General features: G+C 35.4%; 2 protein-coding genes across 3 annotated transcripts; both read right to left on the reverse strand.

The window, feature by feature from the left end:
• Positions 1-12,880: 12,880 nt before the first annotated feature.
• Positions 12,881-20,596, reverse strand: LOC18436456 (protein NUCLEAR FUSION DEFECTIVE 4). Of its 2 annotated transcripts, none has more exons than XM_006846476.4 (3): positions 20,091-20,596; positions 16,972-17,858; positions 12,881-13,568 (listed from the first exon to the last, which is right to left on the reverse strand). In XM_006846476.4, the coding sequence occupies exons 1-3, from the start codon at positions 20,412-20,414 to the stop codon at positions 13,103-13,105; spliced, it is 1,677 nt and encodes a 558-aa protein (XP_006846539.1). In that variant the 5' UTR covers positions 20,415-20,596; the 3' UTR covers positions 12,881-13,102. The 2 variants fall into 2 exon arrangements, with proteins under 2 accessions (XP_006846539.1, XP_088701946.1); XM_088845820.1 differs by having other exon boundaries at positions 17,960-20,201.
• An 11,206-nt stretch (positions 20,597-31,802) lies between these two features.
• Positions 31,803-50,088, reverse strand: LOC18436458 (Cyclophilin-like peptidyl-prolyl cis-trans isomerase family protein). The gene is made up of 7 exons (XM_006846478.4): positions 49,830-50,088; positions 46,263-46,341; positions 41,590-41,637; positions 34,289-34,312; positions 33,869-34,051; positions 32,318-32,393; positions 31,803-32,229 (listed from the first exon to the last, which is right to left on the reverse strand). The coding sequence occupies exons 1-7, from the start codon at positions 49,899-49,901 to the stop codon at positions 32,061-32,063; spliced, it is 651 nt and encodes a 216-aa protein (XP_006846541.1). The 5' UTR covers positions 49,902-50,088; the 3' UTR covers positions 31,803-32,060.
• Between the last annotated feature and the right edge of the window lie 18,349 nt (positions 50,089-68,437).

Here is a 68,437-nt window from a genome sequence, read left to right on the forward strand (position 1 = left end):
TCCATAGACCATTACAATAGGAACTGCCGCCACAAGACTCTCAGATATTTCACAAAAAGAATTCCAATCGAAGGTCAAAACATTTTACAGAAGTTCACATAAAACTAGTGCAAAAATGGGTAAAACAATCAATTTCAGTCCTTTAAAAACTTATTTCACACTAAAACAAATCGGTCAGCAACTATAGGGCCATCTTCATTCAAATCATACCACTTACATAAGGAAGAAAAAAAGATAAACAATGAAAACACTAAGATGAAGAGTTTTTACTTCGCCTGCCTCAAAATTCTCACGAATTTGATCTGCTCTGAAGAAATAAGAATCAATACAAAGAACTCTTTCTCTATTGTATGGAGCTCACCTCATACACTGACCCCCTTCTATTTCACCCTGCTCTCTCTTTTGGACTTTCTTTATCACGAAACCATTCGACCCCATTGATGTTACATTCGTGAAGACAAATCCCACATGTGGGTGTTTTATTTGACTTTTCTCTATTTTCTTTTTCTTTTGAGCCATTAGATTGCACCTAATCCAATGGTTAAGATGTTGTAGGAACTTTTTTCTTTAAAGGGGCTTATTTCACTTTGTTTCAATGAGGGAATACTTAAAAAAAATGATAGAGAGATCGACTGAAATTGGGTATTTTCTTGGAGGTTTGCTATGTGCTCTGTGCTCGAGAGCGAAGGTAAGCAAAAGGCTTGCACCCATTGTGGGTATTCTGCTAGCCCCGTTTTAATGAGAGAAAGTATCAAAGAGGACCCATTTTTTGGTGTTCTTGGTCCCCTATTTTGGATGTTTAAAGCAAGAAAGGGATGCTAGAAATTGATGTTTTGAGTTCGATTTCACCTTGTAATCCTCCCAAATCAGTATGAAAAGTCTTGTACCATTTTCCGATAGATGTAAGTTACATTTTTTGGCTGAACCACGTTAAATCTTTGTGCTATATGAATGCATGTTGCTCTATTTTTATTCCTTGTTGATGCTTTGATGCCATATTCATTCTATTGCTTGTTTATGTTCATTTGGATGCATAATAGCTGTAAATGTGATAAATTTCTGTTGATTTTTCCACCAATCGATCCCTACAACTGGTATTAGAGTATAAGGTTTGTGATTCACTTGTTTGTGAAGAAAGGGTTTTTGGCTATTATGTATTTTCTGTAATTTTCTTTAAAATGAAAAGGGCAATGGAATTTGAAAATTTTATATCAAAATAATTGACCAATACAGAAAATAATGATAAAATATTATCTTGTTGGGAAAAGACTAGGATCGGCCACTTCGAAGGAAACATGCCACATATATGTTGGAATGGAAGATTGGGAATGTGATGATTTTGAATGACATTGTTTGGCAGTTATTAGACCTTGTATTTCACCATCAATTTTATTTGATGTTTGTCAGTGTAAAATATATGCAGAGCTTTGATAATCTTTAAAACAATCTTTTGAACAACCAACTGGTGCAAATAAGATGCATGCCATGAAAAACTTGTTTATTTTGAAAATGAAAAAAGGTGCTACAATTAGAGAGCAGGTGAGTGAATTTAATTCAGTTTTTGCACATTTGAGGTATCTCAAAGTGAATTTGGATGAAGAAGTGACTAATACAATGGGTAACAAGTTTAATTTGAAAGATGTTGTAGCTTCATTGTTAAATGAAGAGACTAAAAAGGCAAACAAATGCTTGCTGAATCAAATCAAGCATTGGCAGTAGGAGATACAGGAAGAACCCAACATAGAGATCAACCATCTGGATTTAATCTCATGACAAAGGCATGTCAAGTTACATGGCAAAAAGGTTATTTGCTAGTATTGCAAGAAACCTGATCAGATAAGAATGTTATGCTCTAAAAAATAAGCAAAAGGCCAAGGGCAAGGATGGCTATGCTGAAGCAAGTACAGTTTCAAATGGTAAAGATTAGGTCACTTTTAGTGTTGCATGCATAATAGTGTCTATTGAATATACTTGGGTTTTCGACTCTGGTGCTTCGTTTCATGTTTACTCAGAAATATCATATTTTTCATCTTACACAAATATGGATGGTGGCTTGGTCTATCTTGGTGATGATTAAGCTTGCAAAATCTTGAGAATTGGAAATATTGTTATCAGGCAATCAGATGAGAAGAAGCACATATTGAGAAATGTGAGGCATGTTCTTGAGTTAAATAACAATCTCATTTCAATAAGGCGGTTAGATGACTCTGATTTCATAATGACTTTTGGAAATGGGTCATGGAAGATTTTAAGAGGTTGTGTAAGGACCCCAATTCTTCTGGACTGAAGATGCTCACAGCAATAAAGATAAGTAAAGGAAGCACACGCCTGACGCAAAGGAAGAAGGCGTATTGCATCGAGTGTAAAGGCTAACACCGTGGATGAACCGGAGGAAGCGCCGTGCGTGAAAGAGAGGGAACGTCGTGCGCATAGGAGCATTACCGTTTGTGTAGTGAGAGGAAGCGCCGGCTGTGAAGTGATGGGGTAACGCCGTGCATAAATTGGTAACGCCTCGCGAGAATGGGAGTATCGTCGTGAGCGTAAGAGGTACCGCCACACATGAATGAGAGCATCGTCGCGAGAGTAAGGGGCAGCGCCGTCTGTGAATCGAAGAGAGAGAGAGAGAAGAAGTTGTAGCACCGTTGTGTGGAGTAACACTGCCTGGGCTAATGTCACGCGAGTAAGGGAAGAACGCCGCGCACGTGGAGGAGTAACCCCGTGCACATCAAAGAGAAATGCTGCGCGCGTGGAGGAGTAATGCCGCTCTTGAATGGACTAACGCCGTGCTCAAAGAGAGGCCTAGCGCCACTTGACGTCTCGCCTCGTGTGAAAGAGGCTATCGCCACACGTGGAAGAAAAGTTGGCTCTTAGAGCCGTATCTTCTGGCGTCGTTTCTGTCAGAACCATGCCTGACAATGCCACCCACCTGTCAGTCGTAATGATTTCTACCTACCCATGGGTACTTAAGCCCTTTTCCCTTCCATCTCACTACTGTTTGCTTTTTCCCTCGTATGTTTCCTCTCTCTAGAAGCTCAAGTTAGAGCCCTTTGCTGCTGCTGTTGGGAAGCCACTGCCGGAGCTTGGGGTGACCTGCGAAGTGCGAAGACTTGGAGACACCGTGAACCATTGATAAGTGGGTCTAGCTCCTCTGCATCAGTAACTTGTAGGGACTGTTTTAGAGTATGAATAGGGGTTAAGTGATGGGAGGAGGAATGCAAGTTTGAATGGGGTAGATGAGATGGAAAATACTAAATTCGTGCCTTCTATGCCATGGTTGTTTGAGCAATGCAAATGAACTTGTTAGATGTAAAAGATGTGTATTGTCAAAATGAATATGGTCTTGCTTCAAGATTTGCCTTGGGTTGTGTATTGCTAAGTGTTCTTTGAAGCATGCAAAACTTTAAGATGAGAATTTCCAAAACTGTGATTGTTCTTGCATCGCATTTTTCAGTAACCAAACAATATCCAAACGAGACCAAACTGGTTATAAATGAAAGATATGCTTGTCTACTGTAATCGTTCTTTTTATACCATTTTGAAATTGTACATGGATTAAGAGACACACCCAAAAATATAGGGGTGTGTCATTGCCACAGTCATACGTGAATTCCAGCCACTGTTGCCTACTTTGTACCAAGCTTTGAACCACCAAAAGATATCCAAATGTCCCCGAAGCCTCTTCCATTTGAAAGATCAGTATGTTGGCTTAAAATTGCATGTAGAACTCGTTTTGAAATTCCTTATAGATTGGGAGATATGCCCCAAAATGTTGGGGTATGTCACTGTCATCATTGCAGGAAATTCCAGCAACCGTCTACCTCTGTGTGCAAAGCTTTTGACCTATTAAACGTCATCCAAACATCTTTAAATCGTCGTTATTTTAAATAGCTATGGATCTGCTTAAAGTTGTATATTTAAATCATTTTGAAATTCTCCCTAGATTGGGAGTTACGTCTTCGAGAAACGGAGTACGTCACTGTTACTTAACATCGTGATTTTCAGATTTGTGCTTGTTCTAGAAATAAATTGTTTTGTGCTTAAACTCTGCTCAAAGTGTATTTAAATCACTTTCAGATGAGCTGGAGTTAGTCCATTTCGAAATTGACTTTAAGACCATGCTAAAACCACCACTGCTTGATAATAGCCATTCTTTTCCCACAAGAATGTCACCGTTTTGGTTCTGATGAATGATACTCTTTCTGATTGAACTATTCACTAATTGATTTAAGTGACCAAGTGTTATGAGTATTGATTGATAAATATGAATGCCATGGGATGGTCTCTCTGTGATGAATACTACAAGTTATATGCCATGGAGTCATGTGATTAATGCCATGCCACCATGCTCTAAGTGTTAATTTGACAAATGCGAATGCGCTATGATAGCCCTGTGATACATGTTACATAAATGAGACTATGAGTATGAATGCTAATTGACAAATGTAAATGTCACGAGATAGCTATCTTATGATGGATGCCTCATGATAGTGGGATATCATACATGTCAGTTGTATATTGCTGAATGAGTCTCAGACATTGTTAATGAGACTGAATTTGTCTGTCATGGGATGTTGACTATGTGCGACTATAGAATTATGCTTGACTATTCTGTTATGATACTATGATATTGACCACTACGCAATGGGCCACCCATTGGTAGTGGGTACTGTTCTGATATGATATTATGATATAGAGCACTACGCAATGGGACATCAATTGGTAGTGCGACCGAAGTGATAGATGCAATGAGAATTCATTGGCATGCTTTGTCATATTGCATGACTATACTGTGATATGTGATTGATTGGCATGCTTTGAGCTTATTGCATGACCATACTGTGATATGTGACTGATTGGTATGCTTTGAGCGTAATGCACGACCATACTATGATATGTTACTGATTAACATGCTTTGAGCATATTGCATGACCATACTGTGATATGTGACTGATTGGCATGCTTTGAGCGTATTGCATGACCATACTATGATATGTGATTGATTGGCATGCTTTGAGCGTATTACATGACTATACTGTGATATGTGACTGATTGGCATGCTTTGAGCGTATTGCATGACCATACAGTGATATGTGACTGATCGGCGTGCTTTGAGCGTATTGCATGACCATACCGTGATATGTGACTGATTGGCATGTTTTGAGTATATTGCATGACCATACTGTGATATGTGACTGATTGGCATGCTTTGAGAATATTGTAGGGTCTGCTTATGTGATGAAGTCTAGTGAAGTTTATGCTTTGTGTGCATTGCATGACCGGATCTCATGAATACTATAGAATGAGAATATGCTCCATTGTAATAGAAATGCATGCTGTGAGACATGTTCAATTATAGATGAATGAACGATACTGTGAAATACATGACTGCTATGTTTTATGATGGTGTTCACCTAAAAAGGGTTTCCTGAACTGCCAATTCTTGTGACAGCTATTACCTGTATTGGGAATGTGAATGTAAATTAGTGCATTGATCAAATGAAGAATTCTGATACCTGAATGATGCATGTGATTAATATACTGATGAGATCATATTTTTTGTACTGTAATAGACTTGTGATTGCTGCTTAGTATCTAGACTTACTTATTAGGTTGTATAGCTTATTATATTATTTTTACCATCTCTGTAGAGTAAGAGTCACATGTGGAAGACATGGCTCAGTAGAAGTTGTTGACGGTTGAGATCTAGAGCTGACGAAGATACCCTCCCCCATTGTATGTTTTGTGCATAGTTTGGCCCTAACTATTATTTATTGTGAAACACTTATACTATTGGGCCTTGATGCCCCAAACTAAGCTATAATGTTTTTGGAATAAATTTTATAGTAGATTTTTGGTACATGGGAATTCTATTTCTAGATGTCCTTCTGCCTTTTTGGATCATTGCTTTATATTCCTTACCATGGTTTGATTTGTTTACTATGTTAATAAAGTGATGAACGCACTCCAACCTGAGTAGCATTCGCTACCTCTGAATTCTTCATGATACGACTTAAAAGAATGATGCTACAGAGAAGATCGTTGCTACAACTAATAAGCAAGAGGACATGTGAATTTGACATAGTCGATTGAGTCATCTCAGTGAGCTTGGTAGGAAGGTATTACAAACTCAAACTCTAATTCTTATTTCTAAGCATTCATTTCTTGATTGTTGTGATCATTGTGCCATGAGTAAGCAACGTAGAGTTAGCTTTAAAAGAAACGAATATCATATAATAAGTAAATCATTAGAATTGATATATTCTAATGTTTGTGACGATATTAATGTTAAATATCTTGGTGGAACTTTTCATTTTGCCACATTTTTAGATGATTATTCTAGAAAGTCTTGGTTGTATCCTTTGGTATCTAAGGATCAAGTTTTTGAAGTTTTCAAAGCCAAGGTTGAAAAAGAAATAGAGAGATCTATTAACTGTTTGCAAACTGATAATGAATATCTCTCGAGTGTTGTTGATACTTTTTATAGAGAGAATGACATGCGCAAGGTAAGGATTGTTCTTGAGACGCTACAATAAAATGGTGTCATTGAGAGGATGAATAAGATCATCATTGAAAGAGTAAGAAGCATGATTTCACAATCAGGTCTTGGTAAGCAATTTTGGGTTGAAGCTGTTAATACAATTGTATATTTCATCAATAGATCTCACAGTGCACCATTGAATGGTGATATACCTGAAATTTTATCGAAAGGTAAAAGTGTATCATATGAACACTTGAGAACATTTGGGTGTAAAGCTTATGTTCAAGTGCCAAGTAAAAGTAGAGCCAAGTTGGATGCCAAGTCAAGAAGATGTGATTTTCTTGGATATGGTGGTAATGATAAAGGTTAAAAGATTTGAGATCCTATTGCAAAGAAGACTATAAAAAGTAGGGATGTCTTCTTCAATAAGAATATGATGTTTGCTGAAAAGAAGCAACAAGAGCCAAAACAAGAAAGACTTGTTGTGAATATACAAGAAAAAAATCCTATTATTTCACCACGACGAGTGCCAGAGACTCAAGCTCAAGCTCAAGATGGTTTTAATAGAGGTGATGATAGTATGAGGAAGAAACTAAATTAATTCAAGATGAAGAAGGCCTAGTAGTTACATCTGAAAAAGAATTAAGAAGATACGTACGCTCTCACAAGCCCACACAAAGGTACTCTCTTTCCTTATATTGTGCTTTGTATACTAATAGTAGTGAACCTAAATTCTTTTAGGAACCTATTTAATGGCCCATCATAAGGAAAATGGAGGAGGAAATTGATGCTTTGTATAAGAATGATACATGGGAATTGGTGGAACTTATATATGAGAGGAAAGCATTTTAGAATAGGTGGGTTTATGCTATTAAGTGGGAGGCAAATGGTCTTATGTGATATAAGGCCAGATTTTATGGTGAAATGTTATGGGAAAAAACCAGGTGTTGATTTTAATGAAATTTTTGCTTATGTTGTTAAGCATAGCTCTATTATAATTGTTTTATCTTTGGTTGCTAACTTGAATTTGAATTTAGAGCAACTTGATACTAAAACTGTCGTCTTGTATGGTGATCTTGATGAAGAAATTTATATGTGTTAGCCTGAAAGTTTTGATAACAAAATTAATCCTAACTTGGTTTGCAAGTTGAAAAAAGGATTGTATGATTTGAAGCAAGCATCTAGGCAATGATATAAGAAATTGGACAGTTTTATACGGGTGAAGGTTATTCTAAATGCGATTTTGATTATTGTGTGTACTTTAAGGGTTCAACATATTATTTTTTTATTATTTTGTTGCTTTATGTTGATGATATACTTGTTGCTAGCAATGATCTAAGTGAAATCAAGCGCTTGAAGCTTGATATGTCTAAGTATTTTTGAACTAAGGATCTTGGACCAACTAATAAGATATTGGACATGCACATCCATAGAGATAGAAAGCAAGGTAAGCTTTGGTCGAGTTAATATGAATACATTTATAAAGTTCTTGAACTCTTTAATATGATCTACTGTAAACATGTTTCTACACCATTAGCAACACATTTTACGTTATTTAAAAGAAACTCTCCAATTAATGAGGTAGATAAAAGTAAGATGAAGAATGTTCCATATACTTTTGTAGTGCGTATTTTGATGTATTCAATAGTTTGTACTAGACCTGATATTGCCCATGCAATGTGAGTTGTTTTTAGATTTATATTTTATACAGGTTGGGGACATTGAGAAGCTGTTATGTGGATCCTTCAGTATGGGATACGAAATGTATGTTTGTGTTTTGAGAACTCATCATTGGAAGTTGTTGGTTATGTAAATACAAACTATGTAGGATTTCGTGATACTATAAGGTCTACCACTTGGTACATTTTTAACATTGGTGGTGGTGCAATCAGTTGGATGTCAAGGTTACAAGATATTGTTGCTTTGCCATCAACTGAAGTTGAGTATCATTGACAGAGGCAACAAAAAAAATGATTTGGTTGAGAAGGTTACTTGGCCAGTTTGAGGTGTAACAAGATAAATATGTTGTGCATTGTGAAAACCAGAGTGTTATTCATCTGGCTAAGAATGTAGTTTATCACTTCACGACAAAGCATATAGAGGTCAGATACCATTTCATTTGGTTGGCACTAAGGTAGACAAGATTCACACTAAGAAAAACATTGTTGTTATATTGACAATGGTTGTTTCAATCGAGAAGAACAAGGTGTGCAGGAGACTTTTGGGGTTGGAAGAGATGTAACTTCGAGTGGATGAAGAGTGATGTATTGGGGGTTATTTTAGAGGCTTAGTGATTTGTCTTCAAGTGGGAGATTGTTACATGTATTGGTAGTTATTTTAGAGGCTTAGTGATTTGTCTTCAAGTGGGAGATTGTTACATTTGATTTTTCTTTCTCTTATTTTGGATCATTGGATTGCACATAATCTAATGGTTGAGATGTTGTAGGAACTTTCCTCTTTAAAAGCGCATATTTCACTTTGTCCTAGTGAGAAAAAGAGTGAAAAAAAATATAGAGAGATTGATTGAAATTGGATCTTCTCTTGGGGGTTTGATGTGTGCTCTATTTTAGAGAGAGAATATGAACAAAAGGCTTGAACCAATTGTGGGTATGGTGCTGGCCTTGTTTTAGTGAGAAAAAGTGTCAAAGGGAACCCATTTTTAAGTGTTCTTGGTGCCTTGTTTTTGGGCCTTGTTTAAAGTGAGAAAAGGCTGCTGGAAATTGATGTTTTGAGCTCAATTTCACCTTTTAATTTTATCAAATCAGTAAGTACAGTCTTGCACCATTCTTCCATGGATGTAGGCCACATTTTGTGGTTGAGCCACGTTAAATCTTTGTGCTCTGTGAATGTATGTTGATGTATTTTTATTCCTTGTTGATGCTTTGATTCCATATACTTTCCATTGCTTGTTTATGTTCATTTAGATGTACAATAGCTGTAAATGTGATAAACCTATGCTGATTTTTCTAACAATCGATCCCAATAATTGACCCATCTGACCTGCCATACTCCATCTCTAACTCCTTATGCTTCAAGTCCAATGCCATCTTCTCGTTCTCAAGTTTCATCTTCTCATTCTCAAGCCTCATCTTATCCAACTCTCTATCCTTCTTCATGCTAAACATTTGCCACTTACCTTTGCTTCTCCAACTCCAAAGCTTCCACCTGAATGGCCAACTATTGCTCCTCAAGCTACAAGCTTCGGTTCCTAATTCAAAGCCTCTAAACCCAAGCTGCCAATGCATTTTCAGCCAAAGAATTATTCTCTTCTCCTCCAAAATATTATGACACACACCTCTCAGATGTCTAGAAACTCGCCTCCTCAAGACTATTAAGTTGCAATTTCATCCTCTTTGGAAAAACAAACACCCCCAATAAACCCATCCCACCCATGCAAATAATTAAAAATTAGAGCTAGGAATAGGGTTAGGGTTGTTATCCTCTTCATCGTCCTCCCCTTCCTCAACATCATCATCATCATTTTCACCCCCACAATCCCTTCCATTTGAAGTTTCTGTCCCCCTCTCCCCTCGTTTCTTTTGAGATAAGAAAGCAGGCTTTGCTGCAAAGATGGGTAATCGATCAAATGGGTTTGGTTTCCATAATGGTATGAATGCATCTCCTCATAAAGCAAATGCTTCGAGCTTATGATGTTGCACACATCCTCCTTGGCATTCTATCAGAGGTGGCCCATGCAGTCCAAGAGGAATGGTCTCTTTGAAGATAATCCCTAAAAATTAGCAGTTTCAATTTTCATTTCATGTGGATGGAAACGCCTAATTTAAGTATGACCTTTCTCCTTTTTTTGGCCTAAATAAGAATAAACAAAAAAATATTCTCTACCGAAATTGCCATATTTTAAAATGATCGAAATACCCGATTTACATGATCCCTTCTTAGCCAATTAAAAAAAGATCACCCATTGAACAAAAGCCCTATCAGGATAGCATGTAATCAATATATGATATAGTGGAACAAAGAACTCCAGTGGGAGTGTGGTCCCGAGGGACTAAGAGATTATAGTCCAAAGGGATCGAGATAGGCAAATGCTATTTGTCGATACTCGGACTTGGCTTGATGAGCTAGGCAGGTCGAGTTGGAAAAACCCTCAATTCTTGAGCATAGAATAAAATTGATGAGGGTTTATGGGTTATCCCTTGATGATATCGGAGTTGCCTAGAGAAGTGAGCCAAGGGACTATGTGATCCTTGTGCTTGGCGAATGACCTCTAGAGACGAGGGCCAACACCCTATCACTTTCAATCACACGGCATGTGCATATGATAGTCATTTCGGGAAAGCAAGACGCCACGGAGAATGCAACATGCACATGTGCGAGAGATTTTCCCTATGCACTGTAGAGCTATGGTTGCATCTAGTCTTGTGACCATAGGTTCGTCTCTAGGGGAAAACATATAATCCATAGTTTGAGATTATGTCCATTTACCTATTGGCTGATTTTGATAGCTCAATCATAAATCCTTATAGTGGTATGTAGGTCATGAGAACTACTAAATCAATTTGATAAAGTAAGTGTGAATTATAGTCCACAGTAGAAGATGTAATTCTTCAGAAATATTAATTCCTAAACCTAGAAAGATCCTATTTCTATCAAATTCATTTGGTTTTATTTTGATATTAATTGACTTTTATAATGAATATTTCAATTTTCATTATTTAAATAATCAGAAAAAAAATAAAATGTATTTCTCAAATACTAAAAATCAATATTTTTATTTTAAAAATTAATATAATAGATGAGGGCCCATGGGGCCCCATTGGGATGTGCGCAAGGCCCACTATGAGAGCCTTTGTTGGCACACCCCACTTAAAATGGGGAATTCTCTACAAATTTAAGATCCACTTATCTAGGATCTATTTCTTTGATATATGTTTGGTTGACCATGGTGATCTTGGTGATTAAGTCAATTATAAACATCCTGTCTTATGAAGTCCTGATGATATTGGACTTCTAAAAAAGATACCGATTAAGTAAAGAGATTTACATAGACAGACATTATTTGACCAGACAAATACTATATGATATTTTTCATATCTTTTATATTTGATGGGATAAAGGTTTACAAAGCTGAAAGAGAAAGTTCTGCATAATCATTTTAACCATGATGGTTGATTTAATGAATGAATGACTCAGATATCTCATCCCATAGGTCTCCTAAGATCAATAGAACTAGATCAATATATAGAATGACTATTCTTAAGAAAATTCTATCTCCCTAAAAGGTCTATAAATAGAGGCATACTCACATCTCATTCTCTACACCAAAATTCTCTCTTTCTAAACTCTCTAGGGTGCAATGCCACCCTCTGGGAAATTCCTCTCTCTCTCTCTCTCTCTTGAAGGTCTCATCCCTCTAAAGAGAGACAAGGGGCACACCTCCAAAAGATCCTATAGAGGTGGGCACACCCCACTCATAAAATTGCCCAAGGCATTGAGGCCTTCGTTTGATCAAATATTTTTTGCTCTCATATTTTTGTAAATGGGTTTATCCAGCGCTTTTTCATATCTGGAAGATCCGCGATTGACTATTAATCCCGTGGCCATAGGAGGAGACCATGTGTGTGGTGTGAGCTGTACTAAGTATGATCGAGGTAATCTTCCAACATCTTGCTCTATGGTTTGCAGTATTTTATTTTTTATTCCTACAAAGTACTGTGTTGTTGTTATTCAATAAAAAAAAATTGTAAATAGAGGTAGCAAGTGAGAACCAATTTATTTATTTATTCTTTTTTAGTTGAATTTATTATAATTGGATTATTGTAAGTGTTCTAATCGATGAGAAAAAAAAAAAAATTAAAAATTGTGTACACCGTGCTACACCTTTGTCCAACTTTCGGTATTCACTTGTATTACGATAGTAGTGTTGGGTGAGGCTGAACCTGTCCTACAAATAAGTCAAGCTTGTAAGCTAGGGCCGCACGGTTGGCTAAAAAAAAACAAAGGAAAAAAGAAAGAACAAATAAAAAAAGAGAGAGAAAGAAGAAGAAGAAGAAAAAACTCTAGCATTGGTGACTCCAATCACCCAAAATGTTACCCCACAGTGAAAATATTCTCCTAATATTGATTAATTATGAAAAATGCCAAAAGTTGGCTCGAATCCATGATAGCCCCTATTTCTCATGCAAAACTTCACAAAAAACACATACCAAATCACTGCAAATTCATTCCCAGCTCATGCCCATGAATGTAATGTTGCAGCTGATAATCATCGAAGAATTGAAATGAATGGATAAAAACGAAATTATATAATAGACCATTTCTAAGCCTTAATCTTTTCTAATGTTCTGGATGATGAATTTGTTAAATGTTGAATTGAAAATCCATCTCCAAAAAAGATATTGAAATGGTGGACTTACACAATGTAATAGGTATGTTCCAAGGTGCATGTAAAACCTGATATTTCATAAAAAGAAATTTACAGTATACATGATATAGACCAAAACACCATGTCCAAGGTTCAAATTTCAGCTGACATTCTCAAAAGGGGAGAGAAAAAACAGAAGAAAATGTGAAACAAGAGTTACATATAGTTGAGAGGCACAACATTTTTGACATGATTATTCGTTTCACTTTCTTGCGCTTGCCCTTGCCCTGTTTTACTTCTTAAGAGGTTGGAGTCTGAGCTGACTTTTTCATCTTGTGGATCTTAGTATACACATCCCTGGTTCGAAATGCCAGCAAAATATCAAGTCCAAATCCGACCAAACTCACGATTGCCATGATCACAAACACCGCCTTGTAACAATGAGCACCGATGCAGGTGTTGCTACCCCCTGCTCCTCGTGTGGCTTGTGCGTCGTACAGGATACCCGCGAGTAAGCCCGAGAAGAGGAAGGAGCCAAGGGGGAGAGTGAGGATTATAGTGTTATAGATTATGCCATAATGTTTGAGGCCAAACAGTTCAGATGCGATTGGAACTGAAACTGCTATCCTCACACCATAGCATGTTCCCACTACAATAGAGCCAATATAGAGTGATTCTGGCAATGCAAATGCCAATATAAAGTACCCAATCGCCATTAAAATCTGAGAGGCAGCATTCCATAGAGGTCGTGGCGTAGCTGACCTTCTGTAAAAACATGGGAATGAGAATAGTAAACATTTGCGATACCTTTCATAAGGAAAAAGAAAAAACGATAAGGAGAAGAGTAAACATAGAGTGACTATGGAAAGATGAGCACGTATAACATGCTAATTCGGGAGCATGGTTTACTTCTATTCCTCCAAGACCTATTTGAGAGATCTTATTTTAATATGAAAATTTTGGGAATTATTTAAGAATTATTGGATGATTATTTAATTTTTTTTTTTTTTTAGATTTAACTTTTTTAAGACTCACTTCTCACTATCTAAAAATTGAATAGTCTCTATTCAACCTCAAGACATTATTTTTTCAAATGCATAGAGGTTATTATTAGGATTTTTTTTTTTTTATTACTGAAGTTAATGTTGGGATTGGAAAGATTACATCCCCAGAAATTTAGGTCCTAAAATTAATTCTAAAAGGGGTTTTACCGGAGGGAGTAAATGACCGATCTACTCCCGTGATAGTAGAATACCTTTCTGCGTGAAAGATTAAAGTGTACTAACTCAAAAGGAAAATAGACGCAACACTTGGGGCGTGTTTGTTTTCTCAAACTACTCTTTCATATTTTTAAAAAGTTTCGCGTATGTTTCACACTTTCTATCTAAAGTTCGGAAACTAATTTTTCAACAAAAGTTCTTATTACTTTGTCACAAGGTCAGCTAATAATCAAGGCCAGATCCAATGATCACGACCTCATTTTGTATTAAATTTTTATTTTTTTATACAAATCCAAATCACTTGAAATTTTGAGAATCTATTCTTCAAAAATAAGAAAATCTAATAAAAATATAAAAAAATAATTTATAAAATAAATATTGATCAAATGCCCCCAAAACTTTTCGGGAGTATTTTGTTTAATTTTTGTTTAGCAAATTATTATTTTTTAATATTTTTATTAGGTGTGTCTTAATGAGAAGAATGAAGACCTAAAATTTCAAGTGATTTGTTTTTGTACAAAAAAAAATTGAAAATTCAAATGCGAAATGAGATTGTGACTGTAAGTTCAATCTAGACTGTTGGCTGACATTGTAGCAATCAGCCCACGGGCTGACAGAATCCATTCCCAATACATAATATTAGTATTATTATGATATAACATAATATAATATTACTATAACATAATATTATATTTTAAAATATTACATATATATTATATAATACAATATAAATATATAGTAATATTATATATTACATATACTATATAATCAATCTATAAATATCTTCTATTATATTATAAAAAAATATTATAATACATATATAAACTTTCCATAACAAAGCATTCAACTTTTCAATTTAAAAACATTCAATTTTTCATAAAATATCTTTCAGAAAAACAAACGCACCTTTAATAATTCCTCCAAAAGAACTTATCAATCCGTTTTAGCTTTGTTTATTCATGCATCACTTTTTCTTTGGTTTCTTCACTTCTATTAATTATTTACTGATGTCCACCACGAATCAAGTTGTTGTGCACCACAACCGCAATTCACGGTTGGTTTTATGTTTGTTTGTCCATTCTTTTCCTGGGGTTTCTTCTTACCTACGCAGGCATCCAGGGAGTCCATGATTTGATGCTGGCGTAGTAAGCCTCTTAACCAATGGCATTGCATATTATTGTCCACTATCGAGTTGAGGAACACGCTCGCCGCAAATCTGATTAGGGGCACTTTTTTTGTGCGCCTACCGATTTCTTTTTTTTCAAAATGAGTCATTTGCTATACTTCTTTGTGGTAAGCACTAACTATATTATTCTCAATTTGTTTTTTTCCTTTTTAATATTTGTGAGAGAGTTGCTTCACATCCACTTGAAAGTGCTTTATTTAGAGCGATAGAAAGAAATTTAGGAAAGTTATAAATATTATAATTTATGTTTTGATATCACACTATTAACTTCAATACTATTTTTTTTTTTTCAACCGCTTCGAGTTAACTTTTCTTTGGAATAAAATATCATCTCTTTTGCCACGTGTTGCACTCTCTCTAAGATGGTCTCACACAAAATGTGCCGGACCCGTACAACTTGTTTAGAGCCCGTTTGGCACATTTTTTGTTCCAAACTAGCTCTTTATTCAACTTGTATTGATCCTGCACATTTTTGTGCCAGACCAAACAACTTGTATAGGACAAGTACAACACATTTTTCATGCTGGACCATGTCTATATTCAACTTGTGCCACAAGCCAATCCGACACAATTTTGTATTGGATTGACACATGTTGGGCGTCATGTTTTGAAACATAGGTTAATATTAATATGGGGGGCATTTGGCCCAAAAAAGTTTATCTTTTTTATTTAAGGGTGGCTGTAAAGAAAAATATTGTTGGAGTTAATAGTGTGGTGTCAAAACGGTTAGGGGAGGATGCCTAAAAAGTACAAATTAAAGGGTATAATTTCCCCATTAAATTTACCACCTTACTAAAGAAAGGGATAAATAACTGAGAAAAATTAACCAAAATAAGTAAAAATATACAAATAGACTATTTAATTTTGGCACAAAGAGGTCACAAACACTCTTGCCCATCAAATTTTAAATCGGGTGGTTGTAAGAGTGTCATTGAGTAGACTCAAAGTTAAAAAAAAATTAAAATTATTGAACTTTGTGATACATTCTAAGCCATCTAATTTGACATTCAATGATTATGAGTAATTGTGACTTCCTTATAATAAAGATAAATGGTCTCATAGTATAACATCCCAAAAAAGAGCAAATTATGTACGGACACTGCTTATTCTTTTTACAAACACAAAGAGCTGTCCGGTGTTTGTATTACTGGACAACTAGTTTCTTTGTTAAGCTCTTGTCCAATAGTGTTGATACTGGACAGTGGTGTAGTTCTATGCTGTCTGGTGTTCGTATTACTGGACAACTCTTTGGAATTCCCCAAAATCCCGTCCGCCCTTTCTTCCTGTCATTTCTTCTCTTCTCTCTCTCTCTACAACCTAGAGCTCCCCCTCTCTACAGAGCAATTGTCTGAAACTTCCCAATCACATAGGAAAGAGAAAAAATATCAAGAAGAAAGAGCAAACAAGATTTTGGGGGATTTCAAATAGCTGTTCGGTAATATGAACATCGGACATCATAAAACTACACCACCGATCAGTATCAACCACTGAACAGTATCAACACTACCGGACAAGAACTTAAGAAAAAAAATAGTTGCCTGGTTATACGAACGCTGGAAAACTCTTTCGCTTGCATAAAGTATATGCCCAGCTGTCCAGTATAGGCCCTATGTCCGGTGTCGTAATTTATAACAAAAATAGCATCAAAGGGTAAGCACCCCCAATAGTGTGGTACCTAATTTGCCCCCCAAAAAAATAATGAACAAGTAAAAATAGTATATAAATAAATAAATAAATAAATAGAGAGGGAGAGAGAGAGGACCTGAGTAAATACTCGGAGAGGGTTCCGGAAGCAATGCGGCCAAAGAAACCCCATATGCTCATAAGTGAGACGAAGACTGATACGTCTGCTCGCCCAAGAGCCTCTCCTATCTGCCCCATGTTGTTCATCATTGCCAAACCACTGCCCACCCCACACAGCAATGACACAAACAACACCCAAAAATCTAACTTCCCAAACGCTTGCCAAATCGTGTGCTCCTCCCCTATCAATGGCTTCCCTCTCTTCCCCTCCTCCTCTTTCAACCCTTCAACATTACCTGCTTCTTTCTCACTCTCTCCATTTTCCTTTACTACTTCTTTCCCTCCCTCTCCCTCTCCATCTCTTTCTCCCTCTTTCTCTTGAACCTTGCTCTCTTGGCTTGCCTTGTGCCCCTCGGCATCCCACAATTTGCGGCTCGCAAACGGCCGCAGAGCCGCACTCACGGGGACAGCCACTGGGGCGGCAAGCAACAGCAATAAGCCCACTACAAATGCTCGAGATACCACACCCTTGTGACTTCCTGTGAGATCAAATATCAAGAGATAGAATGCGATGGCAAAAGCACTTGCATTGAACGCCCAAAAGTAACGGCCCTCTTGACGATCCTCATCGGTGTCGGAGGCTGGGGGCACCTCCCGCAGGAAGAGCATGGAGGGGATGCACACTGCGCCGGGGATGAATGTGAGCATGAGGAGGAAGTACGCTGGGTTGTTGGCAAAGAGGGCGGAGCCAATGTCTGTGAAAATTGCGGTGCTGAGGCCGACGTAGCCCTTTAAGATCCCGGAGACGGGGCCGCGGTTTCGCCTGAAGTTCCTGAGGCATGTCACTAGCACTGCTGTGTTCATCCATGTGGTGCTGTTGCCCCCCATGCACATGAATATGCACATCTAAAGCAATATTGTGTGCATTGAAAGTTAGAGAATTTGCCAATTAAAATAAATAAATCAATTCAAAAGAATTGCAAATTTTTTCTGCTTCCAAGCATTACCAATCATGGTTAGAGGCTTAGAGCTTGCGAATTCTCCAGTTAATGGCTCACCCACTTGTGAAAGTGCTAGGCACTGAGATTGACTCCTATCATCTGTCTCTGCGGTTTGTCTTTTTATTATCTCTACACTGTATTTAACAACTTTGGGAAAAACTTGTGCCAGGCACGTGTCTGATTCCGACACCTCAAAAGCGCATCCAAGACATATTATATGTTAGGGTGCGGTAACAATCCAATTAAAGCGCACCTTAAAATTAACATGTAATTTTGTTGTAGAAAATTCTTAGTATTATCTTAAATTCTATTTTCATATCTAATTAGAAAATTTTTAAATTTAAAAAATAGTTAAAATTAAGTAGATCTATAAATATATGAAAATCTTGAAAATGGATGGCCTACATAATATGTGGCAAGATGCACTACGATCGATTAGAGTGTTTTTTCAACATTAAAACAACATTTTCAATAGATTTTTGAGATGTATTTGTGATTCTACATTTTAAGATTGCAACCCTATATAAACTTTTCCCTATATGTTATCCTAATAAGGCTAAAAATATGTTGATAAGTGCTATGGTGAAAAGCAGTGCTAGACTACTAGGGCGAGCCAACCTGGACTCAGTAACTCACGCCTTGAGTATCCCGAGTTTGGTGGTCAAGGTTGGGGTTATTACAAAAATATAAAAATTTCAAAGGAATAAGAAATTTTTTTATAATATATTTTTTATGTTTTGTATCATTTTGGGGAGACCGTAAAGTGTTTTGGGCATGAATATTTATTTTTTACTTTTTTTTAATTATTATTTATAAAATATCTCCGATCACAAATTAATTATTTCAAAATCTATTTTTCACTATTTTTAATCTCATTTACATGTATTTTGTTTAATTTTATTTTAAACATATTTATCATTATTTTTTAACACTTTTTAACCTGGCCAAGACCTACCAACACAAGCCGAGTTACTCAGACTCGCCTTGGCCAGGAAGGTTCTAAGGCTGAGCCGTGCTTTCCTACACTAATTTTGAAAGTGGACCAAGTATACAAGAATAAAGGTATTATATTTTGGACAAAACCATATTTGCCCCCACTAGACCAATACCATTCAAGCAATGCCCTTCAACACTTTCTAAATCACATAACTAAGTCTAATATTGTATATTCTTGCATCCACCTCTCAAGTAAAATAGTTAATTTTCAACCAATGTTTCTCTCCCATCTTATCACAATCCCACTTGTGTCAGTCTATCACAAAATGTGCAAGACTTGCTTCAATTTTTTACTTGAAGCCGGTCTAATAAAAAATATGCTAGACCAGCTTCCGGCCCCAAAGTGTGCCGATTCGATACACTTTGTGCTCGACTCACTTCAATGGCTCAAAGTATATCAGTCCAACACATTTTGTGTCGACCAACTTCTAGAGCCCAAAGTGTATCAATCCAACACAAAATATGCCAAACTGCCTTCTAAGATATAAAATGTGTCAATACAACACAAAATATGTCAGACTGGCGTTTGGGCCCCAAAATGTGTTGGTACGGCACAAAATGTGCTAGACTAACCTACAGTGAAAGTGTGAGCTTGATAAGATGGAGAGAATCATGGGTTGAAATGGCGTATTTTCATCCAAAAAATAAAATTTTTACTTAGGATGGGTGTAAGAATAAACAATACTGATTTGGTTTAAATAATATTTTGGGTTTAGCTGGGAGGGGACGGTGATGTATTTCCCATAAAGTTGGGTCAAGGGGTATGTATAATTTCCCGCGTAAAATTTTCAACAAGTCTAAAGGTTAAACCGTCATTCACTGTTTCAGAATTTGTTCCCTTTCCGTTGGTACTGACACCACCCTATTAATATCTTAAAAAAAAAATTTAACTCTTAAACAACTTGAAAAAACAGGCAGAGGCCGGCCTTCCCCCACTGAATTACCCCCGAAGAAAAAGAAAAACGCAGTTGGCTTAAAACCTCAGGTCCTTAAGACGCTTTTAGTAGACCTCGCCTTCTTTATTTAATGAAATCTTGGCTTACCCAAAATTATGAAAGGAAAAAATAAGAGCCGAGAAGAGAAGTCCAGTCCAGTGTGCGAAGAAGTATTAGGGTGTTCAAGGGAGTGAAATGGAGAGTACCTGCCAATAGCTTAAGGGTCGAATGGTTTGGTTAACGACGAGCCACTGTGCTCCATAACCCAACAGGCCTTCAAGTGAGCCAATGAGGAGGATAACGGAAGTGGGGAGACGATCGGAAGCGAAGCCAGCAACAAGACCGAAGGCTTTGCCGACGTCTTTTGCAACAGAGAGGTTGTTGAGTTGTAACTGAGTGAGGCCCATGAGGGATTTCAGGGCGACTGAGTAATTCGCAAAGGTGTAATTGTTGCCAGAGATGGCTTGCACCCACACAGCGGCAACGAACCCCACCCATTTGTTGGTAACGAAGGCGAGGCATTGTGCCATTGCTCTCTCTCTCAAAAAAAAAAAACCAGGAGAGTTAGTAGAAGGGCTTGGTCCCACGCAGGCACTCAAGACACCGGAGGGAGTTGCTTTAAGGACTTGGACCTTAATCTCACTATTGCCTATGCACTCACACTCACACTCACACACACACTCAAAGACTAAGCGATGTTTAGTTAGTGGGTGTGGTTGGAGAGGGGGCGGAGATGGGTCTTATATAGTGTTTATTGTTACCTAGGTGGAAAGGTTAGAGTTCCTCTTCTAGCCAATTTGAAACTTTTTTTTAACCTTATCTTTTGCTCTTTTTTTTATTTTTTTTTGGTTTACTACGGTTCTTGTTTTCCTTTCTTTTTTGGGCACATATATTGTGTTTCCTTGGGAGCATACTTTACTCCTGCCTCGGTCAAATGACTTATATGAGAGATTTTTTTATAATGAAATAGTGTAAATGTGCAACTGGAATATTATGTGATCACTGCGTACCAATAAAGTTGAAGGGTAAGTTCTACAGGACAAGTTGTCGGATCAGTTTTGCTCTTTGGGAATGTTGGTCAGACAAAAAACAATATATCCATAGAATGAGTGTAGGGGCGATGAGGACGTTGATATGGATGAGTGGCAAGACAAGAAGAAATAGAATTTAAAATGAATCCATTTAAGGGAATTTAGGTATGACACCAATATACGATAATATGAGAGAGAATAGACTTAGGTGGGCTGGCCATGTGTGGCGTCAACCAAGTACAACACCTGATAGAAGATGACAGTTAGTCCAAGTGGAAGGACTTAAAAGAACAAGGAGTAAGCTCAAAAAGACGTGGTTGGGAGTAGTTTAGAAAGATATGGGGACTTATGACTTCACTGAGGGTATGGCCTTTAATAGAGCAGAATGACATATCAAGATTCGTGTAGCCGACCCCAATTGATTAGAAAAAAAACTATAATGATGATGATGATGATGAAATTTTGGTATCCATCTTAAAATAAGTAAATGATTATTCTTAATTTGAAAAAAAATTGAAATTTAAGTTTCCAACACTTAGATATCACCTTCTCAAAATTGGACCAATTTTATTCAATCTTGAAACATTATTTTTTTAAATACCTAAATGCAATTAGGAAAGTTTTATCATTGAGGTTAACCTATATGTTAAAAAGTTTATACCACTAAAACTTGGGGTCCTCAAGAGATTTTACCGGAGGGAGTAAATGGACAATATACTTCTATGGGAGTAAATATCTTTTGGCTTGAGGTTTTTGTTTTCGTTTGTTTGCTATAGTGGGGGTGTTTGGTTGTGGTTTTAGAGAGAGAAAGAGAGTGTGTTTTCATGAGATCAAGAGAGATGGTGCATGCATGGTGGTATTGTAGGGGCTCACTCTATAGCATAGGGGCCAAGGGGCCCGCCTGTTTTGTTACGTTATTGTAACATAATTATAAGTAGAGAGAGTACTACGTTGGCCGTACTTAATACGGAGTTTTTCATTTTTTTAACAAGAGTATCTGAATATTATCAAATCAAAGAAGCAATTACAATAATATAAATTTTAAAACAAATGGGGACAGAACTGAAAAAATGTAAAAGAGCTCGTTTTTTTTTTTTTGCCAAATCATCCATAATGGGGTTTGCCTCACTGTAAACATGATTGAAACTACATTGTTGTGAAATGTTAGTTTCATAATTTGTAATCATAAAGATTTAAACTGTCAAGGTGTTGCTTATTTTAGTTTATCACCATAGTAGTATAACGGTTGTGATAAATTAAGGCGCAAAGGAAAAGAATTGTGGCCCCAATTTATTGGGACTTTTTTATTAGAGTTTATGCGTTTGATGATGAATGAGGGGAGAAAAGAAAAAAGGTGGCAGCACTGTTGGATCATTTCGGAGGAGAAAACAACAAAGAGGAGAGGGAGTTGGAAAGCACACAATCCACCTGATATGACACCTGAACATATTTTGAAAAGGAAAAACAACAAAATTTTACAATTTAAAGCTATTTGTTTAGAACTTCAGATCAAGAATAACAATCAACTGAAACTAGATGTTTAAGCAGCAGTTGGGAGAAATAACTAAAAGGTTTGTATCCCATGAGACCCCTTTCAACTTACTATGGGTACATGGAGTTCAATTCACGATTATATATAACTATCTTACGTGAAATCCAACAGCTTGGATGTGTCAATTGGTTTTAAAAAAAAATTTGGAACTTTAATCTTGGCCATTAAAATAAATGTAGCCACTCAATTTTGCTTTTAATTGTCAAGATCAAGTATGATGTCCATGTACCAAAAATAAATCATCTCATTGTATATTTTTCCATATCTAAATTAAGTGTAGCAACCGGCTGGACCTTGGCCTCCCCATAGTGTTAGACCGAGCAGGCCAAAAACAAATGAAAGAAAACAAAAAGAAAAACAAATAGCCAGGCTAGGATGGGCTGGCACTGACCCTAGCCCAACCCTCCAATGGGCGAGAACTTGTAACCCCAACCCTACCTTTTTAGGGCCGGGCTGACCATGACAGGCGGCTGCCTGGGCCATTGCCATCCCTTATTTAAGCAAGTGGAGACAAAAGAGAGGGAAGAAGAGGGCGGGTGCGGTTTTGTGAGTTCGTGGTGGCCACATAAAGTGAAGGATGGGAATGGTGACACAACCAAGCGCACACAGTGGGTGGGAATGGTGTCCAATTGGAAAACCACAACACCCATTTAAATCCGTGCACCCAACCTATTCTACTCAATATTTCTTTTAGGAGGCGACATTAGGAAGTACTATGTAATGCATAGTGTTCCGTCTCTATATAGGGTGCCCTTTGTATAGAGCCGAGCATCTAGACATTCAAATTAAAACCCACCTTCAAATAATGTTAAAAAAAAGATGGTTTTAATATTGAAATTGTTTTATTAGTTTTTAAATATATTCTTATTTTTAATTATAAATTTTTAAATTTCAAAAAATAATGTAGATCGAGCAGATAATTTTAAAAATTGAAAGTTCAAAAATAAATTGAAAGTTCAAAAATACGATACAAGATGCATTATTTTCAAAACTTAAAATTCATTTTTTTTCTCAAGTCCACGCATCTTGATGTCGAAATGAACAATTTAAAAATATTTATACAATCTCTTCTAATAAAATTTTTGAAATATGCTTTAATTTGAATGTTTAGAGCCTAGGCCCTATATAATATTACTCACTACTGAGATTTCAACTTTGAAGTACATGGAGCTTATGGTTACAAACGTTAAATTTCGTTAATGGACATTTGATACGTGGGACCCGATATATGTGACTACGGTAGCAGCCATGTCGGTAGCAGCACTCAATCCATCTATAGTACGATATGGTAATAATAATGACATAGGGACTAGCGTTTTGTACTTGTGGTAGTACTTCCTATAAGGGACTGTTTGGTACCTGTAGATGCACTGGAAATTGTATTAATATCTTAATATTAGTAATATAATATTTTACAATATTATAATATTTTATTATTATATACCAAGATATCGTGACTCGACTTAATCGAGATACTCGTCCATTGGCCGATACAAGTTATTTGAACGAGTCCGAGTAATTTGATTGGGTTAAAAAAAAAAAAACTTAAATAAATAAAATTGGATGTAGTTGGGCATACAGATGCATCCATAGTTGTAGAGGTAAGGTGCACCTTCAAATTTTATCATAGTATATAATTTTAATGTAAAATGTTCTTAGGCTTATCTCAAAATCTATTGTTATACCTAATTATAAAATTTTAAATTTTAAAAATGGTTAAAATCAAGTAGATCTATAAACATATGAAAATCTTGAAAATGGACGGTGTAGATAATATGTTGTAAAATGCACTATTTATGAGACTTAAAATATTTTTATTTTTCATGATCTTACATCTCGATGTCAAGATGATCAATCAAAGGGTTTTTCAACATTAAAACTACCTTTTCCGATGGATTTTTGAGGTGCATTCGTAGTTCTACATTATAAGGTTGCATCTGTATATAAATTTTTTCCAATAAAATTATATATATGCAAAATATTAGATTTCTTTTTTGAAGTTTTTTTTTTCACAAGGACCAGTGTTAGAAAGTGCAACTTGGACTAAGTACTCAGGCCGAGTCCGAGTAGCTGTACTTGGCCTAAGTCCAAAGTAATTGTACTTGACCCGAGTTGAGCTGAGTTAAGTGTTGAACATAAAAATAGGGCTAAAAGCCCCGCAAAAAAAATGGGAAGTTTGTAAAAAGAAATATTAAAATTTAATATGCATTGTTTTTTTTCATTATCACATAAAATAAGTGAGAAACTATTATAGGTATAATTGGTTTCCGAAAAGAATTTTTAGGCACCTAAGGAAATAATTCTTCAGTAAACAACTTATTGAAGGAAATTACATATTACAAAATAGTGAAAAACCTTACTCAATAGTACTAAGAATGACGATGGGGTTCGAGATTTTTTTGAGTTTTGCTATTACGGTTCATTGAGCCAAAAATAGTTATGAAGCCCGATGGAGTATGTAAGGCAGCAGCAGTGCTTCTCTACCAAGTAGAAATACTACATTGTGAAATTATTTGACCTAATCACCTAGACTTTGAAACTGCCTATGCTCCTCACCTCATTGGCCTATGTTTTGCCCATCATCACTGTTGTCATCGTCGTGAATAACCAACCTATGGTGCTGGCCACCTGTACCTCTCTCTAGCGATGTAGTTGTTATGTTCGGCTCTCTCGACTTCTTTCCAAACCAATATAAGCCTCTCTTCCTCCCCAAGGGAGCTCCTAGTACCTTGTGGCACCAGCACTCTACGACTGTTGGCTCATGCCACTCGTCTCGCATTACTCCATCATCGTCGTCATCCCCATCATTACGCTCATCGAAGTCTTCCTCATCTTCCACCATGTCTTCCACCACGTTCCCCTCATTGGTTGCTGGAATGTCATCATTGTAATTCATGTGTGCAACTTATTCTTCTAGGAACTCCTGATCTAGTATCGGCACCTTATAGTATGAGGGAGACTTCTCTATCTGGTACAACCTAAGTTCAAGGTTATATTGGACATAAACGAGGTTGCGCACTATCTTAATCTTCAACTTGTTCCCTCTAGAAGCATGTATCCACTGGAATGTACTCAAATTTCTCTCACAACTTGAGGCAAAAGTGGTTCACTCAAAATTTTAATGACGAGATTTTGAAGGTGCGGCATTCGAATACCACGCATCATCCACCAATAATCTGAAACAAGCAAATACGGAATATTTAGTAATAAAGAATGATATTGTAATGCTTTATCAAGTAGTAGATAACTTGAAATCATAAAATAGTAGTAGTGATGTAGTTGTAGAACTAATCCAAAGGTAATTATCGAATCGCCCTAATGGCATTGTTGAATGTGAATTCAATCCTCACGATCCATGTACACGTTAAGCTACACATATCAAGATGTGCATACCAAGAAAATTAGTATGTCAAAGCACAATAATCTCTTGTATTAAAATAGCCATGTTTTTATGAAGATTTACTTCTATCATACACTGTGCTTGAGCATCAGAATTCTGTTCAAGGGTGTAAATGCAATTCGTTATGCCCATATTTATATCAGCATCTCGTACCTCATCAGACGCATAACAATGCTCTATGTTTAATAAATATCGGGTATATGGTATATGAAAGTTAGAACAAGGTAACAACAATTCAAGAATTTCATGGTAGGAAATGTGCATGTGACACTAATAGGTCGAACCCGTTATTGAAATTTGAATTACTTGCCGCATGGATATCGCAATGCATCTGATTATGTCACTTGCGATCGATGATTGGCAAGATCTCATTAATGAAGATGGCGCTATGTGCAATAGCTTCCTAAGCACGTCTCATCACCTCGTATAAGAAACCCATAACTATCTTGATATCTGAGTCAACCAGCATCAATACGTAAACCATATGTTTAGTTATAGTAACGATCTCTTTGAATCTCGTTTAGAACCCTTGGCATAATAGGATCTCCTCAACTTCTCTTTCTTAAGGACTCTTTGTCACTGTATTTGCTTGCCATTCGATGTCATTACCATTGACCTTAGCCTACCTTCTACTCTAGGATGGACGGTATGGTCAAGAAAGCAGTAGCAAACCTCGTGATCGCCTCCCTAGCTACCTCTCAACTACAATAACTCCTCTCGTTATGGAATGGATGTTACTGTGGTTGTATAAAAATTTTATTACAACATTGTACTTCTTAGAAAGGAAAGCCCCCTTCCTCAACTTCCCAATGTCTTTCAACATTAAATTTAAATAATGCACATGGAGTCTAATAGAGAGGTGGTACCCTTTCTATAAGCAATGCCCTTTCCTTTTATTATGAATCTGCATTATCAATAACCACTTGCACTGCGTTCTCCACCCGAATATCCTCTACAACCTTCGTAAAGCGGTTATCTAGAAGTCTTTCAAGCCTTTTTTTATTAGAGAGATCAAGACTAGAATGGTACACTATATCCTTCGAGCTATTAATAAAAAAGTTCACAATATGTTGTAGACTTTATCTTTCCAACCATCTGTTACGATGGTTACACCAGTCCTTAACCAGTTCTTCTTACATTTTGTAATATGTCGATTGATATTCCAAATGGTTTCTTGCAAGACTAGACCTACAAAGTCATTCACAGTCGGTGCTTTGAAACCCGGACTCGTATCTACTATCACAGATACCATCGTAAGGTAGTATTCCGAATTAGCCATATTAAATGGCACGACATTCAAGAAGAAGAATCTCTCGACCACTTTAGGAGCCTTTTCTTTGATGTTTTACCTTCATTACAGATTGATTTTAGTCTAATGATATTACAATCTATGAGGATCGATAATGGAAGGCTCATGGGGTGGTGCACATTTGATTAGGTGGTTGGCTCTGGTCGGACAGTAGTAGAAGGCTGACTTAGTGCAGAAGGATGAATGATGAAGTCCTCCTCAATCTAGTAGATGTGGATCTTAAAAACGAAGGCGTACATCCTCTCATACTTAGCAGTATGGGATCTGGATGGCTAGAAGATGCTTCAGTGGCTCGAACAATCTACCATACATCTGCGAAATTTGTGCTTGTCTATCATGAAGATCTACTAGACTGGTAAACCTAGTTTATTCCATTTGAGCTTCAAAATGTGCGCCTTCGTCCTCCTCATCTATCAGATTTGTAATACTCTCCCTATCTCCTTCACTTCCCTCTGCCTCTGTATATTTTTTCCTTTACGTCTTGTAGTTGTTGAAAGATCTACTATTTAACAGCCACAGGCACTTGAGGGCACGGCCGAACATTACCTTGTACTTTGGTGAGGTATTGTTTTAGGTGATTAATACTGCTAAAAAAGTCACCCCTGCAAAAAATGACATTTAGTTCTACCCTGATCATTTAATTTGTCAATGTATTGTCAAGCGATGTCCTCCCTCATCATATCGTTTTGATTTTTTTGAAAAGCATTTAAATATAAGAACTATATTTAATTCTTTTAAAAATAAAAATACGAAAGAAATTAATATACATACAAAATACAACTCTCAATTACTAAAAATTAATTTGAGATTAAAAGAGGATCTATAGATTCACATCACACTTTTTTCAATATGCATTGTACAAATAAAATGAATTTAATAAATTTTGAGAGAGAGAGCGAGAAAGAAAGAGAGGAAAACCAACAGATAGAGAGAAATTGAAAAAGAGGGAGAGGGAGAGGGAGAAGGGAGAAATGGGGGGGGGGGGGGGGGGGGGCGCAGCTTGCCCCAGCCCAGAGAGAAAGAGAGAGGTTGGACCAAGATAGCGAAGGAGAGAGAGGTTGGGGCACCTTGCCCCAACCCAAGAGAGAGACAAAAAGAGAGAGAGAGAGAGAGAGAGAAGTTCAGGCAGCTTGCCCCAACCCACAAAGAGAGTGTATGAGAGAGATCATGTTGATTGAGAGAGAGACTGCAAAGAGATATAGACTGTGAGAGAAAGAGAGAGATTATGGTTGTGCTGGCCTATTGGGAAACCAGAGAGGGTGGGGGTTGAGACCTGTATCACACAAAATTCTCAAACAAAATGATGGAGATCTCTTCCCCAATATAACAAGAGCAAAAGCTCCAATAATGGAATTGATCCAATCTGAAAAAGGCCTGTAAAGTCCTGCAAAATTCAGGATTGGGGCATACAGAATCCACTTAACAAGATTTTCCGAAGCCTTTTCTGCACAGGGAAAACGTCCTTCAATTTTTTGATAAAATCACCGAGTAGTACACTACTCGGCCGGGTAGTGTACAAATCAGCCGAGTTGTACGGTAACTCAACCGAGTAGTGTAGTGTAGGGGTTTCTCCTAAAGGGAGGACCATGAAATCGGGACGACTCAAGCTCGGCCAGTGCTTGAGCCCGAGTTACTCGGCCGAGTGCAAAAAGTCGATTGAGTTTTCTAACTCTGATGAGGACATCGATCAAGGTAAAAAAGACGTATCCAAAAATTGGCCTTAAAAATACACCAAACACTAAAAATGAGGGTTAGAGAAACTTGAGCATTGTTATTATAAGCTAATATAATCTTGGATTTTGTTTGGGTATTCCCACATAAAATATTTCATTAATATACTCAATATTATTGGACACTCATTACCATTGCTTTGTAGTACAAAATTTTCAAACAATGATTTGGTCATTAAGAGTAAATAGATATTTCTATAAGAAATTTTTTGTATTTAATTAGTTGTTACGAAACAATTAATGCTTCATGTAGATGATGTCACACATCATATAGATAATATCATTCTCCACTATAGTTGAAAGGTTATATTTGACGAAATCAGAGTTTAATATTCATATATCTTGAAATATGAATAAAAGCGTAGCTGCCTTTTTCATTTATTTGGATAATATATTATCTTGATCTATGTGTTTTTATGATTGTTTGTTATTCCATATTGAAAGCAATAGGGTATGGAAAATTATTTTTCCGAATAATTACAGTTTGGACTGGTAGGACCAATGTACAATCTAATCCCTTGGGGCCATTTTACATTCTCGAGTAAATGTTCTCTATATCTCTAAAGGAATAAGTTTCTGATTCCTATTCACTCGTTCCCACTACAAAGCCCAGCCCTTAACTCATGGCACTAACTGTCTCTATGGAATAGATTTCTCATTCCTATTCACTCGTTCCCACTACAAAGCCCAGCCCCTTAACTCATGGCACCTGTCTCTATCTCTCTAAAGGAATAGGTTTCTCATTCCTATTCACTCGTTCCCACTACAAATACGAGCTCTTTAATCGCATGGCTCATTTGATTTGCTCTTCTATTTCTATTGACATTTGTTACATTGATTTGTTCTTCCAATTCTATTGAAATTTGTGATATCTATATACATTGATTTGCTCTTCCATTTCTATTGACATTTGTGATATCTAAAATATACACCCCAAGATCTCTGTGAAATTGGAGGATAGATTTCTCCTCGTTTACTTCCAGCCCGTTCCTAAAGCAAGCCCATCAGCACCTTAAGACACCTTCCAAAGTTCTTCTACTCTGTTAGTGGCCTGAAAAGCTATTCATGCTTTAAGAAACTGAATGTCTATATAGGGCTTTTTTGATCTAGAGAGAAACTGAATTTCTAGAGTTTCTTTGATCTAGAGAGAGAAGCCTTGAATTTCTAGTTATAGGTGAGGATCTTTCGAATGTGTTTTGCAAAGAATCAGGGTTTATGAGGGTCTTATGATAGAAGAGTCAAAGGAAATGGGGATTTCAGAGTGAGAGAGAGAGAGAGAGAGAGAGAGAGAGAGAGAGAGAGAGAGAGGCTCATCTTAGAGAGAGTGCTCGTATACAGTGAGGAGACGCAAAAGTTATTTTGACGGAGAAATCATATTTCGTAAAATTCAAGTCATACTAGAATTTTTGAAAATATAGATTTTGTGTGAATATCTTGATATTTCGGGATGCGCTTTTGGGCTGTCAAATAAATTTTTTTTTTTCAATATAAAAAATTATTTGAATTATACAAAATTCTGAAATATATAGATTTGAGTGCAATCAAACATAGCCTAATAAATACATTTTTTTTTATTGAATATCTATTTTACTTTTGATTAATTATCTAAAATACCCATAGAGAAAAAATATTACTACATTGTAAAGTTACGGTAGTAAGTATAAAAAAATATTGAATACTAAAAAAATACTCCATATATAGAAGCATCATAACAAAAACTAACAATCTTTTTCCACAAGTGTAAATATAAAAAGGTGATTATAAGCAAACTGACATAGCACAATATAACCGAGTAGATGAGCGAACTGACCTGTAGCGCAGTATCGACGGAGAAAATCAAAAGAGAAAATTTTGCATGTTAATAAGATTAGAGTTCAAAGGAAAGCATCCCATAGAGTCTAAATTTTGCAGCAAGAAGATTGAAATGCACCCAAAAATAAAATAAAATGAGGCTGCCGTTTTCAACGAATTGCCCAAAGGATCCCCTCGCACTCTCTTTTTGGCATACAAAATGAGGCAAGCTTTTTGAACAATGACAAATGCTTTTGGTTGTTTTCCAAGTGAGTAGCAGATAATACCTACATTGGGGTTCACAACAATTTGGTTAATGGATGGAATTGGTTAGCTGTAGAAGGGAATACCCAGGAGAGCAGATGTAAAGCACATCAAAACATGTCACCATATGAGAGGTTTGAATTGTGCATTAGGATGTATTGATAGGTACAGGATAGCAGTTATTTTCCTCTTCTCAATTGACAGTTTACAGGCAGCTTAATCTTTCATCATCTGGGGCAAGGGCGCCCTAACCCATCGTCCCTTTCCCACCATCCTCTCTGTTCTTTCAAAAGAAAAAAAAAAATTCGGTGCTCTCATCGACATCCCCTCATCTTTCAAAAGTAAAAATATCTATGGTGCTCTCAAGTTATTAAGGTGAACAACATGTTAGAATTTAGCATCTCGCATCTCATTCAGTTGCTAAATTTATCATATTATACAAACCCTACTGAAAATTATGGGCAAAAAGATATGACAAACATAACACTCACTACAAAGAGCTTATGCCAATCAGTCAAGGCCTGTAAGGATGAAGACCTCAACAAGCTAGGCATAAAGAGCTTGTAAGGAGTTTGATAAAATTGCAAATAAACATAAGGATTGTCTACAATGAGCCCATTTAGCTTTTATACATGGAGGTCATAATCATTTTTGTCCCTTAAATTCACAATGAGCGATTGTAAGAGTGCCATTGAATAGACACAAAGTTCCAAAAAAATATTATCAGATTTCATGACTCACCCCAAAACATCCAATTTGACATCTATTGAGTGGAAATGATTATGACCTCTATGATACATGGTCTCTTTGTAGACAATCCCATAAACATAACCAGTCGCAATTCCTTTACAACAGTTACTGTGTTACATCAAACGAATGATTTAATGTACAATAATGAACTCACTAATTAGAGCTCCTGATAAGATCAGAGCTAAGCTTCCGCACAGCTAACCTAATGAAAAAAGTGTCAAACTGGCTAGATGCCCTAATAAGAAGAACTCTCAATGTTTCTGATTCAGTTCTCGTGGATAAGATACAGTAATCAGCAGTGGATGGACTGCCTTGATGCATCATTCAGTAATCCAGATGCAGAATATGGTTATGAATTGAAATCCTCCTCCAACTTGTTTAACAGTATCTCCCCTGAATCAGCTATATCAACTTTTTTCCGAGGCTTTCCATCATATGTCCCTGCCCCTCCCTCTATTGCAAAGACAGTGTCCATACCTTGAATTACCTTCCCAAAAGCAACATGCTCCCCATCCAGCCTTTAAACAAAAGAATCCACATGGCATCAAGTGGCAGAATAAGGGAGAGAAAGGAGCCACACTACATTGTATAATGGAAGATGCTTACCAGCTAGTCTTAACAGTGGTTATGAAGAATTGGGATCCATTAGAATCAGGGCCGTTATTCACCATGGACACGATACCTGAAAGCAAGAACAAGAATGAATACATTATGGGAAATCAAAGGGTTTATTATTCTGGAGAAGCCATTAAGTGCTTAATATTCTCAAATGAGAAAAATGTTTCAGTTGTAAACAAACTGTTGTGATCTACTATGAAGCCAAGAAAAATAGAGACTTCCATATGGAATTGACGATTTGCAATCTCTTTGGCTGGAGTTCTCAGTCCAGCAAGAACGTGAAGTTAACTCAATCCAACTCATAAACAAAAAACTGATCAGTGTTAATCCAATGATGGTTGCACATCTAAGGCCTTGAAGAAAGCATTAAGGGCATAAAGAAAACACTACGGCCATTTGAGTTTTTGGGATGTGCCAATATTCCGCAATGGAAAGAAGAGCCTTGAAGAGGATGAAATCTAATTTTAGCCAATGCCATGCAGCAGATATTTCAACAATCATCAACAAAATGCTTTCAATGAGACATGTAACCCAACGAGCTTATTAGTGCTTCATAGCTGGACTTAAACCCAGCTGTAAGTCATTTTAGATGCTTGACATTTCTGTCAGACCTTGAACTATAACTCATTTGAGCTCCTTGCATGTGTACATGGCTCCTCGCACTTAGTTTTCCACGCAAGAGCTCATTCTTACACCAATCTGTCATCCCCTCCTTTTCTTTCTCTTCCTCTCTTCTGACGTGCATGTTGGTGTGTATGTGTACAACTTAATGTATAGCTTTCCCTTATTAACACATTTTTTCCCCTTATTGACACGTTATTATTTAAAAAAACAAAATAATCCTTTTCAAGATTCACATACTTGAAATGCCTTGATTGTTTACTATCGAAACTAATATGATGAGAAATATGTATATATAATTTGTACCACCTCCACGTTTTTATGCAAATTATATGAAAAATGATTTGAAGAGTTTCAAGATTCCACTTTTTGCCAAAAGAAAAACATAAGCCCTAAGCATGTAATGATCACGCCTGTATATTGCAGCTAGTGATCAGCATCTGGTTCATCTAAAAAGACAATAATAAAGCCACATGTAATGGACACACTAGACACCATGATCACAGCTTGGGCTCCATGTAGTGAACACTCAAGACACCAAACACTCGCATATTAGGTTGTTTTGAACAACTATAAAATTCCCACTTTAAATTCAGGACCTAGTCCCGGAAGAAAAAGCTCACCAATGACAGTATGATTCATAGGATAACAGGAGTCCCATTTGGTACCCCAGATTTGGCGGCCATTTAAATAAAATTTAACACAAGTTTACAAAATATTTTGGAGGAACAACTGGCCCATTTGAGTAAAGAATTTACAATCATGTAAAAAATAATCATTACAATCTGCAGTGAATCATGATAAGATTTTATGAGCAGCATCTTTACTAAAATTCTAAGGATGCATTCTATGCTAGGTCAAAACTGCTCCACAGAGAAATAAAAGAGAGATAACATAACAAAATATTGGAGGGAGCACCTGCACTGGAATGTTTAATCTTGAAATTTTCATCAGGAAAAGTTCCTCCATAAATGGATTCGCTCCCCCTTCCATCTCCATGAAGGATGTCACCACCTTGCATCATAAAGCCAGGGATGATACGGTGAAAGGGTGTACCTTTGTAGTGTAATTTCTTCCCATTGATGCCTATCCCTTTCTCATCTGTAATGAAGACAATGCAGAGGACAATGATAAGGTGTTCTGCAGAACTCCTCACTATACGAGAGCACTTCTAAACACTAGACTAAGGACATAAAGGATAGAATTTAGATACTCAGCCAGAGTGGTGAATTCCATCAAAAAGGAAGAAAGCCACAGAAAGTTTCAAAAGCCCATATAAACTTAACAAATGCAGGAGAATTATCACTGAAAGAACCAACTAGATCCAACTTGGAGTACCTGTACATAGAGCTCTGAAATTTTCTGCAAAAATGACAGATACATGTCTATTTCAGGGAACAATGAAGTACCATATTGAAAAAAAAACAGGGAATAGAATGCAAATGTTAAATTGAAACAATAAAAATTAAAAGGCATGCAGAAAATCTATAAGCAAAAAATCAACTGAAATAATGAAACCATATGGATCAATTAACCCAGATAAGAAAATGACAATTATGTCTAATATTTAGCCTGTAAAATGCCAACAGATGTGTATGATAATAAATTATCTACAAAGAGAACAAAATACGTGAGTGCTCAATATAAGACTAAACAGACAAACAAACAAACAAACAAATGCAAGCATGCACACACGCACAAACAAACATACACATGCATGCGAGCGTGCACCACACACACACACACACACACACACACGCATGCAAGTACACACAATGAACGATGCATTCATCCAACATGTCATTTTCACATGTCTCAGTAAGATCTCTCTCTCTCTCTCTCTCTCTCTCTCTCTCTCTCTCTCTCTCTCTCTCTCTCTCACAGTTGTGAAAACTTCCAACAATAAGCGTAGCAGATCCACAACCACCTATCACTAGAAAAATCCACTAAAAACTAGGCCATCTCATCAACTTGCTACACCTGTAGCCCTCCCCTTGAACCCGAAATACTGTAACTTCATGTCTCAGTTCTCCTTTGCCTTCTTATGTTAAAAGTGACACCTCCCACTGTTATACCCCTTAAATTCACTCCATTTTGTGCCCTCCATTTCCTTCACTTAAGTCTATTCCTACATAATAATACAATCCATAACCCTCATAACCCATTTCTCAGGATTTTCCTCCCAACTTCATCTAGTTTCACTATAAGCCCTGCCAGCAACTTCTAGCAATCTTTGATATCGTCAATAACACATAAAATACTTAAGAAAGTCCCAAAAATCCAGGCCACCATATCGACCCATCCATAATTGCTTCCACACTTAGAATGTTCCATCAAATAAGTGGAAAGACGTATTTTGGCACCTTTGGAGTTCAACACCTCACCTATTGTCAGTTGTTGCCCCCCTTTCCCGACAGTTAATGTTTCTCTAACAACTACCTCTCTAACCCTACACACCAGCATCTCTATGGAACTAGTTTAAAAATATATGAAAACAAGGTAATTTCCTCCATGAAGCAGATTTTCCCCACTTTAGATTCCATTTCTCATTAATCAACCTCCTTCTTCAAGAACTAAAATATGGGCATCTCAGGAAAATGTTAAATTTACTTATCCTGACAACGTCTTCCGCCTGGAACACAAACAAGAGGAAAACAACAGAAAACAAGAGAGAGGAGACTAAGAGGCACCCTAGGATTTGGTATGAACAGAACTGAGCAGTAGAGGCATGCCCAAGACAATGGACACTTATATTAAATAAGTGGTATTACATTTGGTGAAAAGCTTTATGAAAATGCCCTTGCAAAATACATATTTCCAAATACAAGAATTTACATAAAACAAAAACAATATACATAAAACAAGTCTTCTAACTCTCCCTCTCAACATGTACAACTTGCTTCCTAGGTAATCATGCCTTTCCCTTGATCAACGTTTTGTAAGTATATCTGCAATTTGATTTTTTGTACCAATAAAGTTTGTTTCAACCTCTTCTGCCTCAACCTTTTCTGGGATAAATAGTAATCATTCTCAATGTGTTTCATGCTATTGGGTTTGTAGCAATTGCTAAAGCACTTCTATTGTCGCAGTAGATGGACAATCTGCCAACTTTACAACCCAACCAAGATATGAGACTACGAAACCATGCAATCTCTGACACTGTTCCAGCAAAAGCCCTATATTCTGCTTCAGTGCTTGATCTGGCAAGGGCTTTCTATTTTCTACTCTTCTACGATATTAAATTATCTCCCAAAAAACACAATAATCAGAAACTAATTTTCTAGAATCAGGATCTCCTGCCCAATCTACATCTAACTATCCAACTATAGACCCCAAGTCCACACTCACTTGTTTATTTTTCTTATACAACAAACCACTGCCATTGGAATCTTTCATATACATCATAATCCTTTTCAATGCCTCCATGTGTACAATGGTTGGTGCAGGCATGTACTGACATATTTGACTAACAGCTTATGAAATATATGGTCGAGTAGGAGTCAAATATTGTAATGCCCCTGCCAATTTTCTAGCTCTAACAGTGGGGCTCCTTGATCGGCACATAATCTTCTATTTAAAGCTACTGGAGTGCAACTAAGGTTTACAACTCAACATATTGGCCTTTCCCAGCACAGTTTTTACATGAAAAGCAAATCTCACTACAAAAATTATCCACTGCAATTCGTAGGAAACCTCAATTCTCCTAGACCCTTCATTTGAAACCTCACATTAAGGAACTCCTTTACCTCATTTATCATCCCCATATTGCTTCCTGTAACAATAATGTCATCCACATAACAAACTAATAACAGTGCCTTTCTCAACTTTCTAAAGGAATAGAGAGCTATCACTGGCTGATCGAATAAAACTCTCCCCTTTAATGCATCATAAAAACTGTGGAACCAGGTAATGGATGCCTGCTTCAACCCCTATATATATCCTTTAACTTACAAACATATTCAACTGGGTTTGTTTTCATTGAACCCAAGTGGTTGCTCCATATATACCATTCCATATATACTTCTTCCTTTAATTCTCCATGCAAGAAAGCATTTTTAAAATCCGATTGATAAAGAAACCGTGCATGAAGGCAAGAGATAAAACAACTTTTACGGAAATAATTTTAACAACTAGACTAAAGGTTTCCTCATAGTCTAAGCCATGCCGTTGGTTAAATCCTCTTCCCACAAGTCTTGCCTTAAACCTAACCATGCTCCATCAGGTTCATATTTCACTTCGTGTACCCATTTACAACTCACCACATTCTTGTCTCTCGGTTTCTCGGTCTTCGTACAATGCACCAAGCACGGTTAAGATGCATGGCTCGTATCTCTTTTGCCATGGCTCTAATCCACCTCTCATCTCTTCTAGCTTTCAAAGAAATTTCTGGGTTCTTTTATCGTTGTCATTTCACACTAAACACCTGAAAATTATGTGGGAAACTTCCATAGCTAACCCATCTATCAATATGATGTTTCACTCTTGTTCACTTCTCAAACTGACTTCATCTTGTTATTCATCCTCGTGTAGTTCTCTATCTTGAGGTTGTTGGAAATCTTGTAAAGTTGACTGCAAATTATGAGATTCCGGTCCAATCTTTGACCTTCTTTGATATACAATGTCTTTGTTGACTTGTTTAATTTGCATTTCTTCATTGGTATCAAAGAAGTGTCGAAAATGTTCTCCTGAGTCATATGATGCCCCTGCATGGATATTTTCTTCAATCTAGCCGCCACCTTGATTTGTTTCAGGTATGTTTCCATCTGCCCTATTTATGTCAGTGTCATCTCCAATATGTTCCGCATTGTTTCTCTTCTTATTATGTCGTTTTTTCACAAGTGTTTAGAATTTTCCAACTATCATAGGTTGGCGATGAACAGTGCCATCTTAAATTTATTCCCTTTAAAACATGCATCACTTGTGAACATTTCCTTTGGAGGTTACCATAAGCGCCTTTCATCAAAAACAAAATGCCTGGAAATTAATATTCTTCAATTTAGGATTGCAACATCTATATCCTCTATACTCATCAGCATAGCCAACAAATATACACACTTCAGTCTTAGGGGAGAGAGCTTATTTCTTTGGTTGTTATCTATGTGCACATATGCATAGCATCCAAAGGACTTCATCAAAGAATAATCTGGATGTTTACTAAGTACTATATGGACGCTGATCCCATTAAGAGCACTTGATGACAGCCTATTAATAGGGCATACAGCTGTGTGAAAAGCCTCGGTACATAAGTACTTGGGCACACCACTAGAAAACATAAGAGACAATGCTACTTCATTAATATCCAGATTCTTTCTCTCACCAACTCTGTTTTGGGCTGGAGTGTGGGGACAAGACACCTTTTGTTCTATCCCATGATCCTTTAGGCAGTTTTTTGAAAGCATGGGATAATTACTCACTCCCTCCATCACTACAAAAAAATAAGATTCATTTTCAAGTAATGTTTTTCAACAAATGACTTGGAACTTCATGAACACCCCAAATACATCAAAGGGAAAAATCACCCATGCATAACTTGAATAATCATCAATGAATGTAACATACTAATAAGAACGAGAATAAAAACAAACAGGTGGAGGACCCCACACATTAGAATGAATGACCTCAAATGGCGAAGAAGCTCTTTAATTAAATAAAGAAAAGCGAAGTTTAGAACTTTTGCCTAACTGACATCCATAACAAAGGAATCGACTAAGATCTGTGACATTTGAGGCTCATTACAAAGTTTATTAAATGACTCATTATTGCAATGACCCAGATGATGCCATAAATCAGTGTCTTGACTAACATTTACTCAAGACCAGCATCGGATACTTTTTCATAAGGCAATATATCACATTTAACTGTCCACGACGAGTTCCCCTAGGGAACATGATTCCCGATTGTTCTTCCTTCAAGGAAACAAATTCGGAAGTAAATAGACAGTTAATCCCATGATCACGCACAAGTTAGGAAAGATTGTGAACAAGCAAAACATGATTCAAGTGAATAAGACCAAAAGAAGACTCAACTGTGATATTACGCACATGTGTGATGTTGACGGAGGACCCATCGGCAATTATAATAGAACCACTAGCAGTAAAAGGATCGAGGGAAGAAAACAAACCAGGATCTCGAGATACATGGTTGGCAGCCCCACTATCCACAGTCCATGCTCCATCAGTAGGAGAAGTAATGGCAAGAGATTCCACAGAATTATTTAATGTTGCAGCTGTACTCTCAGTATGGGCCAAGGTAATGATTTGATTTCCGCTATTAAATTCATTGTCATTCTTGTATCTGTCGAAATAGTTGCCGGCTTAATGTCCTCCTCTTCCACATATTTGACAGATGACTCTATTTCAATTTCCATTAGAGTAGATTAGAGACCCCAAGCAGTACCATAGAAGTTTCTGCCACCAAGCCCTTTTGTTTACCACGTAGACCCCCACGACCTCCATTAGTTCCCTGAAAATTATTAGAATTTGGTGTAGTATTGTTCTTGTTAGTAACAAGGATATTATGGTTCTCATTACTGGGAGACAATTTATGTGCCTATCTCCGAAAGAAGAATGCCTCATACTGTAGCAACCGGGCTCGAAGGTTGGAAAAAGAAGGGGAATGATTCCTTGCTATTACCTTGTTATAAAATTCAGACATTGATGCATCCCATTCTCAGATTTTTAATTGCATGACACAAGCCTCCGATTCCTAACAATAAGGCTCACCAAGGGCCGTCCAAACACCTACGTTGTAGGTAGATTAACCACTTGAGCCCAAATTTCTTCAAGAAAGGTTGAATTAATCCAGCCAATAAGATTTTGATCTTTAGTGAGCCATTCCTTATAGGTTGAATTGACCATTGTAGTGATCTCTTTCTTTTCATCTGAATTTGTGCTTTCTTGAATGGTGTATTCTGGTGGTGGGCCCAGTGGATCCATCCAAATGGCCATAGGGACGTTGGCATCTGATGAAAGGAACAACAGTCCCTTTCCAGACAATAAATTAGCATATTCAACTTTGACAAATATATTGAGGATTTAGGAATGAGCAGGAATTAGAACGCGATGATTGTGCCATGCTGAGGAAAATGGGCACAAATTATAATCGCACCAGATGTGGAGAAGGGAGAATAAGGGGAGGTCTTGGAGAGCAAGAAACAGAGTAGACTGATTTCTATAAAGCAAAAAAACTAGTTTGCAAAAAAAAAAAAACTCAGTTTAGATAGAGAAGGGATATCTAAACAATATAATTGAAGACTTTGAGCAAAACTCTAAGATCGAAAAGAAAGCATCCACGAAAACACAGAGATGAATGAACTTACAGTTTCTTCATATTAATGGAACCCTAACTAAGAGAATAACTTAGAAAGGGATCAAGAGAGATAAAACTAGTGCAGCTGGATTTTTTTATTCACCAAGCCTGCCCTGATACCATGCTAAATTACTGATACTGACAAGGTCTTGCACTTAGAATACAAACAAGAGGAAAACAAGAGAGAGAAGACTAGGAGGCACACTAGGCTTTAGCATGAACAAAACTGCGCAGTAGAGGCATGCCGAGGACAAGGAATACTTTTATTAATTAAGTTGTGTTACATTAGGTAACAGCTTTATGAAAATGCCCTTGTACAAATACGTACTTCCAAATACAAGAATATACATAAAACAAATCTTCTAACAGAAAATCTTGACAATAAAAGAGTGATGGACCCTTATTTTCAGTACTAAGTCAACACATGTCAATACTTAGCCAATTCTTCAGTCTTTTTCGTGTATTTGGTTGCTTTTGCATTCACAACCCCACCTATCAATTAACATTCTCACCATCCTCCCAACTCCACCCCATCTTTCCACAAACCCAAAATACCAGCTCCAAGTTTACCACAGGTACAACAATATTCCCACACTTTTAATTACATCTCTTTTATCATTATCTTTTAATTACATTGTCCATATCCATCATTCCAATCCCCTGTGAGAATCTTTTGCTGTACCCATTTGTTGCTCGCCTCCAACTCTTCCACCGATGTTCCCAATGAGGTTTTTTTTTTTGAGAAAATTTTTTTTTTTTTTTTTTGAGAAAATGTTTCCAACGAGTTTTATAGAGCAAGAAATCCATGAATCCATTAATTTACATTTATGGCAGAGGGTGTAAAGAAAAAGGTCATGTATACCCACATTTCACAACAGACAATCGTTTAGTTCAAGCAGGGAGTGGACAGTAAAGAAACTGCATTCTAGTTTCTAGTAAATTGAACCACATTGCCAGATTCCTTTAGAAAAGGGGAACAAAACATATAAAGGGTGTTTATTACACTCAATTGAGCATCCACAATCAATTTGTGTCAAGAAGATTAGGAGTTCCAATAGATTTCAGAAAATAATAAATTGACAAGAACTACAAATATTGTTTCTTATTGCAAACTAAGAGATTGATACATCAAGTTCCATGAACTCAATATTCACCATATGTTCAAGCACTAAAAGATATGTGAATAGCTATCTTGCAAATACTATGATAATATTACATAAAACAATATGCAAATTCAAGAAGCCCAGGAAAAGGGATAGTCAGTTCTCGTTTAAAATTTGATATTGAGATCACAACAATAAATAATAACAGGAGATATGGACCAAACATACCAACAGTTTTTGGGACCACCTGACCATACAAGCCAATAACAATTCTACCTGTACAGGATCCAAATGCAAGTTTGTGAGTCAAAATACATACAAGAAAGGTACAATTCTAATCCATGAAGAGGCAACACAAACTTGTTTCCCAATTGAAACAGTTATAAGTTACCGGAAGATTAAAAAACAATGCATAAATAAGTAAATATTCTAAATCTTCCACGATTAAATTATTCTATTCAGGTGTGATAAGTCATATATGTCACAAAAAATGGTAATGCATTTGTTCATAGTAAGACGCATAAAATCTTTGTATGTGGGTGTGCATGTGTGTGTGCATGCGTGCATGTGTGTGTGTGTGTGTGTGTGTGTGTGTGTGTGTGTGTGTGTGTGTGTGTGTGTGTGTGTGTGTGAGAGAGAGAGAGAGAGAGAGAGAGAACGATAGAGAGCAAACCACAAGACTGAGGAGAATAAGCTTTAGGTTTCCATTCATCTCACCATGCCCTAACAGGCAAGCTTTAAAACAGACATAATATAAATAGACCATGACTAACATGCCCACGGTTTACATACAATTATATTGATATCCTTGAGTAATGAAATGAATTACAAATACATATACTATGACTGCATCTAATACTCCCCATCGAACAAATGCAATAAGGTCAACAAGCACCAACCAAAAACCAATCTTGTACACAAGTCATGGCTTTGGCAAATACATCAGCTAACTAAAGCTTGAATACAATCATGAATGGAGATCAGGCCTCAATGAAGTTTCTCCTATTGCCCACCAAAAAATAATCACATGCACAAGTCATGGCCTTGGTGAACAAATCTGCGAAATGAAAATCAGATGAATGAAATATAAAGGAGATCTAACCCAGGTATACTAATGCGATACCAGATTAGAGGAAATCCATATGGTGTCAATATCATTTCCATGTAGAAGTGTGTGGATTAGAGTGTGGAGGTAATCAGTATGCCTGAGAAAGTGACCTACGTAATAAAAGCATCACACTGCAAGTGGATGATCAATTTATATTCCAACTCCATGTTGGATATGGATACAAAATCTTGCAGTCCAATGAAAATAAGTTTCCCATGAAAAACTAAAAAAAGCTGGTATTTCATATCGAGACATCCAATGAAACTAACATTACAAGATTGAACAACCTCTATGGAGGCAGAAGCAGGGGACAAAAAAGCTTCATCGGAAGTTCCCACTAATATGGTACATAACACAGGAACTGCCCAAATGAAGACCAAGAGGTATGAACGATATTTGGGAGCAATGTCTGAACTAAATTGCCAAGAGGCCATAAAGTGGAGGATCTTCCCTAGATGCCCCATCATCTTTGGAGTACAGGACTTTCATGTCACTTTGCAAAAGTAGAAACCATGACATGATTTGGTGAGGTCTAGACGAACAAAACTCATCATATGATCCAAGAGGTCATCGAAATAAAGCAAAAGAAGTACTGTCCCTGTTTTTGTAGGAAATGACCTTACTTGAGCAGTATCTGTTATATAGGTTACACATCTATTTCCATTGACATTATGGGGACACACACCTCAATTTGGATGATTCCATGATGTCACATGGCCAGAGTGTGAATGCCAGATGTGGGTCCCAATGGAGTATCAAGCTCCATAGAAGACCACTCTCTCCAAGCCTTGGCTCGGATGACAGGGTCATGTGGCAGTCCTGAGAGATCAAAAGAAAGAAAAAAAAAAAGGGAAAAAGAAAAAGAGGAAAGAATAATCATAACTTGTCTGTATCACATTTACCCAAAACGGGAGTGACAAGAGATCCAGGATTGGGAGTTGGGAGTGGGAGTGTGGACCGAGGTAGGCTCGAAGTTCCATAGTAGAGGGAACGAGGTCTGTACATGGTCATGTAAAGGGACCGAAATCCCTAGCTTTTAGGGAGCGGGATCCATATTTGCACAAGAGCATTTTCTTATCTACATAGGAGCGTGTTTCTTAATAAATGGGATTGCGTTCCGTTGTGCATAGGATCAAGATTCCTGTAGTTCGCTTTCCCCTGTATTATAATTTGGGAGCTAATTCCAAAGAACAATATGTTTAACTTTATCCAAATTCACAAACCCAAGTACCAATGTAAACAAAAATCATATGATTGAAATTCTCTTTGAATTTTTCTTGTCATAAGAGTAATGATTTCATACAAGTAGTGATACTCAAAATCCAATATAGCCTACCAGAGTCCTCGGACACGAAAGAATCTTTGTGTCCTTGACCTCGGCTCTCTCTCTCTCGCACGAAAGAAGCTTTGTGCCTTTGACCATGTCTCCCTCTCTCTCTGTCTCTCTCTAATACAGTCATTGGGGGGTTTCATGGACTCCCGTTCTCCTCAAATTCCTTAGGAAACATTGTGATCATCTCCTTCTCGCACGCAATGACAAGAATAAATTCTCTCAGCTCCCCTTATGTACTTTCATTAGGATAATAATGTACCATTAACAAGATGTATAACACACATCTATTTCATCTTAACCTTGGAGTTGACAAAAGCTTCGTCACACACCCTGATAAAAAAAAATACTTAAGCAAGATTCATTGTAAAAATTAATTTCACACCTATCTAGTATGCCTATGTTCACACACGTCCTCATTTTTGGAACCAACTGGTTGGATTGGACAGGGACCACTTGAATATCAATTCATGATTACATTTAAGAAAGTTGTGATACAGTGTTTCCAAAAAACCATAATAGCTAAGCTCTGCTTTGTAAAACAAGAAAAAAAGGAAGATATTGCCGTATACAATTCTCAATAGTTCTCCTCCGTCGACGATTTCTAGAGGCTCAATGATACACAAAAGGGGTCTCACATTTTCCAAGCATATATGTCATTCCATCACCCGTAAGGCAACCCCACGAGTGACTTGAATTGGTTGACAAACATCAAATGATAGAAATTCTGCCGGAGGTGGACATGACCCAATTAACTATCTCCAGTGAAGTGATCGGTATTGATCGCCTCCTCATTCCTCAATAGAACCACAATGCGACTAACTTTTGTATCTCCTTCCAACTTCTTCCTTCTCTCTCCTTGCCCACACTTGTTGCCTTTCTTGAAATTAGACACAAGTCACAAATCACAAGGTCAAAATGCAGAAAATCATGGTATTCAAAAAGTTTTTCGGTATTAAAAAATTGGAGATCCACACACTCCATTGTAATTGAACCAAAACATGTGCCAGTCAAACTCGCTCCCAAGTAGAGGATACTCCAACTTGGTCGAATCGTGGTTCCGCTTGATCATGGAACCACGATTTTTGGCATAGGGATCTGGATACCATTTGCATGGAATCAACTTTCCTAATTTCCTGAAACAAGATCCCAAATATCATGGAATCACCCGGAATCGACATCCCGTGTCTCGGATTGCAGAGTCGAGCTTCTAGAGTGGAAGCAAATCCTTCGAGTCCCAATGGAGAATGGACCACTAATATCCATTTGGAGGATGTCCTAATTTTTCATGAATCCAAGGGAAAGAGATGGTGAACAATGCTTTAAGTAACTAATGCAAATTTCTCTTAATATTCAATCACATATTGTGGATAAATATTGAAGGAATCGTAGCTTTTTAACACTGAAAATTGCCACCAAACTTCAATTACAGTTTAAAAACAGACACCCAATATGTGTAATTGTCCTGTGGGGCTTGCCTCTCTCATTGCATCGTTTCCCTCCAGTAATGAGATACAGATGCCTACTTATAAGATGAGGAGATGTACAAATAAACGAAAGAGATACATGAAGTACGGGTCAATATTTCAGAGGAATGGAAGGACAGCCAGCTTTACATACCTTAGATGAACTGGAAGGATCAACAGGATCTGTGACTGGGTTAGAATGAGGAGAGACCTCAGGTTAAAGGTGCGACCCTCCAACAATTTCAAAAGGATTGAGAATAGAAAAGCTCACAATGGCAAAGACATGAGGAGGTAGGAACATTTAAAATATATTTCCATACTGGAACAGGAGAAGATTGATGAAAAAGTAAAGAGAGGCTTGGAATGTAATAATGCGTGAGTTCAGATATTTGTACATTTCAAGAGATATAGGATTAAAGTAGGAGCCACCACTAAAATAGGAGTCATTGCATTAAAAAAGAAACTGCCACCTTCCCAATGAAACAGGAGTAACTAAACCTTTTCACCCCAAAAACTGAACTTGCTTAAAATATAGAAACGTGAGATGCTTCACCAGTGAGGACAATAATGTCCATAAACAAATAACAGGACAACTATAAAAGGAACATAAGAAATGACACTACCCTAGGAGTGTGCATGCATGCACACACACACACACACGTGTATGAATCCAGAGAGGAATTCCAAATGCCACATTCGAAAGTCCAATAACATGGCAGGAAGTCTCAAATATTAAAGAAAACAGTTCCAAAGTAGGAACTGTTAAGACCGTAGTCGAAAAATGATAAAATTGCCCATATGTATCTACTATGAATACCATCATGATGCTTCAAGATGTAGAAGCGAAATTTCTTAGTTTCCTGAAAATGTTCAGCAAACCAACCAAATAAACAAAAGCCATTCCGGTCTACTAGTTCGAAGTTGAGAATGAAATCAAAGTAACAGTTAAAAATAAATAAATCATGACAAGGAAATAAATAGTGGAAAGTTCACTTACCAGCATGCTGACCATCAATATTCACATCCAAGTACACTCTATGAGTGATTTCATGGATATCTTCCTTTTGTATTTCCTCCTAAAGTAAATATAATAGTGTCATAAGAAACTATACACCTATTGAATAAATGAAAGATGACGCTTATCAGAAGTACAACAAAGACCATACCAAATATGTATGAAAATCCTGTGGTATTTCAAAGCATGTGATCAGAGGGATCAAAGAACAAATTCATAAAATATAGATTATCATTTGTCAGGTGCTGCATGATAAGGCTCATGCATAAATATGAGGAAAGATGTGTGTCCAAAACAGCTGAAACACAAGTTGTACAGCTTAGTATTCACATTAATGAAAGACAGTAAATTATAAAATAAAAAATAAAAAAAAAGACAGAGAGGAAAGCTCAAAAACAAGCATTAAATTCAGTGTGGACTTTTTTGGTTAGTTCAGTGGTAGGATTTGCTTCAGCATGTACTTCATAAATGCATTTCTAATCTTTACTTTGCAGAGCCTTGGACAATCACATGAACCCTGGCATTAGCATTGATCAACTCATTCATATCAAAATATGCATGATTATTTAATGTATCATAACCTAAGGTCCAAATGTAACAATCCAACCACTAGATAGACCAAAAATTTCTACAAAACCAAAAAACAAAGAAGACATAAAATCACTTGAAAACCTAATAAGAGCTAATTTGGGAATCTTACCAGGAAAAACGAAAAAGAGTTATGGCACAAGAGTTTTCTTTTAAGAAGAAACCCATAGTTGAACCCTTGAGAAGGGTTCTCAGCAAAGTGGGTTTTCCCTCAAGTGCGCAATCAAAGCACGCTTGAGTTATAAATCACAGTTTTCTCTGAACTAAGGCAAGAGCTGGCTAGATTTGGCCAAATCTGGGAGTCTTTTCTCTGGTATGGTTATTTTGGAGAAAAATCAATAAAGAAGATTATTGGGGTTCTTTATACAAATCTGAATTTTAAAAAGTTGAACATATTTGATTTTTGGAAGCGATTACATTGCTAAAGGCAAAATCCACCTTAAACCTCTGTTCACCAAAATCAGTCCCAACTGATTCTAGTCACATGAAGGAACTTCAGTGTTGAAATAATCAATAGGTCAGACCTATCAACAGGAGAGTTAATTTTGCAATAATTTTTGTCAAATCAATTTAGAGAGTATGGATTTTGGAAAACAGTGACTTGGAAAACGGATTGCTCTCAAATAGCTCCCAATGAATTCCACAGATGTCGGACTACAGTCATAAGGAATGTCCAGATAGCATAACATGGAAAGGGCTTACCCATTTGTTTTTCTAGATAGGTAGAAACACTCACCAAGGTCCAAGTAATATTGAAAATGAACAGTATCCATTTTTTTTCCACCAAAGTGGAGATGATTGTGCAGACTTGTGAACGACTAGGAGAAGCAACAAATATTTGAAGCTACTCTTTTTATGAGTTTGAATCTTCAATATCAAACAGAAAAATTCCTTTGACAGGTTTAGAAGAGCTCCAATATACATTACTTGAAGGCATTACAAAGGTTTCAGAAGCTGTGCATTGTATAAATGAAGAGCAATGGGCTCTCCAGTGATTGTATAGGCAGCAGCAGCGTGTCAGTAGTTTTTGAGACTAGAATCAGTTAAAACTCACAGGAATCCATGGCCAGAATTCCAATATAGGAAAGATTAACCATTACTTGAAGACATTACAGAGGTTTCTGAAACTGTGTATTGTATGAATGAAGAGCAATGGGCTCTCCAGTGATTGTATAGGCAGAAGCAGCGTGTCAGTAGTTTTTGAGACTAGCATCAGTTAAAACTTACAGGAATCCATGGCCAGAATTCATTAGTTGACCATTGGAACATAAAAGAATCCCTCACAAAAATAAATTCCATCCATTTGGACCAAGGAAAATGCAGTTACAAGGAATTTTCCCTTTATCCAAGCATATAGTATAGAAAGCAAAATTTGAGATCAGATCCCTCGTTAATACACTAACTCTATGCAATTATGCATAAGTCCCATTTATGGGAAACAACAACAGTCTAGCCACTCAAGTTAAGATAGATGAAAGCATATTCAATGAGAAAAAGAATGTGTGTGTGGACCATCTCTAGTATCATCCTTGAGTAGGGTTGATTGCATATAGGCGAGGATGAAGAATGTGAAATAGGATCCAAGTCAAGAAAGGAAAGCTATGAGTACCCAGCTAACCAGATGCAGTTATACTTGTGTCATATAAATAGGAATCATAAATAAGGCTAATCCAATATACAAAAATGAAGATATACTAACAAAAAAGAGTGAGATGCTTGCAAGTAAGACTTTACTCAAGTAGGGATTGAGCAACCTCTAGCCAATTGAGAACACCTAAGTTCGACATTGCTAAATGGAGTAATTTCTTCTGACCAAAAAGGAAAAAAATGATTTCCTCCACATCGTATCTCAATCAATAGCTAAAATGGCCATCAGAGATGGATACTCTCCTGACTTAGACATGTCACATTCTAAATGCATGACCAAATAAATGAACAAGAAACCAGATGACCAAAAACACAACCAATATACTTGTCCATCCCTAGGTGCACACCCCGGACAGAGGGCGCTGAGTTATTGACCCAATTGGAAAGATGTTAAGAACTAAAGTAAACAGGTTAGAGGAAAACTCTTTAGTTTGGGAAGTGAATCCCATTTGAAATGAGCCAATTGAGAATTATGAAGAGCTTCTACATGGGCAGATCCATTAGTCAATATCTTTGGCTACATGGGTATAGGTAGTAATAACACAACGAAAGAAGTTATTCAAAAACACAGTGAAGGATGCATTGGGTACATTGCCAGTAGCAATTCAAGAAGGGGTACAAATTGTGTGGGAGACATTTATTGCCAAAGTCTTCCACTACACTCCACATCAGAAAAGGTGTGTCTAAAGGCAAGTGCAAAACCTGTCTAGCAGACTCATTTCAGATCATATAATCAAATTCAAAGCCAAAAGTACATGGTGAAGATTTCTATAATAAATTCCCTCATTTTTAACTCAAACCAGCTCGACAGGACGTGAGAACAGAACTTAAAATCCGTTAGTTCTATGTGGGTTCCCCCCAAATAAATTCATTTCTCATTCCACACCGCAGCTCATAGACTGGCCTTACATAAATATCCACTTTGACAACCCCTCAAATTAGGAATGATCACTGACAATCAAGAACATTAACACCAATGGATCAAATCCAATCCTTCAAAAAAATATAGAAATAAAAAAAAAAAAAAAAGACCCTGGTTGGTTCATTGAAAGCAAGTATAATTTGAAAAAAAATACATCAAACATACAGAACAGAACTACTTGATAGCCTTATTTTGACAGAAACTGAGAAACCCACCTCAGAATTCAATCAAAATAGAAGGAAGATAACCAACAGAAAATGAAAGCAATCACCCACTAAGAATTTGAAGAAAAATCAGGTGAACCCATCCTCTCATTTTGCAAGAAAAGAGGACCAGAAAGGAAAGGAAAAAGAGAAAGCATCAAGCGAGGTTGGGGGCAAGAAAGGGGGCACCTTGTGAGAGATGGTGAACCCAATAACGACAATGGCGAGAACCAGCAAAGCCACCAGGCTCTTCTTCCTCATCTCTCTGCGCTTCTTCTCCTCATCGATTTCTTCTTTTTAATGCAATGGCATGGTACTTGCGAATTGGGAGTTGTCCGAAACAGCACAGTTGTTGTTGAGGAGCATTAATAAATCAAGGGTGCGGTTTGTATAGAGCCTAGTATCGAGAGAAGTGTGGTTTGAAAAATGAAAATCCTTGTGATAGCCTTAAAATATATTTTCACCATTATTTATAAAGTTTAAAGCTTCAAAAATAGTATCGATCTATATCTATAAAAACTTAAAAATCTTGAAAATTGATTGTCCAGAAATATATTATAAAATATTTTATTTTCAAAACTTGAAATCTATTTTTTTTTCATGTCTATGCATTTGATGTCGAGATGATCAATTTGAGGATATTTGGGCATGAAAACAACATTTTTGAGTGAAATTTTTTATGTAGGCTCAAATTTGATTGTTTAGAGCCTCGGCACTATATAAACTTTCCCCATAAATTAATAGTAGAGGCATTTTCATTAGTGGAAAAATGTTTCTGATCGGGTTGTAGCCTGTATTAAAAAAAACAAAAAAAAAAGGTAAAGCCTCGTATCAAAACTCAACGAAAATTATAATTAATCAACTCGGCCTTGACAGTTATGGTTATGGAAAAAAAAATATTTCAAGCCCTAAAAATAGTGAATATGTAATATATTATCTAAACCATTCATTTCATCCTAAAAAGAAGTGTCTACATATTCGTAAGATCTGTAACATTTTTTGAACTTCAAATTTCATGGTGTATTGAAAATCAATTTTAGAGCATCATGGAGATTTTCAATGCCCAGAGTGCTTTCAAGGACGAAGATTCAAGGTGAAGCATTATTTTGTATTTATAAAGCCTGGGCCTTATATAAACTGCATCCTAGTTTTTTTTCTTACATTCATGTTTGACACTTTAAAAATTGATATTTCTTATTCACTCAAAAAAAAATGGACACTTATTCGTCTGAATATTTCTTATTGAAATATCGCTCTAAAAAAATATGCAATTTCTATAAGGCCTAGGCCATCTTAATTGCATTAAGAGTGAGGAACACAGGGTCTTAGTGAAGATCAAAAGGTCAACGATCGGTGGAGAGTTTATTTTCAAAAAAATTATTAAATGATACATACACTGGAAACAAGGTGATAGAAAAAACTACTGACATAAATGAGGGCAAAGGTCATAAATACATTCGTAGGATTAGGATATGTAAGAAGCTCTCAAGTGGATGAAGATAGGAAAAGATTTAGGACGAGATGGTATCCAATACAGGTTTAGAAGTATATCAAAGACATCAGCTTTGATTGGCCGACTAAGATGTTCAACAGGGTGTTGACAAAAAAAAAAATTGTTAGATGAGTGGAGAAAAAAAGTATTGCGGTACTTATTAACAAAAACAAAGAAGATATACAGAATTGTGTGAACTATCAAGGAATCAAACTTATGAGCTATATTATAAAGCTCTGAGAGAGATTGATTAAGTAAATGACTAAGGCATGAAACATGTGTCTCAAAAAACCATTCAGTTTTATGTGAGGAAGGTCAATAATTGACGCTATTTTCCTACTTAGGTAACTGATTGAGAAGCTTATGACAAATGAAAAAGACCTCTACATGGTATGTTTTTTATCAAGAAAAAACTTATGATAGAGTACCTTAAGATTTAATTTGGTGGATGTTAGAAAATAAACAAGTATCTAAATACTATACTGATATGGTGAGAGATATGTACGAGAGAGCGCTAACTAGCGTGCGAACAACTAGTGGAGAGGCAAGTGAGTTTTTATTCTATATCAGGGGTCAGTGTTGAGCCTATACCTCTTTTGTCTTAGTTATGAACGACTTAACTAAGCACCCACAACTGAGGTACCGTGGTGCATGTTGCTCGCATACGACCTAGTTTTGGTCGATAATACCCGAAGTGGTATCAACACAAAATTAGAACTTTAGAGTGATGCTCAAGAACCTAAATGTTTTAAAATTAGACGAACTAAGATAGAATATATGGAATGTAAGTTTAGTTATAATAGGAATAAAGACGATAAAGTAATTAAGATTGACAGCCAAGAAATACAACAAAAAAAAAAACACAATTTCGATATCTTGAGTCAATAATCTAATAAACTTGAGAGATTAAGGAAGATGTCATACATAGAATTAGAGTTGCATGAACAAAGTGGAGATATGCAACTGGGGTTTTGTGTGATTATTATGTACCAATGAAGTTAAAGGGAAAGTTCTAAAGGACAACTGTGAGACCCGATTTGCTTTATGAGGCAGAATGTTAGGCAGTCAAGGCATAACATGAGATGTGGACGTTGAGATAGATGAGTGGCAAGACAAGAATTGATAAAATTCAAGATGAATACATTCGGGAGAACTTAGGTGTGACTCCAAAAGGCAATAAGATGAGAGAAAGTAGACTTAGGTGGACTGGCCATATGCAGCGCATACCTAGTACAACACCTGTTAAAGATGCAAGATGATTCAAGTGGAAGGCTTAAAAAGGGTCAGGGTTAGGCCCAAAAGGACATGACTGGAAGTAGTGAGGAAATATATGGGAACTTATAGTCTCGCTGATGGTATGGCCATTAATAGAGTAGAATGGCAGACCAAGATTCTTGTAGTCGATCTCAAATAGTTGGGAAAATGCTCTAATGATAATGATGATAAGGCCTAGGCCTTATGAAAAAAAAGCAAAGCCTCGCCTCTAAATCTTATCTAGGAATAACTTAGGGCATGGAAATCCCTGAGGTGGCTCTAAATCCTATTTTTGGCACCGATTATGAAATTTGTATCTCGAAAAATTGTGCAGATCTTGCGGCTCTATAAACACTTGAAAATAAATGGTATATATACTATTTTGAGGGTTTATAATCCCCGATTTTTTTTTTTTTCCACAATCAAGCCAAGATGATGGATTTGAACGTTTTCTGGCACTAGAACAATAGTTTTCAATGTTTTTAGGGTTATTCCACAACCTTATTTTAACCATTTCCTTTCAAATTTAGCATATCTGATACTTGAATTCTATCACATGCTCACACATATAAAAGTATCTATGTAACAAAGTATGTCAATAGTACAATTGTCATTAAGAGTCAAAACTTGTGAACCACTAACCTTCTTCATAAGCAATTGAATTCTACATAGTTATGGAGTAAATCCAGAAGTAATTTAACCGATAGTTATCAAAACCGAACAGGACCATATGGCCTATCTAGTCAAACTGTGAATCGGTACTTTGGTTAGTTAGGTCAAAATAAAAAACTCGATTTGATTAAAGGCAAGTTAAAATTAATATTTGACCGATTTTTACCATTAGAATGGTTGAACAAAGTTTGACAGTTTTATTGTAATGTACTAAAACATATTTTTAATCTATTATACATGTGTTTTCTTAATTTATTGAATATGTTCCAATTGGTTTGACAGGTGGTGTGAAGCCACTCGACTCGCAGGCTAATTAGATTAATTTAAATGTGCACATTCACATTTTTCCAATAGAATGATTTTCTTTGTTACGTTTTAGGGTTGAGATAGTATCGCACCCACATCGTGTCAAAGAGTGCACAAAGTATCCCTCAAGGATTCATATTTTTAATATAGTATTTTATTAAATCATAGATGGCCATGATTTAATATAGATGGCCATGATTTAATATAGTATTTTATTAAATCATAGATGGCCATGATTTAATATAGTATTTTATTTTATTGTTTTCTACCAATTTGGTTGACCGGAATTTTGAGGCTTTTGTGACAACTAAAACAAATTTAAAGAATAATTTGGAAAACTAAATAACCAAAAAGCCATTGGAATATTTAGAGGTATTTTAATCAATTTATTTTTAAAAATTATTTTTTGATATTTTTAACTGCGCCTGATGGAAGGTTGTTAACCTCCAAAATTTTAAATTAATTCAAAGTATAGAAAAATATTAAAAGGACATGGTTCTTACAAGTCCATGTAGAAATGAGTCACCTCTTAAAAATGTATTTTTGAGATGGATTTTTGGACTTAATTTTTAAGGACATGTAATCTTTAAAATGGAGATCATGAATGTAAAAAGTAAATAAGTTTCAAAAATTATAAATAATAATTATATTAATAAAACATTTGAATTGTTAGTTTCAATTGTTTTTAGATGGACCACCTATTTGCATCCATCTTTAAGATGGACTAGGGGACCGCAAATGTAGAAATAAGGTCCTTGCCGCATGAAACAATTTTCCATACTAAAAACATGGGAAAGTATAAAATGTGACCATTTACCTTTTATAGAATGTGGCCACAATAATCTTGCCATTGGATGTAAAGTTGGATGGTTGCAATTATTCCATTGACCAAACTCAAACTTCCATAGAAATTTTTTCGGACTCTATGACACATTCAAGCTATCAAATGGTTGTAAAGAATTGTGACCACCTTGTATAAAATGTAAATGGTCTCATTATATACAATCCCTAAAAACGTTATATTACAAAGATTCATGACCGTGAATTTCTTTTTCTCTTAATATGGGACATTATTTTGCACCCTTCAACTGTGTACTACATGTTGATGCTAGTACTTTTCTTTCAAGATTTCCATTGAGGGGGTAAGCGTAAGCACTAAACATTATGTGTAGTTTCACTGTAGGAGTTCTACACGCAATCTACCGTACTTCCAGCGATCAAACAGTGGAGATGAACCATGTTAGTGATTCATCACTATTGTTCACTTAAAACGTACGGTGGATGTGCACTTTGGGTACATCTTTCATGTGTACACGATTTCTTTCCTGCCCTTGGTACTGGTTTCTTTCGTGTTCATGGTGTTTGGATATTTTTAGGAAGCATGGAGGCCAAAAGCTCCATTGTGGAGCTTCCACAAGGGTGCAACGAATGTGGGATTTGTTTGATGGAACTGAGCTCTCCTACTATCCAAAAGTTCCACTGAGCTCTCCTACTATCCAAAAGTTCCACCTAAACAAATATAGGCCCTAATAAAAAAAAATGTAGTCATAATAGCAAAAATTAATGAGAAAAGTTTATAAAAACTTGCAACTTTAAAATGTAGAATTAAGGTGCACTTCAAAAAATCATGTCTTGTCGACGAGTGCACAAATGTTGTTTTGATGTTAAAAAACCCTCTAATTGATCATTTATGTTAGGATTTAAGAACCCTCTTAAATATGGAAACATGAATCTCAAAAGTTAGATGCCACTAAGCTCGTGTACTTGATAAGTACACGATCTTAGTGGGATCTTGTACTTAACGTGTACTTATTGGAGAAGGTAGTGACAACAAAATTTGTATTAATGTTTAAACAAAAAAATCGTATACTTATCCAAGTAGAAACAAAATAGTTCACACCACAAGTATACAAAGATTTGCGTTGTTCACTCTAAAAGGGCTACATCTACGGGTAGGACAAACTGAAATCTACTATACCAATGAAAGTTACATGAAAGATTTTGGACATAAAGTTACATCTCTAACCCTTGACAAATTCCAATCAAGTAAACCATTTTAGACCTGCTCTCCCGACTGGCACCCGCCAATCTCTGATCCCTATTCCACAATGAAACCGCTATCTAGGAAGAGATCATCTCCATTCTATTGCTAAACCAATGTTTAAGAAGAGAACTTTAAGAGCAACCAAAACTTTCTCTCACTAAAAAGGGAAACCACCTAAAATCTTTATAAGAACCGCTTCTTTACAAGAAGCAACCTCCCTTAGCGTTTTTCTCCATAATAACCTCGTTTCTCTCTGAATAGGAGACCTTGCCTTATACCGTAGTGTTATTCTTAATAGGAAGCTCTATTCTCTTTGACGGGGAGATCTTTCCTCTCATGCATAGGAAGCTCTCTCTCTCTTTAGAGGAAGAGACATTTCCCATATGGTGACCCGAATAGGGCACATATATTCTTTCCACTTTCACACACACACACACACACACACACACACACACACACACACACACACACACACACACACACACACACACACACACACACACACACACACACACATATATATATATATATATATATATATATTGGTATGAGAGCCACACCATAGTCTTCTTTAAATAGTATCCAAAGAATATTGCTACTAAGAGTAATACATTAGAAGAGAGAAACCTAATTAAATTCCTTCATTAGAGAAAGTTGGTCCGAGAGTTGAGGCCAGAAAGCATCCAGTCAAAAAACCGTTAAGGCCAGGAGAGCCGCTGAGGTCAAAAAGACGTAAGAGATAGCTAAGAGCACTCATCCGCAACCTAATAATGGAGAATTTCATTAGGAATCTATCAAATAAAGCATTACTCCAAACTAGTAATACTCTAAGGATAAAAAATAAAGAAGAGATAGTGATAGATAATATCGAAAAACAAATACAGAACTGGAATATACCTAAAGTCCCTATAAGTGATATATATAAGAAATGATCTTTCAACTTCAAAGTAGGTTATGCTATAAAAACCGTAGAATAAACTTTATCAGTAACAAGTACCCAGGAAGACTTTCAGTTATTAACTAATAAAATAATACAATCTCATAATGACAAAAGTTACAATTATCTTCATATAGGTTTAATACAAGTAGCTATTAAGCCATTAACCAAGTTAGGACTTAATAATTCAATATTAGTATGTTTAAGAGATGCTAGACATAATAAGTTTAATGATTCCTTATTAGGCATGGTAGAATCTAGTTTATGCAGTAGTCCAGTATACTTTAATTGTTTCCCAAATTATTCTATATCATTAAAAGATCCAAATATTCTTAAGGTATTAACCCTAAACTTGAAAACCCAAGGATTCGATATGATCCCAAGATCTCAGAATTTAGCCATAGTATATAGAATATATTACAAAGTTATGACCACATTATGCCCCAATGTTTTACAACATGATACAAAAGGAAAAACAATATTTTTCCAAACCAATATTGAAAAATCTAATACTATCATACCAAAAACCATAGAATGGTCAGAAATTACTCTACCTGAATCATGGTCAATCTATAATGAAAATCATAAATACCAAGCCCCAATAATAAACAATATTCTAGAAAGAATACTAGAAAATACTAATGGTAAAATAGAAATTCAATTTACCAACAATAGAAGAAATAAAAGTAAAAATGATTCTGAAATAAAATCATCTACAGGACCTATAATAGAATTACCAAGAAGTTCTACTTCTTCTATAAATCCAAAATTAGAAAGTCTATATAGGACAAGAGAAAATATTGTCATCCCATATATATATATATATATATATATATATATATATATATATATATATATATATATATATGGGATAATCTAAACATCACAACCTTTCAAATTACAAAGGTTCAAGAGATAGAGAGTTGTGAAGGGTGGATTTACTAATTTTGTAGTTTATTTTTTAAAAAAATGTATTTTTGTGGGGCAATTTTGTAAATATTACTACAAGACAAAGAGTATTTTTATAATCTTCATAAGGGGTAAAATTGAAATTTTAACTAAAGGACAAGGGCACTCTACAAATAAAGTTCCAGAACACTAACTTCTAAAATGTCATTATACGTTTGTAAAAATTTCAAATTTGTCATTGCTTAATGGTAAAGTTACCTACTTAAATAAATTTTTTTTAAAAAAATAATGATTGTTTTGATAAATACACCTATCACAACCCCTTCTAACTTGAACCTTTGTATTTTGAGGGGTTGTTAACTCTAGACAAACCCTATATATATATATATATATATATATATATATATATATATATATATATATATATATATATATATATATATATATATATATATATATATCAGTGTTCACAAAATCGAACTGAAACGGTTAACCGGACATGGGGCTGGGAGCGGTTTGAACCGAAACCGGACTAACCGAGGCCGTTAACCAGACTAACCGGGGCGGTTAACCGGACTAACCGGTCAAGTAGATTTTTTTAAAAAAAATGGATCAAAAACACCCAAAATTTTTTAAAAAAACTAAAAATACTTAGACTAAATGTATAATATCTTATTACATATATTTATTTTACAAAAAAAAAAATTGAAACACCTTTTTATAAAGTAATATTCGAATACTATGGTCATGTGCCTGAAAATAGCTTAGGATATTTTTTTTGAAGATATTTTTGTCATATAATATAGAAAAAACTTCCCATATTGATAAAATATATATATAATTTTACTAAGCAAAATGAAAATTTTCTTTTTTAGAAAAATCAATTTATCAAATGAGAGATGATTTGAAATTAAGATCTTTGTATAACTCTCTCTCTCTCTCTCTCTGGAATCGGGCCAAATCAGGACCGCCCAGTGACTGATCCCGAGTTAGTCGGCCAATTTTTTTAAAAATGGTTGATCTTTTAAAGGCTATTCCCATAACATTCCAAAAACTTGATAGAGAATGAACAAAATAAATAAATAAAGAAAAAGGAGAAGAACAAAGCGCATACAAGACGGTGTAGTGTTTCATTGAACATAAGGCAACCATAAGTTTTACATGCACTTTAAAAAACAAAATATCCCATTTCTATAATTACAAATATAAATATATCAGCTTAAAAAAAAAGATAACTAAAAATTGAGCGACATTATCATGCACTTATCAAAAAGAAGAATCAATTTCATCAAAAAATAATTTTATCAAATGAATAATTTTATTAAGCAAAATAGAAAAAACACTTCCCATATTCATCAAAAAAATGTCATTTTATTAAAAAATCATAATTCTATTAAAAATAATTTATTAAGCAAGATAGAATTTTCTCAAAAAACATAATTTTCTTCAACAAAATATCTTTTTTTAGAAAAATCGACTTTTCAAAAACCCAAAAAATGAAGCAACATTTCGAGCAAGAAACGACCCTCAATGTTTTTGATAATCGAAAAAATAAACATACATGCATTGTAAAGGTTTCAATCATCTTTCAAATGCACCCAATATCATCAAAAAATATTCGCTATTTTTTATTTAATTGATGAAAATGCGAAAATTCGAGATCTATGAAATTTTCATTATATGATGCAACGAAAAAATTGATATAAAAAAATTTACTCAATAATAAATAAACATAGTAATTTTATTTGAGCTATAAAGCCTCAATTATTGAAATACACAACTTAATTTGATAAAAAACAACCAATAAATTTACAAAAAATCTGCGTTTTTGGGTAGAACACAAGTTCTTGGAGCAGCAACCATTTGGGCTAAAATAAGCCCTTTATTTTTTTGTTTTATGATCAAATTAAGCTTGAATATGGTAAATACTTCGAATAGCAATCAAAACCCTCAACTTTCTTGAAAAATCATTAGGTATTGAGGAGATTATTGAAAAAATGGCAGAAGTTTTTAAAAACCTAAAAAATCCGCCATTTCAATCCAAGAAACTCGTTTTTTCAATGTTTAAATCCAAATTTATTGTTTTAGATTCATTATACAGTGATTTAAACCATTAAAAAATGAAAAAAAAAACAAAATATGGCCACAAACCGGATAACAAATGGTGAAATTTAGATTCACAGTTTTCCTTCTACAAATAACGGTTTGAATTTTAAAATAACGCCGTTATTTATAAGTTACTTTTATTTACCCTGAAACATTGTTATAACGACGAGCCGGTCTGGTAAGCTGAAAAATTGGCCGATTTTTAGAAAATATCACCTGTTAGATATCGAACCGACCGGTTTTTGTACCAATTTTTTTTTAAGATGAGCATCTATTGAGTAGTACCGCAAAACCGGCCTTAACCGGAATCGGTACCTTGTAGGTATCAATCTAACCGGTCGGTTCCAGTTTGGACCTGTCGGTTTTGCGAACAATGATTGATATATATATATATATATATATATATATATGTATACCTATATACATGTATACCTATATACATGTATGTATACCTATATACATGTATATATATGTATATATATATATATATATATGTATATATATATATATATATATATGTATATATACATATATATATGGGTGTGGTTTGTATAGAGTCTAGGCTCTAAACACTCAAATTAGAGCCTTCCTTTAAATAATGTCGAGAAATGTGGTTTTAATATTGGAAATCTTTGTGATAGCTTTAAAATGTATTTTCATATTTATTTATGAAGTTTAAAGCTTAAAAAATAGTATAGATCGACAGAACTATGAAAACTTGAAAATCTTGAAAATTGACGGTCCAAAAATGTGTTACAAAATATATTATTTCCAATACTTGAAATATATATTTTTTCTCATGACCATGCATCTTGATGATCTATTTGAAGATATTTGGGCATCAAAACAATATCTTCTAATGAAATTTTTGGGGTAGGCTCAAATTTGATTGTTTAGAGCCTCGGCTCTATACAAACTTTTCCTTATATATATATAGGGATAATCTATACTTCACAACCTTTCAAATTACAAAGGTTAAAGATAGAAAGAGTTGTGAAGGGTGGATTTACTAATTTTATAGGTGATTTTTTAAAAAAATTTACTTTTTAAAAATTTAAGGGTAAAGTTGAAATTTTTACTAAAAGACAATGACACTCTTCAAATAAAATTTCAGGATACTAACTTCCAAAATGCCATTGTATTTTTATAAAAATTTCAAATTTGCCCTTGTTTAATGATTAAGTTCTTATTAAAATAATTTTTTCAACAAAAAGTAATGATTTTTTTAATAAATATACCCATCACAACTCTTTCTAACATTAACCTTTGTATTTTGAGGGGTTGTTAACTCTAGACAAACCCATATATATATATATATATATATATATATATATATATATATATATATATATATATATATATATATATATATATATATAGGGAAAACCCGATGCTCTAAACAATCAAATTTGAACCTACCTCAAAAATTTCACTAAAAGAGGTTGTTTTGATGCACAATATCTTCAAATTGATCATCTCGACATCAAGAAGCATGGACATGAGAAAAAAATGGATTTCAAGTTTGAAAATAGTGTATTTTGTAACACATATTTGGACCGTCAATTTTCAAGATTTTCAAGTTTTCATAGATCTGTCGATCTACACTATTTTTTAAGCGTTAAACTTTATAAATAAATATAAAAAGATATTTTAAGTCTATCACAGAGGTTTCCAATATTGAAACCACATTTCTCGATACCATTTGAAGATATGCTCTAATTTGATTGTGTAGAGCCTAGGCTCTATACAAACCGCACCCACACACACACACACACACACACACACACACATATATATATATATATATATATATATATATATATATATATATATATATATATATATATAGGATTCCATACTAAATTAGAAAGTTCCCATGGATATTATATATATATTAAAACCAAGAGATACACCCAAAAGTCCTAATTTTTATGGATTTCTATTTTATTTATGAAACTTATCAATATCAATCCCAATCCCACATAATATGGGATTTCCTTATGTGGGTGGTTTTGGATATCACCATATTCAACAATCTGAACTTTGGAATATGGAAATAAAAAAAGATTTCAAGTCCTAAAAATACCGTATCTTGCAACACATTATCTGGACCGTCCATTTTCAAGATTTTCATATATTTATAGATGTATTTGATTGAACCATTTTTGGAGTTTAAACTTTGATAATTAGAGAGTAAAATAGATTCTCCAGCCATCCTAAAAAAATTTTGTACGTAAATGATGTTTATGATAAAATTTGGAGGAGCCCCTTAATTTGCTTGTTTTAGGTTGCAACCTTATACAAATCACACCCAAAATTAATTGGTTGACTAATAATACATATACTCATAAAGGTTCAAAAATTGATTTCAAGAGACCATATTGATTTGGGAGAAGATACAATAACATAGGCCTGGGCTACTAACATGTCACTTTTTAAGGATGGTTGATGGCTTCTTTTACTGGATCAGCATACAAAGGGCAAAATTTTATTTTCCAGTGTACACGGTAGAGTGTATCCAAAACTAGCAAGGAGCCAAAATACAGAGAAGTAAACATGGTAGCTACCCAAGCTAAATTTCGTCTTTTGAGAATTTGTCAAAAGAATTTTGTTTTTGAGAGTGTATAGTGTGTTGGTGCCTTTTGTATTTTTTTTTTATTACTTGTACATCCTTCTCGTTGTACAAATATTTTAGGGGATTAGATGCAAAAGAAAACAAAAAATTAAAAAAATAATATATATATATATATAGGGAAAATATGAGATTAGCCTACTAACTCATATGAACATCTGATTCATATGAACATCTGAGCCCAATGTCCCAGATTGAATCGCGGCCGATTTGACGATCATAGATGTCTAGTAGTATTTGAATTTTAGTTTTTTTTCTACAATCCAAATCACTTTGAAATTTTAGTTGTATATTCATAAAAAATAGATGAATCTTTTAAAAATATCAAAAAAATATTTTACAAGAAATTAATTATCCAAAATACCCCTGAAATGTTTCAGGGGTATTCTGGTTATTATGTTTTTCACGAATAATTTTTTTTATATTTTTATTAGGTGCTCCTTGATGAGAAGAATACATACCTAAAATTTTAAGTGATTTAAACTTGTAGAAATAAAATAAAATTCAAGCACTACCAGACATCCGTGACCGTCAATTCACAAAATAAAATTCTAAGAAACTATGTCTATGATATTTATATGACCCCAATTTTTGCACACACACTCTCTTCATCTCAATAATCAATTGTCCCAAAAAAAAGAAGTTCAATTTGAACCCTAGATATGTTCAAAATGAGTCCCCTCCAAAAACGAATCTAGACCATTCATTTTGTGAATTTCAAGATCTTAGCCTTTATAAATTCAAAATCATTTTTTTATTTTTTTAACGTTGTTCATCTAATGATAATAAAGCCATTCAAAAAATTTGAAAATGAAAAATTTTTTCTAAGGCCTAGATCTAAGCATCTCACCAAAATGAACGGTCTATGTTAATTGGGCCAAAAAAATACTTTCTAGAATATGTTTTCAATTTTTTCTTTTTTTGTAATTGTTCATTAAAATAAAAAGAGTGTATATGTCAAAATTTGGATCAAACAAATAGCTATAAGATGGTTTTTTAATGTTGTTGCATCATATTACTATACAACGGTTGCATAAAATCATTACATATATATATATATATATATATATATATATATATATATATATATATATATATATATAACACCACTTAGTGGTGTAGACCCTTAAAGTGTTCAACATTTTTTGACACTAAAATACCCTTGAATTGTAATACAAATTTTTTTAAATAGGGGCACTTTTGGTCATTTACAAAGGTAAAATGGATATTTTTACAAGAAAATAGTGGCATTCTATTAGTAGTTAAAAACAATTAATGCATCTTGTGGGTGATGTCACACACCATATCGATGATGTCATTGTCCACTATTGTTAATAAATGTTTTTTTTTAATAGGAATTTCTAGTTTACCAATGACTAATTACTTAAAAGGAAAAGATGATATTAGCCCACTAGCTCATATGTTCATATGAGCCCAATGACCCAAATTAAATATGAGCCGATCTGACTATCACAGATGCCTGGTAGTACTTGAATTTTATTTATTTATCTATAAATTCAAATTACTTTAAAATGTAAGTGTGTGTTCTTGTCATCAAGGTGCGACTAATAAAAATATAAAAAAAATTATTCGTGAAAACAAAATAACCAAAATACCTTTCGGGAGTATTTTAGTCAATTTATTTCATGTAAAATATTTTTTTGATATTTTTCAAAGATTCATCTATTTTTGATGAACATCTAAAATTTCAAGTGATTTAGATTTGTAGAAAAAAAAAACTAAAATTAAAACACTACCGGACATCCATGATCTTCAGATTGGTCCAAATTCAATCTGGGCCGTTGGCCTCATATATTCAAAATACCCCTAAACAAAAAGTTTAAAATACTATACTATTTAAAATACCCCTAAACAAAAAGTTACTATACTATAAGATAATGGTATCTAAATGTCTAAAAGTTTTGAGCACTTTAAGGGTCTACACCACAAGTGGTGCAGCCTAACAAAACCATATATATATATATATATATATCTTTTGTACATGAATGATACAATCATTCACACTCATTATATGTCAAATTGAATGGCTTGGGATGAGTCTTGAAGTCTGAGAATTTTTCTTTGGAACTTTGTGTCTATTCAATAACACTCTTACAACCACCTATCCTGAAATTTAAAAGACAAGAATGATTGTGACCTCCATGTATAAAAGATAAATGATCTCTTTCTAGACAATCTCATATTTTAATTAAGAGAAAGTAGTTCGTCGATTAGGGACACTCTTGTAGATGGATGTTGAAAAATGTTTATGCCACCCAAATAGATTTCGAAAAGAGGACTCCTAAATGAGTCAATCCAAACCTTATCCTTTATTAATGAAATTCACAATTAACAATGTAAAAAGAAGAAGAGCGTACTATAGTGTTCGTGCTCAAACCTAGATCATTTTTTAAATGAAGATATACAGACTTCCTAATATCCTCAAATCCTTTCTTATCAATGGATTTAACATGACTTGGTTGTCTGATTTTTAGTTTGGATGCCCTCCTAAAGTGGGCCTCTCATTTTTGTGTGGATATCGATTTTTTGTGGAAATATCAATTCTACTAAAATAAGCGTAATTAACATTTTTGGGAGATTGAAAGACAACCACGACGCCCAAAAAGATGCAAGAAGTTATATTTTATAGACTAGTTGAGGTCTATCAAAAAAAGGAAAAGAAAAAAAGACCTCAAACCTTAGAGCTGAAATAAGTATAATAATTAATATACAAAAGTTGATATATATATATATATATAGCTATATAACAAAATAAAAGTTGTTAATTATATAGAGTATTAACAATATAGCTATATATATTTATAATAATTATATAATTATATAATGATATATTATAATTATAATTACTATTTATATATATTTAATATACTAATATTATAATATATAACATAATATTATATTATAACCTATTATATAATGCTATAATATTAATATATTAATATTATAACATAATATTATATTATAACCTATTATATAATACTATGACATTAATATATTAATATTATAATATATAATACAATATATAATTATATCATATTGTTTAGGGTGCGATTTGTATGGAGTCGAGGCTCTAAAGAACTAAAATAAAGCGCACCTTCCAATAGTATAGAGAAATGTGGTTTCAATACTGAAAATCTCTGTGATAGCCTTTTTATTATAAAATTTAAAGCATAAAAATAGTGTAGACCTAGCAGATCTATAAAAACTTGAAAATCTTGAAAGTTGACGTTCCAAAAATACATTATAGATGTATCATTTCCAAAGGAAAAGGTTTATATACTTTCCCTACAGCATAGAAGATCTATGTTTCCCCTACTATCCAGGCATCTAATTTTGATCAAGAGAGCCACTCATCGTTTGATCTTAGATCTGACATCTCAAAGTATTTTATTTTTAATTTTTTTATACAAATTGTATGAATATGAAATTTGGTATGCGTCATCTTCTCATTGGGTCGCACCTATAAAAAATATTAAAAATAATTTTTCAATAAAATATAATGATTAAAATACCCCATGAAATTTTTAGGGGTATTTTGGTCATTTTATTTTATTGGAAATAGCTTTTTTATATTTTTCGCTAGTGCGAGTTTAATAGTGAATTGGACGTACAAAATTTGGTGTCAAAATAGTTTATAAAAAAATAATTAAAAATAAAATAGTGTAGAGACATGACATTGTGATTGGGGCAATCTTAGACCTCTAATCAGAATGGACGGTTGGATAAGGGGAAGTATATAAGGTTTATCTTTTAGGGGAAGCATAGAAAGCTTGCCCATTTCCAAAACTTGAAATTCATTTGTTTTCTCATGTCCATGCATCTTGATGTCAAGATGATCAGTTTGACTGTATTTGAGCATCAAAACAACCTTTTGTAATGAAATTTTTGAGGTGGGCTCTAATTTGATTGTTTAGAGCCTCCACTCTGTATAAAAATTTTCCTATTGTATAATACTATAATATTATTATAATAAAGGCTTAGTATGCCCAAGCACAACTTTCCTCCTCATTTGCAATTCTGGTCAAACAAAAGGGTAGAAAGATGACTATATTTGCAATGACTATATTTTGGTGGAAAAGTATATAAAGAGATCAACTTTTGGTATAAAAGAAATCATAATCACTCTTGTCCATCAGATTTCAAATCGAATGGTTATAAGAGTGTCATTGACTAGACCCAAAGTTCAAAAAAAGTTTGTCGAACTTGTAACATTCCCCAGACCATCCAATTTGATATCTAATGACTAGGAGTAATTGTGAATCCTTACAAGAAAGATAAATGATCTCATAGTATATGATCCCTATTTTGATTCCTTAAAAACCTGCCCATTGAATATATTCAGGGATGCCCACTGTAAAACACATTTTCTTTGTAAGCCTCACGTGACCCATGTAATGTGTGTAAGCAACCTAGGTGCAGAGGGCCTAAGGCAAGGGTACCGGCAATGCGAACGGATATGAGGATGTTGAGGGCCTGACAGTCTTAGATCCCAGAGGGGACCTTGGGGTAGAGCGGTGGAATGCAATCGACATGGCATATAACCATAGTGCATGACCAAGGTAGTGGTACGTGACTGAGAATGGTGATACACGATCAGAGGCTGGTGATGTGTGACTAAGGATTAACGACATTACCCTTATACGTATGCTCTTATGCAATGTGGTGGCATTGAGAGAGGCTGAACCTGGCAGCCAAGTATTACCCGCTTGGAGCCAGGGCACAAACTAGGCAATGAAAAAGCCCTCGTGATAGATGGTATCAGAGCAGGCATCGAGCATGGTGGCAACAACAGAACTGGCCACGTACCCAGGATCGTATAGACCATCATGAGAAACAAATAGAAGCAACTTGACCGAGGAAACCAAGGTGGTGGGTTCACCTTCCGACCTAATTGTCCTGGAGGCCGAGATTAGACATATTTCATTGAATGCACGAAGCTCGTTTCAAGACCCAAGAGAAGTACTTGGAAGACATCCACATGAAATAATATTGGTCATGGGGGCATAAGTGGATCTAGCCATGAAATCTAGATATGGTGATGCCATGTGCAAGTGGCGAGTGGGACATGGTGGCAGAATAGTTGATCACTGACTCGGGTGCATGGTGGTTGCATGAAGGGCAATCGTGTGTGCATGATGGGGAGGCTTGGTGGCTGAAACAAACTTGACTATTGTGTGGAGATGGGTGTTTGTTGGAGGGGCAATTTATGGGGACCCAGTGAAGGCCAAGCATCTAACGAGGATGTCGGAGTTTAGGTGGGGGAGACCTATAAAACTCTTTTTCTCCGTAAGCCTCATGTGACCTGTGTGATGTGTGTGTGTCCAGGCAGCCAGGTGCAGAGGTCCTAGTGCATGGGTACGGTCAGCACATACAAGTGTGGACTGGCAGGACGAAGCTGAGGACCAGACATTCTTGGATCCCAGAGGGGACCTTAGGGTCGACCTATGGAATGCCGTTGACAAGGCATATGACGGTGGTGCATGACCGAGATAGTGGTGCATGATCGAGAGATGGTGATAAACGATCAGAAGCCGGTGATGCGTGACTAAAGATTAGTGACACTTTACCCCTTGTAAGTATGCTCATCTACTATGTAGTGATACTAAGAGAGGTTGAGCCTGGCTGCTAAGTATTACCTGCTTGGGCAGGTTGAACGTAACAGTTAAGTATTACTCGTTTGGGAGCTAGGGCTGCACGGGCTAAGTGATGAAAGAGCCCCCGCGACACTAGCCATCTCAAGTGAAGTATGACTACGTGATGAAAAAGCCCCTGTGACACTAGCCATATCAAGTGAAGTACGAGATTTAGATATCTAAACGAGCCTTCGATGTCACAGACCATCATCATCATCAGACTTCACAAACCAATTCACATATATTTGAAACCAGTGTGGAGAGCATTTAGTTCATACTTTATACTTTAGGGAAAAATATGTGCCACCTATAAAAGATCTTAACTTCTGTTTCTTAGTTGTTCATCAGATGGTCGAGAATGTGTACATTATTAAAATTTTAATTTTTAATAGAGAAAAAGATAACTATAAGATTTTACTAACTAATTAGGACATACATGTAAAAAATAAAATAACCTTATGCCCTCAAACTTTCAATAGTATTTTGATAATTTCTTTTATTAGAGGGTACGGTAAAGAGCGCCGAGAAATGTAGTTTCAATATTGAAAATCTTTGTGATAGCCTTGAAATATATTTTCATTTTTAATTATAAAATTTAAAGCTTCAAAAATAGTGTAGATCGAGCAGATCTATAAAACTTTGAAAATCTTGAAAATTGACAGCCCAAAAATATGTTACAAGATGCATTATTTTCAAAACTTGAATTCCATTTTTTTCTCATGTCCATTTATCTTGATGTTGAGATGATCAATTTCAGGATATTTGGGCATGAAAAGAACCTCTTCTAGTGA

This window comes from Amborella trichopoda, chromosome 9 (assembly GCF_054954075.1).
Source record: "Amborella trichopoda isolate Santa Cruz 75 chromosome 9, AtrichopodaSantaCruz75HAP2 v2.0, whole genome shotgun sequence".
NCBI lineage: Eukaryota > Viridiplantae > Streptophyta > Magnoliopsida > Amborellales > Amborellaceae > Amborella > Amborella trichopoda.

Bases quoted from the DNA above. Each gene is read 5' to 3' on its own strand.
- LOC18436456 (XM_006846476.4), bottom strand. From the start codon at position 20,414: ATGGCACAATGCCTCGCCTTCGTTACCAACAAATGGGTGGGGTTCGTT. The intron at 17,859-20,090 runs GTACTCTCCATT...ATATTGCTTTAG, and splicing joins GACCCTTAAGCTATTGGCAG to ATGTGCATATTCATGTGCAT. The intron at 13,569-16,971 runs GTCCTCTCTCTC...ATGTTTTTACAG, and splicing joins CTCTCCGAGTATTTACTCAG to AAGGTCAGCTACGCCACGAC.
- LOC18436458 (XM_006846478.4), bottom strand. From the start codon at position 49,901: ATGAGGAAGAAGAGCCTGGTGGCTTTGCTGGTTCTCGCCATTGTCGTT. The intron at 41,638-46,262 runs GTAAGTGAACTT...GATCCTGTACAG, and splicing joins TATTGATGGTCAGCATGCTG to GTAGAATTGTTATTGGCTTG. The intron at 34,313-41,589 runs GTATGTTTGGTC...TCATTTTTGCAG, and splicing joins GGTGGTCCCAAAAACTGTTG to AAAATTTCAGAGCTCTATGT.